This window comes from Thamnophis elegans, chromosome 16 (assembly GCF_009769535.1).
Source record: "Thamnophis elegans isolate rThaEle1 chromosome 16, rThaEle1.pri, whole genome shotgun sequence".
NCBI classification, from domain to species: domain Eukaryota; kingdom Metazoa; phylum Chordata; class Lepidosauria; order Squamata; family Colubridae; genus Thamnophis; species Thamnophis elegans.
In genome coordinates, this window is record NC_045556.1 from 27,778,486 (window position 1) to 27,849,637 (window position 71,152).

A 71,152-nucleotide genomic window follows, 5' to 3' on the forward strand; every position below is an offset into this window, starting at 1 on the left:
TTCAGCATGGCTCTTTCAGCTTCTAAGTGCTTGCTAAGAAAGGGCTTTCGAAATGACCATCAGATCATCAATATTTCTTATACGGCATTATATTAACACGTGTTAATGCTAAGGAGTTAGACATTTCTACTCCACCTGAATGGAAGTCTCTTCCAACTGCCAGTTTCCTTATACGGCAGTGGCCAGTGGGAGTTTAAGACATTCTATTCCCTCTCCCCACCTGAAAAGAACTCTTTTCCAACTGCCAGTTGCCTTATAGTAACACCCTCTGATGCTAAAGAGTTATTTATATACATATATACACACATATACATACATACACACACACAACACATTGATTTGCAAACTTTAAGTTTCAATTTATCAAGTCCTATCAAATAGTTTCGTAGCCAAGCATGAGTATCCAGCTGGTATAAAATGCACCTCTTTTCTAGTTCATAGTGGTTTAGAAGTGCTAACTGACAAGCTGTTTTACGATTATTGGAGCATTTTGAAGATAGTGTATTGAGTGGCTGAAGCAGAATTGTTTTACCTAGTCACAAAAAGAAACTGAACAAAAAGAATTGAACAAACCAAGGCTTTCATTGCCAACTGCTGAGTGAGAAGTGCCAAAAACATTAATCTTGAGATTAAGTCTTTCAAGAAATAATTTTCTTAAAAAGATACTGGAGCTGGATGCATTATTTTAATTAGTATCCTTTAAGAGAAGCTGGATGCATTATATTAATTAGTATCCCTTAAGAAATACATTTCTTAAAGGAGCCGGATGCATTATTTTAATTGGTATTCTTTAAGAAATAATAATTTTCTTAAAGAATACTAATGCATGCAGCGCCAATTAAGGTTCATTGTGGAAAAGTTGTGTAGTATTTTGACTTCGGAAAAACTGAATTTAACTCTCAGGAACAACTTGACTTGAAGGATTCAGCCATGTATTAAAATTGGCCCCAAGTTCATCAAGGAAAAGTGTTAAATTTAATTTATTTAATACTCTGAAATCCTAGTGGCATTTTGGGATCCCTCTCCTGGCTTTCCTCAATCCCATTAATGCAAATATTAGAATTTCAAGCCTAGATAATGGTGGTTTGGGTGAGCTCACACCCAGAAGTCATTTTCCTGCCCATTGGTTCCCTTAAGTCCCTCCACAAGCCATGATTGAGCAAGCCATGGCTTGTTTAGTTTGCTTCCATTCAGAGGCAGCGCTCCTATTTTCTCCCTAACAACCCTGCGGGGTAGGCCGGCTCGCTCCGCATCGTCTAATGAGGCTGAGGAGGGTTGCCCTTGAACTGGGAGCCTCTACGTGACAGTTATGTATCTTCCAAAGCACGCAAGGTAACGCGCCCGTCTGCCGCGGGAGATCGCGCGGACCGAGCGGTTCCTTGTGAAAACGCGCCGGACGCACTGCATCCTCTCCGTTCATTGGCTACCGTCACATGTAGCAAACCCCCCCATTTCCGTTTCTTTTCCTTCTGATTGGCTGTTCCCAAGACATCATGTGGTCTCTCCCTGTCGTCGTGCGCCGCTATTGGATGATGCTCCGCGGCCACAGATTGGCAAATCCCGGAAAAGAAAGCGAACAGCGCAATGGCTGACGAATAGACAGGAGGGCGGAGCCTAGGCGATCGTTGGGCCCAAGAGTAGAAGTAGGTGGAGGTTTCTCTTTCCTGAAACGGGAAAGAGGTGCTTGTAATTCCGGTTTCATTAAACCCGTGCGTGACGTCACTTCCTGGTCCGTTACCCGGTATGTTTCCCCTGCTTCCGGCTGAGGGTTCCTAAGCGTTCCTCCAACCGTAGCGGCTTTGAGCAGGTGAGATCCGTGTCGTCGGTTAGGCTGGGGCAGCCGCAGCTTCTTTCGGCCCGGGGGAGCGGCGGCCGACAGCTAGGCCCGCGGGAAGCCAGGGCTGGATTAGCTGTGTTTTATGATTGGACCAGCTGGGATAGGCTGGAGCCATCCCCGCAGCGCGAATGTGTCGTGTGAACGCAGCTGAACCGGGGACAGGAGGGGGGCGGCTTTTGCAGGGTGGGCGCCTTAAAAGGAGAAGCCCTCTCCCTGCTCCTCTCGGGCCCTTCTCGAGGGTCCCTTTCCCACCCACACGTTGGGAGGGTGCTTTATTTTGCATGTGGCGCTTATTCGTGTCAGAAGCACCTGCGAATGGCAATCAAATGGGTGTAAAATCGGTCGTAAAAATACAGCACGGGCTGCTCTGAGGAGCCTCCCAGAATCCTTTGGACAGTGAAAAAAAATAATAATAAATGAAATGCATGAAAGAAACAAGCGTGGCTCCTTTTTTATAATTTGAATTTGGCTCTTCAAATGTTATCTTTAGGGAAGCTGCAAAGCAGCATCTGTATTTTTTTGCATCGGATGAAGAGAGCACATCTTTCGCCTTCTGTCCTGGCTACTTTTTACAGAGTTTTTAACAAACTGCATCCCTGTCTGGTTCAGTGGCAGCAACGCCTCAAATAGAAAGTCCCTACAGAGAGTGGTGAGGACAGTAGAGAAGATTATAGGAAGTTTGCTTTCTGTCATTCAGGATGCTGCTTATAAGTGCTATGTGCTTAGGACTCCAAGCATTGTTAGAGACCCCACACACCCACAGTGGACTGTTTCTTTTGCTCCCCTCTTGGAGGAGGTTTCAAAGTAGGACTACTAGATTCTGTAACAGCTTTGTTCCTTATGCCGTCCATCTTATAAATTCACAGGATTCTTTCTCCCCATTCTTTTCCCCTGCACCATGTACATGTATACATTCATACTAGACTGTGATGCTTCTCTGTGTCATATATTGTGGATATGTGAGTATATACATCATGGTTATCCTTTGAGAGCTGAACACTCTCAAAATTTCATTTCAATATATTCAATGTATTAATGTACATTTAAAGTGACAAAGTTCTGTTCTGTTCTGTCCCACCCCATCCCATTCTGCATTCTGTTCTAATTCTATTCTATTCTATGTTCTGTTCTGTTTGAATTATATTCTGTTTTCAGTGTTCTGTTCTCCTCTTCTATTCCAATTCCTATTCCTTTTCTATTATTTGACTTTTCTGACTTGTTTACAGGCGCCTCAGCAATGGAACTCGAGGCAGAACGAGAGAAAATCAGGCGGGAGATTGAAGAGCTGGAGAGGAGTTTCGGCCCAGTCATTCCATCAGATAGGATTGGAGCGGTGGACTCCAGCTTAGAATCTGGCTCTGAAGAGGAAGGTGTGGCCTGGTGGAAAAGATCTCCATCTTGCCTTTTCAGATCCTTCTGCATCAGAAGTCTCCAGTGGCTGGACCCCAGTTTGGTGGGGAGGAGAGAAATAACTGAAACCAGAAGCAGGGCCTTCAGTACTATGAACAACATTCTTGTGCTAAAATTTTACCTTGTGCTTCCAGAAGATGTCCACAGTGCTTAAATGTTATTGTAAAACACCACAAGAGAAAAATGTGATGGGTCCTGATGGAAATTAATAGAAACTCACAGGACTGTTAATTATTACAAAACTAGAGAACTGTTATCGTAATGATCATTTGTAAACTATATGTGAAATGGGCTTCCCGGTCACCATCTCAGCAACAGTTATAAGTAGTCCCTTGTTTCCAAGTTATCTTTTGAAATCTTTACATTGCAAGTTGCCCAAAGAACTGCCAAGTGGGCTGCATATGAATAATAAATAATTAAAATGTTTCTTTCTCTTACATTTATCTCTTCTCTCCTCAGATGACCTGGAAGAGGATGAATCTGATACTCAACTTGAGATGGCAAGTAACAAATCGGAATTTGCCTTGAAAGTTGGGAGGCCTTTGAATATTGTTGCACTTCTGGACATGTTTTCCTTTCTAACATTCATCTTTATAGAAATACAGGAATGACTAAAAAGAAGGAAGCAATGAAATGGCTTGAAATTGGGAGAAAGCAGAGTTTCTTGTTCATTTAGCTGCTTTTTGAAACCTGCCTTGTCCTTTTATATTATTATTAATGAATATTAATACTCAAGAGTTTAAATGTACAGCCAATTTTGCAAAGAGCCAATTTACATACTTTCCATTCATAAAAGGACTTTAAAACTATGCAACTGGCTCGTATAATACAGCTAAATAACAAAATCCATAAACTCTCTGGATTCTAATGATTAAAGATAAATAATGCCTAGCATTAAAATAATAGCAAAAGATGGAAAAAAGAAATGAACGTGTAGTAACATAACGTTCTTTTTTTTTTTTCATTCTGCAGTCCTTGACCTTAACGTTTTTATTTAGAGGAGTTTCTTGTTTTCAGGAATAACAATTTTCTAGCTTTAATCCCTTCTTCTGTCTCAGGAGGTGGACCCAGGAGGGGAGAAAGATGATAGTGAGGAAGATGAGGAGGAAGTCAACCTACCTCAAACCCCCGAAACCTGCCTCCAAATGAACCTGGTTTATCAGGAAGTGATTCAGGAGAAGATTGAGGAGATCAACAAACTCCTTGCCCAAAATAAAAAGCAACAGGTGAGTTAAACTGCGGGTAGCTTGGAGCAGGGTGGAAAAGCCTCATCTCCTTTAAGACCCATCTTTCCCAGAAGAATTGTCACAGTATGCCCATTTCACAGATTAATGGGGATCAGAGTATCAAATAGCTTTAGAGGAGATGTGGTATGATCTCCAACACACAAGTCCAGCCCTCCTCTCTCTCACACACACACATTATAATTTCTCCTGTTGTGAAATTCCCCTCCCTCCCTTTTTCCTTTGGTTTGTTGACCCATGACCCCTTTTGGATCAAAATGTAAATTTGAGAAAGCATAAATGCCTTTAAAAGGCAATGACTGACTGGTAACTAGCTCTAGGGACAGAGCAACTATCTGTACACGTTTGTTGCTCAACAAGTCAGCAACTGGCCTTTCAGTTTTGCCTGCCATGTGCTTCATTCAGCCATTCAGATGACCACAATCGAGCCCACAACTTTGTTCATAAAGTGGGTCATCATGTAACTGTGTCTGATTTTATGATCCTTTTTTTGCAATGATTACTAAGTGAACCCATTGTATGCTATTGGGCAATTTTTGCTGATAACCAGAAGTAAATTCCCACAACACTGTCGCAGTGGGACAGTGTAACTGTCACAGTGGGAAGGTAACAGCACACGGAACACTGTTACCTTCCCACCAAAGGTCCCTATTTTTCTACTTGCATTTTTTAATGTGCTTTCAAACTGCTAGGTTGGCAGAAGCTGGGACAAGTCACGGGAGCTCACTCCGTTACGCAGCACTAGGGATTCGAACCGCCGAATAGTTTGAAAGCACATTAAAAAATGCAAATAGAAAAATAGGGACCACTTTGGTTCTTGCTGCTTAGCAACCATTAAAATGGGACTTAACGACTGGATTCAAAATTCTGAAGGTTTTGAAACTTTAATTTACCCTTTTTTGATTTATTAGCCACTGAGCCACCTTGATTAATATATTATAACAATATTAATTTCCTATCCCTTGTGAAACAGGCCGCCAAAATTTTAAACTAATTCTATTTGCAAATTATTAACCTGTTGTCTAGATACTGTGTTAATGACAAAATAGTGAAGAGGAAGAACAATAATAAATAAAAAAAGGGTAAATTAAAGTTTCAAAACCTATTAGAATTTTGCATCCGGTCATAAGTCCCATTTTTGGGATCTGTCATACGTTTTAATGGTTGCTAAGCAACAAGAACTGTAGTCTGTTGCCAGGTGGTTTTCAGAATCCTTATATTTGTCTTGCAAGCCCTGCACTTTTCCCCCAGCCCTGCTAGAAGCGAGGAGAATTTTGTAAGGATGTTCACTCAGCTGAAATGTCTGAATAATTGGGTGGTGAGATGCCTTCATCTCAATTCTGGGATGCAGTTGCCCACAATTCTGGCTTCATGGGAGCCTTCTGTTTTTGAATGCCCTGCAGGAAAAACTCACCTGGGAGCTGGCTGGAACAAAAGGCATGAAATCGAGCGATGGGAAATCCTTGCCAGCAAATATGTTTTTGGGCCATTTTATGAAGCCATATTTTAAGGACAAAACATCCGGATTTGTAAGTATAACCGCAATGGTAACTTATTCAACTCAGATGCTGCCTGGCTCTGAAAAATCTCTCGGTGGCCCACGGCAATCAAATTACAATTGGATCATTAAAAAGAAAAGATGACGAGTGTGATAACGGGTGTCCTTCCCACTCGCCCAAGGCCTGGGAAGAGACCCAGGGCTTCACGGCTCTTCTGAACAGCAGTGAGGGCCGTCGGGATCTTGGGAGAGAAAAGTTATTCTAGTGGGCAGGTGCAACTGTAGAGCAAGTGCCCTTTCCAGGGTCCCAATAGGTAACAAGTGAAGGATTCCTTAGGACCACAATGGAACCCAAAGTTTCTGTTGTTAAGTGAGGCATTTGTTCAGTGAATTTCCCCCCCTGTTTATGCCACCATTGTTAAGTGAATCCCTGCAGTGGCTGAATTAGCCACACGGTAGTGAATCTGGTTTCCCCTTTGACTTTGCTTGTCAGAAGGTGGCAGGGATTCCATAATCCGTTGCCAAGCATCTGAATTTTCGATTACGTGACCCTGGGGATGCTGCGACGGATGTGAGTGTGAAATATGTCACTTTTTTCAGTGCCGTTGTAGCTTTGAGCGGTCACTAACTGAACTGTGATAGGCCGAGGGCTGCTTGTACAGATCATGGCCACGTTGCAAGATCAGAGTGGCTAGGCAGATCCCACGGGAGACAGGTAGTCCTTCCGGTAACCAGGTCTTGGAGGCCAGGGGTCCCCCAACTTCGGGTCCCAGCCCACTACTAGACCTTGAGGCTTTTGGAACCGGGGACGGAAGTGGTGGGTGAGTGCATGCCCTTACATCCTCACTTGCACAAGCAGCGGGTGAGTAGGTGTGCTTCACTTGCACAAGCAGCAGGCATGCGTGCCCATCGCTCGCGCAAATGGAGCTGCGCATGTTATAGACCAGTGATGGCAACCCTTTTTCACCTTGGGTGCCAGAAGCATGTGGTCTAACGTACACACATGTGTACCCACCCCTGTAATTTAATGGCTCCCCCCCCCCCGTGCCATGCCTCCTGTGCGTGGACACATGATCCACCCCCTGCTGCCCCAGACATGCGTGCACGGCTTTCTTGGAGCCTGGGGAGGGCGACAACGGCCTCCCATGCACCACAGGAGGCCCTCCAGAGGCTGGAAACAGCCTGTTTTCTGACTTCCAGTGGGTCCAGTAGGTCCATTTTTCACCCTCCCTAAGCTCCAGGTGCTTTCTAGGAGCCAGGTGAGGGTGAAAAATGGCCCAACACACAAAAACCGTAAGTTCGGGAACGGAGGGTGAAAAATGGCCCAAAATCAGGGCCCAAAATCAGCTGGCCAGCATGCGCATGCGTGCTAGAGGTGACAGGGCAATGCCTTGCGTGCCCTCAGAAATGGCTCTGCATGCCACAGCTATAACATGGTTATAGACTTTAGCAATTTCTAATTTCCCTGGTTTGCTTCTCCCTTCATATGAAAGTCAGCTTTGTTGTTGTTGTTTTGTGTCAAGTGTGTAGTCCTTAGCTGTTGTCAATGCAGGGAGAAAGATTTCAGCCAGATCCGATGTCCCTCCTAACAGGACTAAGCTGATCTGTGCCAAGGAAGTCACTTTCTCTCTCTCTCTCCTGCAATCTGGATTTGCTTTTCCTGAAATCTCTGAACAGAGTCTCCCCTTCATTCCAGAAGCCCCCAGGGAAGGGGGTTGTTTTGTGGCAGGGATTGAAGTGGGAAGAGCAATAAAAGTTTGTTGGATTTTTTCCCCAGGGCCCTCCTGCCAACGATGACGCTCGAGAAAAGGCCAGGCAAGGCATCAAGTCTTTCGAGGAGCTGATCACTACCAAATGTAAGCGGCTACGGTAAAAGGACCGTTCACTGGGGAAAGGGATAAGGGTCCTCACTGTTCTGACCCAGCCTTAGCAGAAGCAAGAGACAGACTCCTTGTCACGAAAACACCTTCTTTATTTACCCCTTGTGAATTAATGGCATTCACACACTGAAAAATCCAAGCAAGAGTCCTTCAAGAAGTTAGCTGCAGTAACAGACCTTATCAGTTCCTTGCGGCCATTTGCTCCCACTGAAAGGCTGAAAATTAAGTTCTGGCAAGCAGTCTTTGACGCACGAAACACAATGACAAAATATTCAGAAATACGAACTGTTGTCTCCTACGACAACCACTCACCTTTCCTTCTACTTATTCCACAGCCAGGAAGGGGCCATTCAGCATCCATATGTGCTTTGCTTCCCGAGTCAACTCCTCGTCCTCCATTGTTCACCTCTCCTAACTGCTCTGCGCATACATGCACTATGAAGCAGTATATAAGTCTAAGGGCTACTGCTATTCCTTGATTCCCTTGCAAACTGGGCTACCTCTCCCTGACAAGGACTTCACAACATTCAAAGCTAGCTTTTTTTCCCTCAGACTGAGAATTCTATCCTGAGATGGATCCATTGAGCATAGAATGCTACTTTCCTAAATCCCAACCCTGCTCTTCTTCCCCAGGGAAAAACCGGGAGAAGCTGCTCCTGCATCAGGCCATCGTGAGCGATCGCTTACAGCATCTGCTGCAGCCAAAACTGTTCAAGTAAGTTCCCTTGGCTTCTGGTTAAAAAAAAAAACAGGAGGAAAGAACCTCTTAGCCGCACCAATCGTGTCGAACCCATACTTTCTGTCTACCAATTTTGGGCTTTTCGTAACCTTTCTTGAATTAGAGCAGGGGTGTCAAACTCAGGACCCAGGGGCTGGGGCTTAGATCTCGCCCACAGGGCCACCCTGGAAAGACTGAGGGACCAGCCTGCAGTGCCTCTGCCAGCGAAAATGGAGCTTTGGAGGGTTGCGCGCGACCTTGGAAGCCCATTTTCGCTGGAAGTATGGTTGGGCCATCACGGGCGCCTCCGAGTGATGTCAAACTGGCTACACCCACTCTGGCCATGCCCACGCCTGCCTACCTAGGTCGAACCCAACCCTGATGCATCCCTCAATCAAATTGAGTTTGACACCGCTGAATTAGGGGGAGATTTATTCAATGCCATCATGCATTGGGACGGTCTTATACTTTGGAGGGATAGTAATAGAAATAGAATAGAATAACAGAGTTGGAAGGCATTTTGGAGGTCTTCTAGTCCAACCCCCTGCTCAAGCAGGAAACCTTACACCACTTCAGACAAATAGTTATCCAACATCATCTTAAAAACCTCCAGTGTTGGAGCATCTGCAACTTCTGGAGGCAACTTCTGTTCCACTGATTAATTGTTCTCACTGTCAGGAAATTCCTCCTTAGTTCTAAGTTGCTTCTCTCCTTGGAGCAGACAAGCTTTCTAGGAAACATGTCTAACTTTGAGGCTGCATCTCCTTAGGAAGAAAATCCCAGCCTTGGGGTGAGAATCTTTGTTTCTTCATCACTCCATAAACAAGCTGGCTTTAAACTTTCAAATAAATGGTTCCTGTTCTCCAACCTGCTCTTAGAAGGGGTTTCCAGAAGACACAAATTGAGGCGCCTCTAGAATCGGCCCAGGCACACTGAGACTTTGGTTCTTTCTACCCCTTGAGATGAATTTCATAGTATGACCGGAAAAATGCGAAAGGACAAGACTGCTCATATCATCCAGCTTGTTGCAGGGGGTTGTTCCCATCTCTGTTTTTTGCGTAGATCTCTTCTAATTTTTTTCAACAGGGTGGATTATCTGAATGAAAAACGGGAGAAATCCAAGGATGAGATGGAGAAGCAGATCTTGGCGAAGCAGATCCAGGAAACGGAACGTGAAATAAATGAAATCAAGTAAGATTCGCCACTTGAACACCAAAATGATGAAGGTCTTCTTCTGGTGACTGCTCGTGTCCCTGAAATGGATGTGAGCCAGAGCGTAGTTTGGGAAGCTTTCCTAAAGGAATTAGATCCACCTTCCAGCAAGAATGATCTGGCAAAAGGGAGCAGGAGAGAAAGGGGGAAGGAGTTGACTTCTGCCTTGGTCATTGCATCTGACTAAAATGATTTAATTAAATCTCCCAAGAGCCCATGTGGCTCTCTACCACGTATTCCATATTCCAGTCTTTCTCAACCGTGGCAACTTCAAAATGTATGGACTTCAGCTCCCAGAATTCCACCAGCCACCATGCTTGGGAGAAATTCTGGAGTTGAAATCCACAGACCTCAAAGTTGCCCAAAGTTGAGAAAGATTCTTTTATTCCAGGGGTCCCCAACCTTTTGGATCTCAGGGCCTACTAAATTCATAATTTTAAATCCCTTGAACCGCTAATATGATCTGCTTAATGACTGTCTGGCTGGGCATGGTTAGGTGGTCATGTAACTGGGTGGGTGTGGCCAACTTAATGTCACTCACGTCGAGGGTCACTCACCACCATCTACTCACCCCTCCCCTCCCATCCACTCCTCACCCACCCTGGCTCCTTAGGGCCCCAATAGGAAGCAGTTGCTGGAGCTGAGCAGCCACCAGGAGAAAGAGTTGGTTCAAATTGGATCTGACTGAGAAGGAGGCTCAGCAGAAGCACTTCACTGAGGACTAGGAACATAGGCTTTCCAAGCAGAGGGAAAACCTACAGGAGTGCAAGGCCAGGGACCGGCTCCTGGAGGCTGGAGGCTCAACGGACTGAAATGGTCAGCCAGTTCCAGACTATGATGCAGTCCCACTAGAACAAGGCCCTCCGGCTCTTTGCCACCAACGGCGCTTCCCACCAGTCTTCAGCCAAAGCCCCCCGCCAGGAGGCCAAAGCAGAGCCCAAGTCACAATTTCTGCCCCCTCCAACCCGCAGAAAAAGATCCTGAAGGGGGAGACTCTCTGCAGCAGCACAAGCGTTCATTGCACATATCCGACCAAGGGGCCATAGTTTGAGGACCCCTGATTGAGTGCAATATAAAAAATGCAAATAATTTTTCTGCGGACCACTAAAATTTGCTCATGGACAACGGGTGACTGCTGCTCTATTCTAAGAAAAACTCTAATTTTTATAAGGGTCTTACACAATATGCAGGGCTAGGATTGGGTGATAGTTCCTTAAAGTTGCTGAAGAAAACTGGTATACTGAATGGATCCCTACCTGGCGTAAAACTGTCCAGAAGCAGGTTTTTCAGTCCCTGATGCCTGGTCTTTGATTGAGGACCATCTTGGCAGTGTTAAGAAGTTAGGGCTAGGATTATAGGAGCAACTTATAAATTGTGGGATACTCTGAATTTGAAGCTGCTCTGGTTCCTTTGGGTACATGCCAAAAATCTCTGGGCAGTCAGTTTAGTAGTTCACCATGGGCATGGTTTTGCCAAGAACAGAAGTAACTTCAGGCTTCAGTGTTGTAAAACACAGCTGTGTCACCACAGGACACTGCAAATGGCTGTGATTGTGGCTGTGTTGCAGGGGACCGAAGTTCGCTCATGTGACCGAGCTTGTGTCAGAAATTTAAATCCAGGTCACAAGCCAAGGTGGCCTGTTTCCCAAAAATAAGACCTCCGGATAATAAGCCCAACCGGGCTTTTGAGTGCATGCGCTAAAATGAGCCCTCCCCCAAAATATTGCAACACAGCAGCAGCCTTGAGGTGACCACACTCGCCCCCTCCTGCACCTCAAAAATAATAAGACCTCCCTGAAAATAAGGCCAAGCTCTTATTTCGGGGGGTGGGGGTCAAAAGAAAATAACACCCTGTCTTATTTTCAGGGAAACACTGTAGGTCTGTTGTAACTTTAACGTAGCTAAGCTCCTCTAAGTCATGGACTGTCTGTATGTTAACAAGCAAAACTGAGCTGAAAATGGTGCAGCAACGTTTAAACCCAGGAAGGGAGATGACTGCAAACTCTCTCTTCTCCTACGCATCTGCTGTTGTGGCCCACCAGTGGAGCTGGTGGCAGACTCAGACAGTGGGGAAGTTGGGGAGGAATCTGGGCCAGTCCTGGAGTCTGGGGAAGGCTCTGATGAGGGGCCTGTGTGGGAGGCAGAGAGGGGGGCAGGACCATCCGACAGTTATCAGCTGCCTTCGAAGTTGGAGATCCATGGGGCTGAAGAACAGCTGGAGCATGTTCCCGATGTGCACATGCGCAGAGCTGCCAGGAGAAGGGAACAGCTAAGGAACAAGGGCCGATTCAGGAGTAAAGGTACAGGTGGAGGGTGAATGGCCCCTCCCATAGGGAATAAAGAGGGGAAGGTTGTTTGCAGGCGACAGTTCGCTTAATTGGTTTGTGACTTTCCAAGACTCCTTGCTAAGTACAGCGTTGCGTTTGGAAAATATCAGCCTTGCAGCTCTCCAAGCCTGATAAGGTCTGTGGTTCTAAATTCACTCTTGAAAGACACTTTGCTGGGACTTTGCTGGATATGAATGAGAGGAATTCACATTGGCTGAATAAAAGGGTTTTGTTGGGTCTACTTCATGATTTGGTGAAGCCTAAAGTTAGAACATCTGCCTAGAGAACAGCACAAATATTTTTCTAAGTGTGGCTGTATTTCCTCTGGATGTAGCATGTTGCCAGAAGAAGCTTTGCTGGGAAACAGACATGATGAGCACGACTGGGACAAGATCGCCAACATCAATGTGAGTCCACCCAGTCCCTCTGCCTAGTGCCTCCAAAATCTTCTGCAGGAACAGTGGAGGGAAATTTGCCTGGAAATGAGATTTCCCCTGTGTGTCTTTTTTTTTTAATTAAAAAAACAACAACACTGAAGTTGTGACCATTTATTCCATCTTGCCTCCTCTCTAGTTTGAAGGAACACGCAACGCAAAAGAGCTGAGGAAATACTGGCAAAATTGTGAGCATCCCAACATCAACAAGAAGGAATGGAGCGAGGAGGAGATCGAGAAACTGAAGGAAATCGCTGTCCGGCACGGCGGTCTGCATTGGGAAGTGGTCGCCCAAGAGCTGGGGGTAAGGCCAGTGAGTCTAGCCAGGATGCGGTAGAACAGGGTGTCAAACTCAAGGCCCAGGGGCCGGATCCGGCCCGTGGAGTGCTTAGATCTGGCCCATCGGATCATTCTGGAAATAGTGAAGGACTGGCCAGCAGTGCCTGTGCTAGCGAAAAAGGCATTTGATAAGATCTATAGTTGTAAATTCACCCTTGAAAGAGTCTTTGCTGGGACTTTGCTGGAGGTGAATGAGAGGAGTGATGTCGAGCTGGCCACACCCACCCTGGCCATGCCCACCCCTGCTCCCAAAGGTCAAACACAACTTTGATGCGGCCCTCAATGAAATTAAAGTTTGATATCCCTGCAGTAGAACCTATTTGTGTGTGTGTGTGTGTGTGTTTGTGTGTGAAGGGCAATTAAAAGTTCGAATGTCCGGGGACGTCTGTGGTGACATCATCATGCTTGGAGCTGAGGAACGGGAGCTCTCTAACCTCTAACTCTAACTTCTTCGTTTGGGCTCATTTCTGAGCGCTGTGGATCCTGAAGGGACCAGCAGAATAAGGGGGAAACTCTGAAGCCGCTGGGGTGATAAGGCAAATCCCACAGCGGGTAGGAGAAACCCACTAAACGGACGAGGATCTATCCCACAGCGGGTAGGAGAAACCCACTAAACGGACGAAGATCTATCTATGAGCCAAGGTGGCGCAGTGGTTAAATGCAGCACTGCAGGCTACTGCTAGATCAGCAGGTCAGCGGTTCAAATCTCACCGGCTCAGGGTTGACTCAGCCTTCCATCCTTCCGAGGTGGGTAAAATGAGGACCCAGATTGTTGGGGGCAATATGCTGACTCTCTGTAAACCGCTTAGAGAGGCCTGAAAGGCCTATGAAGCGGTATATAAGTCTACTGCTATTGCTATTGCTATCCTGCCACTTGTTTAGGACCGAAGCGATGGCAACCACATAAGAAGGAAGCAGAGAGAGAAAGCAATTGAACTCGAGACATCTGTTACTATTATTGACAACCCAAAGAAGAGGAGGACAATGCGAAGTTGGTAGAGAGGGTTAACTGGAAAGAAAGAGGCTCTGGGAAGGAGACTGTTTTTGCAGTTCAGATTTTTGCCGAAAAGAAGTGAGAGTATAGATACTGAGTTGGAATTGACAGCCTGAATAACTTGAAGGAAATTGGCTACAGTGAGAATGAAAACCTGGCATGGACAACAGGAGTAGAACATAGTAACTGCTGAGAAGACTTGGAAGGCGCAGAAAGGATTGTTTAACAGTCGGGTTGGTTGTTGACTTTTTTCTTCTTGCTCTTCCTTCTACCGTTTTGTTTTTCCCAAAGAATAGTTGAACTTACAAGTATTTGGTATTTATTCACCTCGGAACTTGGAACGGTACCAGAGACAGTAGAGAGAGAACTGCTTTGGAACGCTTAGAGGGCGTCTTCACCCACCCCCTTTATTTTCCTTTGCCGCTGGGCTTGTTGTATTAACTAATTGACACTCTAACAGTGATACTGAGGAGAGGGTAACACCTAGTGGATTATAAATTTGAACCGTGACATCTGATGGAAGAAAACCAACGGTGACATAAGCAGATATATATACATAGAGAGAAACTAATTACTAGAATTGAATACCTGTATAACTGATACAATTGAGAGACATCTATTTGTATAAGATAACAGTGTGATATATAACTCTATGATATATAATAATTAGGGATCAAAAACAGAATAGAATAATACATATGAATGTTTAGATATTGAAATGTGATATTAAGGAAGGTTAATTATTGTTAAATATTGAGATATATAATTATTGATACCATTGATATTGCTGATAAAGTAGAAGTAAAGTAGAATGTATATGCAATTGTGGGCAAGGATAAATGGGGGATAAAAATGGCAACTTCAGTAAATTTAGTGAAAAAAACTACACACAATATGATTTCGGCAACACCCCCCTCCTCAAATCAAAGATCAATTGAGAGCGCATTGGAGCTGGAGAAAGGTGGAACGATGGCAGGAACAACAGGACCAGAACCAAGAATGCAGAGTATGCAATTGATGCTCTAGATGATACAACAGACATTGACGAAAAGCCAAGAAGTAATGGCTACAAATCATGAAGAGACAAGGAGGAATCATGAAGAAATGAAAAATGAAATGGGAGAATTGAAAGGAAATATCAAAAACGTGGATGACAAAATTGAAAGGATACAGAATGTCTTAGCAATCAATGAACAGAAAATCCAGAATATCGAAACAAAAATAGAACAAACAGATCAGAAGATGGAAAAAATGGAGCTAGAATATAGACAAGTTAATAAAGAATTAGAGTTATCAATAATCTGACTTGAAAATGAAAGAGCTGCTTCTAAGCTGATTCTATCTAAGATTCCAAAACATACCGGAAGAGAAGGAGGAAGACCTGAAAGGAAAAATGATCAAAATCTTCACTGAAATTCTACAGAGAAAAGAACAAGAGTTGAAAGGGGACATCGATGAAGCTTATCGTGTGCATACTAATTATGCCAGAAGACATAGGCTCCCGAGAGAAGTGCACGTAAGGTTTGCTAAAAAAAACAGCTAGAGATGAAGTGTACAAAAAAAACAGAGAAGGGACGATTACATTTCAGGGAAAAGAATTGATCACACTTAAACAGATTCCACGGAGAATTCATGAACAACGTAGACAATACGAATTTTTAACAAATCAGTTAAATAAAAACAGAATAATGTACAGATGGTTGGTACCAGAAAGGGTATTGGTATCTTGGCAAGGGAAAAGATATAAGATAGAGAATATAGAAGAAACACAGAAATTCTGTGAAAAACACTGCAAAGGGGAAGAAGAACAAGGAAGTAAAGAGGACCTAGAAAGTAGAAGTCAAGAGGAAGAAACATCAGAAGACAAGGAAAGAAACAGGAGAGAAGAACAGAGGCAAGAAAGAGAGCAGAAAAGGAAGGCGCGAGAGGGAAAATCAGATACAAACCAGAAACAACAAAAACACCACATCTAAAGATGGACCAGGAAATAACAATTATTTCGATAAACTTGAATGGACTGAACGCGCAAAAAAAAAAAGCGCAGATGTTTAATAAGCTTAAGAAACTGAAGGTAGATCTAACCTGTATACAGGAAGTGCATATTAAAAGGGAACATAGGAACACTGGAAAACAAAAAACTAGGGAAATTATATACAGCACTGGCAGATTCAAAAAAAAGAGGGATAGCAACCTATATAAAGGAAAAAATAAACTCCAAAGAAGTCTACTCTGATGAAGAAGACAGGATGCTAATGATTGAATTAGAGACAACAGAAAAACCGATATTATTAAGTCATATATGCACAAAAATCAGAAACAAGAAGAATTCTATAGGAAATTACACATCAAAATAAACGAATTAGAATATGAAAATATTTGCTTAATTGGGGATTATAATGCAATAATGGATTTAAAAAATCGGCTATGAAAGCAAAAAGAAAAATAAAACAAAAAAAATAAATTACCCAAATCCTTTTTTGAGATGGCAATGGAATACAAAACTACATGATATTTGGAGAGAAAGGCACAAAACAAGAAAATAATATACCTTTTATTCAAACCCCCACCAGTCTCTATCAAGAATTGACATGGCTTGGATTTCATCTGGTCTATGTAATCAATTAGATGAAATTGAAATAGAAGCAAATGAGTGGCCAGATCATAATCCAATAAAATTAAGATGGAAAGGTCAAAGAAGAAGAAAAAGATGGATGATGAATTCAAATATTGTAAATCAAATAGAATACACTCAAATGCTGAAGAAAGAATTAAAACTATTCTTTAGAATGAATAAAAAAGACACCTCAATTCAAAATCTCTAGGACATTATGAAAGCATACACAAGAGGCCTTACGATTGCCTACATGGCGAGAAAAACTAGAAAACAAAAAGAGCAACAAGAATGTATGCAAAAATAACTTATGGCAGCCGAAGATGAACTACAGAAAGACCCAAAGAATAAAATTAAAAAAGAAAAAAGAGATGATAAAACATAAGATCAACTTAATAACTCAAAAGGAATTAGCACAGAAAATTAAAGCAGCCAGACAAAATTACTTTGAACAAGCCAACAAACCTGGACGATGGCTGGCATACAGATTGAAGTATGAAAGAGAAAAAAGGATGATATATCAATTAAAAGATGATGAGGGAAGAATTCAATACAAAGCAGAAGAAAAGAAGCATATTATTCATAAATACTTCGCAAAACTATACGCGCAAGATAGTATGTAGGAAATCAAAATAAAACATTATTTAAACACCGAAAAGATAACACCAATCTCAAAAGAACAAAGGGAGGCGATAAACAGGCCAATAACGTTAGCCGAAGTGGAATTAGTCCTGAAAAACCAGAAAAATCATAAAACCCCAGGGCCAGACGGAATACCAGTGGAGTTATACAAATATAACAAAATAATATTGGAAGAGCTAGGAGTGGAAATGTTTAATGAAGTTTTAGGAAAAGCCAAGATACCTGAATCATGGACAGAAGCAATAATATCGCTAATCCCAAAAGAAGAAACCAACCTACAAGAAATTCAAAATTACAGGCCAATTTCATTACTAAACTCCGATTATAAAATATTTGCAGCAATTATGGCAGGAAGAATTAAACAGGTTTTAAATGAACGAATACACCTGGACCAAAACAGATTTTTACCTCACAGACACATTAAAAATAATACGAGAGTCATCCTAGACATAATAGAGTATTACGAGGCGCATCCAGAAAAGCAAATGGTACTGGTTTTCCTTGATGCACAAAAAAGCATTTGACAACGTAATATGGAAATTTATAATAACACTATTGGACGAGATGAAATGGGGAGAAAAATTTATAAAATGATAGAGGAATTTTATAACAGACAGCTAAAGTTCTGATGAATGGAGATCTAACAGAGAAGATTGAAATAAAAAAAGGAGTCAGACAGGGATGCCCCCTCTCTCCTTTGCTGTTTATATTAACTTTGGAAATTTTATTAAATGAAATTCGGAAGCACCAGGGAATAAAAGGTTTAAGACTCAAAAATGGAGACTATAAGGCCCAAGCCTATGCTGATGACTTAGTATTTGTTCTAGAGGATCCATTAGAATCCAGTCTGAAATTAATTCAAAAATTAGAAGAATATGGCGAAGTGGGACTAAAGATCAATAGATACAAAACAAAAATGATAATCAAGAACATGACAGAAAGCAAGAAGAAGAACTGGAAGTAGCAACCAGAATGCAAATAACTAAGAAAGTGAAATACTTGGGGATCTGGGTATCGGCAAAATGTTCCACAATTAAAGACGATAATTATAATAAATTAGTGATACAAATAAAGAAAGATTTAGAAAATTGGAAAAATATTCAGCTATCACTCATGGGATGTATAGCGACAATTAAAATGAATATATTACCAAGAATCTTAATTCCTGTTGCAAGCCGCACCTATTAATCCGGGTAAAAAATTATTTCAAGAATTAAACAAAATAACAGCTAGGTTCATTTGGCAGGGACGAAAAGCGAGGATTAAACTAAAGTCAATGCAAGACAGCAAGGAGAGGGGAGGCTTAGCATTACCAAATTGGGATTTATATGCATCAGCAGTAACAATAACATGGGTGAAGGATTGGATAGAGCTAAAGAATAAAAGAATTTTGACCTTAGAAGGCCATGATTTGCAAGCAGACTGGCATACATTCCTATGGGATGATAAAGATAAAATGCACAAATACTTTCCAAATCATTTAATCAGAAGAGCGTTATTGCAAAAATGGCTCAAAATCAAAAAAATCCACTATATGAAAATCCCGAATTGGCTATCACCGACAGAAAGGACGACTCATCCAAATTTTATAGATTTGAACAAAATGCTAAGATACAGAGATTGATAGACAGGGAAATTTAAAAACAATTGAAGAATTGGCAGAACAGATCATGAAAGTTGACTGGCTAACTTACCTCCAATTCAAAACTAAATACAATAATGATACTAAATTATATGACATTAAACAGAACCACACGAATTGGATAAAATTATTCAAAGCTCAGATAGAAAGATGATAGGGAGAATATATAAATTTATATGAAGTATAAAATGGAAGAGGTAATTATGAAAGAACAAATGATAAAATGGGCACAGAACTTTGGCTATAATATTGAATTAGACAAATGGGAAAAAATTTGGGGAACAAACTTAAAAATGACACTATCAGTTGCATACAAGGAAAACCAGTACAAAATGTTTTACAGATGGCACCTGGCACCAACAAGGTTAGCTAAAATCTTAACAAATACCTCCCCCAAATGTTGGAAATGTGAATCAATATATGGAACATATTACCATTTATGGAGGACCTGTGAGGAGGCTAAACATTTTTGGAAAAGGATCAAAAATTGGCTGGAGGCAATAAGGGGGGTTAAAATAGAATGGAAACTGGAAGTTTTTTTATTAGGAATATTTATTAGGAATAAAATACAAAAAAGAAATCCAGTATTTAATACTACATATAATTACGGCGGCAAGGATTGCCTTTGCCCAGAAATGGAAAAACAAATTAATTCCAAATGAAGATGAAACAATAAGAAAGGTTATGGATTGTGCTGAAATGGACAAACTAACTAAAGAAATCCAAGGAAAAGAAGAATCAGAATTCTACCAGATATGGGATAAATGGTATAGGTGAATGGAGGAAAGAAACAAGAATCAATGAAGGAATATAACAAAACTCAAAAAATAATAGTTATGAGTAAAATAAGAGGGTTAAGAATGGTGAAATCCAAATGAGATATAATAGAAGGGGAAATAATATAAGGTGAGCGGTATCCATTGATAATTGCTATTAGAAAGAACAGGAAGCTCCTGTTCATATTGTATTGTGTAAATGTGGTGTACATCTAAGTTGTGTGTGTGTGTTTTACATGTTTGTTAATTAATTTTTTTTAAGTCACTTATCCTTTGGATATCCATACGAACCACTGAAATAAATGCATGCGTGGGTCGTCCATGCAGCCGCTCCGACTCCTCTGCCTTCCCCATTTCTCCTTCTTTCTGGGCCCGCCATGCTCCTCTCAACCCGCTGCTTCTTCTCCCTCCCCAGACGCAGCGCACAGCCTTTCAGTGCCTCCAGAAGTTCCAGTCCTACAACAAAGATTTCAAACGGAGCGAATGGACCCCTGAAGAAGACCAGATGCTCAGGCAGCTCGTGCAGGAAATGCGAGTTGGGAATCACATTCCTTACCGGAAAAGTAAGCCACCTCCTGGTGTCCTGATTGTAGCACCCGCTGTCAAGGTTCCGACTGACAAACCCAACCAAACAGAGTACATCATTTCGGCACAGAATGAAAGCAAAACCAGCTCTGGTTAATTTTCGGGCAATTCAGTGTATGAAAGTATAGAATCCTCCCTCCTTTCATTAGTGTAGATCACATTGTCCAATTAGGTGTCCAGATGTTGTTATTGTTGTGGTGCGCTGGCAGCCTGCAGCGCTGGCAGCAGAGTCGGGCAGTGAGGAGGTTGGGGAGGAACATGGGCCAGTTCTGGAGTCTGGGGAAGGCTCGGATGAGGGCTCTGAGGCAGTGAGGCGGCCAGGGCCATCTGGTAGTCATGTGCTGCCTCTGGAGTCAGATATCAGCAAAGCAGAGGAACAGGAGGAGCCTGTTCCCAGCGTGCACATTTCCAGAGCTGCCAGAAGGCAAGTACAGTTAAAACCAAAGAGGCAACTTGGGAGTAAGGCTTGGAGATGATTGGCTCCCTCCCATAAGAGATAAAAGAGGAGCAAACAGATTTGAGACTTTGCAGGAAGCAAATTTGTTCGTTCTGGTCGGTTTAAACTCTGAAGCTCCGTCTGACTCTGCTCCATTTGGCCTTGCAAAACTAATTGGCAATTAGAAAAACTAATTGCAGCATTTCAAGGAAGATAAAAGTGGTTGCTTATCAGCCTTACCCTGAAAGATTGTGGCAGACTTCTGTCGGACTCTTGACAGACTGGTTGTGAATCATTACGGGTTGTGAATGAACATAATTCACAGCCGTTTAAAAGGGTTTTTGGGACTAAGCGTGTGATTTTTACTGTCTCAGTGTTGCAGAAAATGACAGGCGTTAGACTTCTCAGGATACAGGAAAAGTTTATTTGGCAGCCAGGTTCAGAAAGCTAGCCCATGGCTTAGCATTGCAAGTTCTGAACAACCTTCATTATCGAAGCACACGTTCTTATACATTCTCAAAAGCATTGCAACACGGAAATACTTAACACATTTCTTAGTGGTTACCTTGAGGAGAAAGTCTTATAAGGAGATGGGGTCTTACTTCTCCTTTTGTTTATGGAGTACGTGTCATTAACGAACTTTAATTGAACCTTGGACTTTTGACAGAGGCTTTTGACATAGGGACATCTTGTGGTTAGGCACTGGCTTCCTGTTTCTTTTGCAAGCTCCAACTCTGTCTATGTGGCTTTTAATATAGAAGTAAAGGGGCTGTCCAGCCTGACCTAGTAGGTTTCGCACTTAATGTCCAAAACTCACTTTACATCTGCTTTATCAGGAAGCCTAAGTCAGAACAGTTATGGGAAAATCTCCACGACTCTGGCAGACACCTGCTGATATGTCCTTGGTTCCCTTGGTTAACGTCTGGAATGCACCTCCCAATGTCTCCCTCCCAGAAGTGTGGATTTCCAGCTCCCAGAATTCCCCAGGTAGCCAAGTTGGTTGGGGAATTCTGGGAGCTGAAGTCTACACATCTTCACATGGCTAAAATTGGGAAACACTGGTTTAGATTCTTGCATGACTCCTTCCAAAACATCCCCGGTTGGCATTTGAGGGCCAAAGAGGCGAGGATTTTAGGTGCCCAAGTGTGAGATGTTGGAGCAGCTGATCTTGAGAGGCACCTGGCTCAGGTAATGTGAGGAAGCCCTCTTCTGCGGGAAGGGTCAAAGCAGCTGGTGCTGAGCATAAGTGACGATCAAGCCATAGGGATTTTCTGATCCAGTAAAATACTGACTGTAAATGTTGTCTGTTTCACAGTGGCATATTACATGGAGGGGAGGGACTCGGCCCAGCTGATCTACCGCTGGACCAAGCGAGTGGACCCTAACTTAAAGCGAGGCGCCTGGACACCAAAGGAGGATGCTGTGAGTAAGGACCCTTACCTGTAGGGAGGCTCAACAACCCCTTTTGCTTAACTCCACTGGAACCCACCTGGGCATCTCCGCCAGCTCCATTTTCTTTCTTTTTAAATACATTTTATTAATTTTCTATTGATTACATTTCTTAGTGCTTGATAAAGATTGTGTTGTCTGAGTATTTAATTTGCTTAACCATACAGATTCCGTTCTTACTCTCCACCCCTTTTTTCCAACGATCAGTGAAATACCGTATTTTTCGGTGTAGAAGACGCACCTTTTCTCCCACTAAAAAGTGTGGAAATGTTGGTGCGCCTTATACACTGAATACAGCTATTTTTGGCCTCACAAAGCCCTGTCTCCACATCCTGTTTTTGTGAAAAATGGGGCTGTTTTTGCCTTCCCCCACCCCCCCGAAGCACTTTGCGGGCTTCAGCAGGGCTGGGGTAAGGGAAGGGAAAAATGCCCACATTTTAGCGAAAAATGGGGCATTTTTGCCTTCCCCGAGCCCTGCTGAAGCCTGCAGAGTGCTCCTGGTGGCCGGGGAGGACAGAGACTTTTTTTCCTGACTTTCCTCTTTGAAAACCTAGTGCGTCTTATACACCGGTGCATCTTATAGTCTGAAAAATACGGTAAGTTCCATTGTTTGATAATATTCTGTGTCTTTCTGTTCGATTTTCGACGTCAGTCTGTTCATTTCTGCACAGCCTAGTCACTTCTTAATCATCTCTTCACCTTGAGGTGTTTCTTCATCTTTCCAATATTGTGTGAAGATAATCCTCACTGCTGTTAAGATATGTAATACTAAATACATACTTTCCTTATCAATTTTTTCTGATATCATCCCTAATAAAAACAGTTCAGCTTTAAAATTGGCATGGTTCCCTAGTATCTTTGCTAGCCAACTGTGTATTTTTGCCCAAACTGCCTTTTCTTGATTTCCTCAGTTTGTTTGAAGGAGGGCAGGTGCACCCCTCTTCCTCCGCCAGCAGCATACATTCATTTGCCCCCCTTCCCTTTTGCCTTGTCCTTCCAGTTGCTCCTGAAGGCCGTGGCAAAGTACGGAGAGCGGGACTGGTATAAAATCCGGGCAGAGGTGCCTGGCAGAAATGACCTGCAGTGCCGAGACAGGTAAGTCCCACTTTGGCTGTTTGAATTGGAGGTTGCTACTCAGACCAGGCCCATCTCTGCCTGTCCTGTGTTAAATTAGTAGACTAGCGAAATACTGTGGACATAAGATACTTAGACGTCAGCAAAGCATTTGACAAAGTAGACCACAAGCTACTTCTTGGTAAGCTAAAAAAAAGCGGAATAGGTAGCATCACCATCAGATGGATTTTTAACTGACTGACAAATGAGTAGTCCTTAACGGGTCTAAGTCTACATGGAAGGAAGGAGGCAATGAGGTACCAGAGAATTCTGTCTTAGACCCAGTACTCTTCAATATCTTCATAAACAACTTAGATGAGGGAATTTGCAGATGATACTAAGCTGGCAGGAATAGCCAGCACCCTAGAAGATAGGCTCAAGATCCAGATGGGTCTTGACAGACTTGAACATTGGGCCCTATCGAACAAAATGAAATTCAAGGGAGAGAAAAGTAAAGTCTTACATGTTGGCCAGAAAAACCCAAAGGACGCATATAGACTGGGTGGAACCAGGCTTAACAGCAGTAACTGTGACAGGGATCTTGGAGGCTTAGTGAACAACCACTAAATAGGAGCCAAAAAAGCCAATGCAATCCTAAATTGCATTAACAGAGGGATGCAATCAAGATCAAGGGAGGTGCTGATAGCACTCTATAAAGCCTTAGTAAGGCCACACCTGGAATACTGCATTCAGTTTTGGTCACCACACTATATAAAAGATGTTGAGACTCTAGAAACAGTGCTGAGAGGAACAACCAGGATGATGAGGGGGCTGGAGGCTCAAACATACGACGAATGGTTGCAGGAACTGGGCATGGCTGGTCTAGGGAACATAGCCACAAAGCTATCAAATTGTCATAGTAAACAAATAAAACTATAAATTGAAAGATACACGTTTTCAGGAACTGGACCTGCCTAGTCTAGGGAAGAGAAGGACCAGGGGAGACAGGAGAGCATCTTCCAATATTCTCCAAAGCATCTGAAGGCAGGCAAGGGACAATGAATAGAAACTGAACAAGGAGAAATTCAACCTGGAAATAGGGAGAAATTTTCTGATGGTTGTTAAAATGAATCACTGCAGTTGTTAAGTTAGCAATACAGTCGTTAAGTGAATCTGGCTTCCCCCCCTTGACTTTGCTTGCCAGAAGGTGGCAAAAGGGGATCATACAGCAACGGTCATAAATATGAGTTGCCAAGCGTCCAAATTCTGATCACGTGACTAAGGGGAGGCTGCAATGCAAAATGTGAGAAATGCTCTGAGGTTACTTTTCTCAGTGCCGTCGTAACTTTGAACAGTCACTAAATGAATGGTTGCAGTTCGAGGGCTGTCAAGAGTCCCCATTGTCCAGCATAACACCTTTCTTTCCTCTCTACCTATGACTGCAGGTACCTGCATTCCTTGCACTACGACATAAAGAAGGGGAAATGGAGCGAAGAGGAGGAAAAGAAACTGATTGAGCTGACCGAAAAACACGGCAGGGGTAAGGGGAGGGGCTCCTGACCAAGATGGAGGGGGGACGTGGGGCTTGTGCCCTTGCCTGTTGTGGGGGAGGGGTTCAGCAGGCCCTAGAGGTGTCCTGTTAGTTCTCCAGAGGGTCTTAGTGGCTTCACATGAGCTCACAGAGGAAACATTGGACTGCCATTTGTCAGAAATGGTGTAGGGTCTCCTGCTTGGGTGTGGGTGTTGGACTAGATGACCTACAAAGTCCCTTCCAACTCTGTTAATCTGTTAAGGAAGATTGCCAGTCACATGAAGCCTTAGTGCCGCTTTACAAAACCCTAGTAAGGCCACATCTGGAATACTGAAATCAATTTTTGGTCCCCACATTATAAAAAAGAGGTTGAGACTTTGGAAAAAGTGCAAAGAAGAGCAATTAAAATGGCCAAAGGCCTGGAGACTAGAACTTATGAAGAACGGCTGCAGGAATTGGGTCTGGCTAGTCTAAAAAAAAGAAGAATTAGGGGTGACATGATAGCAGTATTTTAATATTTGAAGAGCTGCCACAAAGAAGAGGAAGGGGTCAAAATACTCTCCAAAGCACCAAAGAAGGCAGGACAAGAAACAATGGATGGAAACTAATCAAGGAGAGAAGCAACCTGGAATTAAGGAGAAACTTCCTAACAGTGAGAACAATTAACCAGTGGAACAGCTTGCCACCAGAAATAGTGGTTGCTCCATCACTGGAGGTTTTTAAGAAGAGTCTAGACGGTCACTTATCTAAAATTGTATAGGTTCTCCTGCTTGAGCAGTGGGCTGGACTAGAAGACCTCCAAGGTCCCTTCCAGCTCTATTCTATTCTAAACCTGATGCACTTTCCAATGTTTTGATTTTTGCACGGAGAGCAGAAAGCTGGCTATATGCCCTGCTCCGTCTTCTGTGATGGGCGCTTTAAAAATCAATGCTTGTCTTGCCTTATTGGACGTCATCCTTCATTTTGGATGGCTTTTTAAGTTTTCTTAGCCCCTTTCCTGCAAGAAATGCAGCATCGTTTCTGAGAGCGATCCTCAGAAAGGCTCCCCAGTCCCAAAGGTGCTTTTTTCAAGAGGCAACTGGACTCCCTGGTTTTTCTTTGAAGATGTTTTGCTTCTCATCCAAGAAGCTTTTTCAGCTCTGAGAGAAGAAGAGCTGAAGAAGCTTCTTGGATGAGAAGTGAAATGCCTTCAAAGAAAAACCAGGGAGTCCAGTTGCCTCTTGAACAAAAGCACCTTTGGGACAACCACGGATGACTAAGGATCTCCACAGACAAGCCTGCTCTGCTTTACAGATTATTTTAGTTCCAGGAAGTCAGGAGGAAGTAATTCCTTTGTTCTCTCTCTTTTTAGGCCACTGGGCAAAAATAGCCTCAGAGTTGCCCCACCGTTCCGGGTCTCAATGCCTAAGCAAGTGGAAAATCTTGCTGGGGTACCGGGTGAGTTCAGCTCTTCCTTATGCCATGGTTTTTGTTTTGTGATGTCGTAAGAAAATTCCAATAGGAAACAAAGGCAACAACGCAAGCAATAATTCTTACTTTTAAGATCAGAGGTTTATTGTCTCTAATAATTTGGAACCTGAGAAATGAATAGATATAAAAGATGTAACAGCAATAATACACTGCATTAATGCAGAGGGCCAATGGGAAATAGCAAGTCTTACAAGGACTGCTATAAATCCAAGAGCTCCGAGCCGATCCTGAACCCATCCTTTATACTTTTCTTCTAACCACATACTTGCTTCACAACCTCACTAACTCTCACTGTCTGCGAACACCTGTGTACATTACTTTCAATTCCTCTTTTCCAACAGTTTCATTCTTCCTGTTTTAAACGAATCCATACAAGTGCATATTTTAGGAAAACATATTTCACAGTTAACAATGGTTCAGCAGGATTACAAATGTTTCTGGTAAATTTTGAAATCATCCTAGCTGAAAACTAAGAGCTGTATCTCTTTCTTCTGCGACCTTCTATTACCCATAGCAACTCCGAATCCGACCGAACACTACTAAGAGCCTTCACTAGGACTTATTTAGTGGTGATACGGGTGGCAAAATGTGCACATTTTCCCACTCTTATTGCGTCTGCAGAATCTTGCCCAGCTGCCCTGTTTAGGATAACCCGCTCCCTCCTTAAAGGGGGGGAAGCGGGGGATGCCTTACAGGGACGGGCTGAGGAGTTTGCCCAGTTTCTGTCGGACAAAATCGCTCAGATTCGGACAGACCTTGACTCCACTTGGACAGAACCAGCGGAGATGCCGGGGGAGGGTCTTGCTCAGATTTCCTGGAATGAGTTCCAGCTTGTCACCCCTGATGAAGTGGACAAGACCATGGGAGCGATGAGTGCCTCTACCTGTTTACTGGATCCGTGTCCCTCCTGCTGGTTTCGACCAGCAGGGAGGTAACACGAGGCTGGCTCCAGAGAATTACGAACGCCTCCTTGCAGGAGGAATCTTTTCCACAACCTCTGAAGGAGGCGGTGGTGAGACCCCTCCTCAAGAAAGCCTTCTCTGGATCCAGCTATTCTTAAAAACTATCGTCCAGTCTCCAACCTCCCTTTTTTAGGGAAGGTTGTTGAGAAGGTAGTGGCCCTCCAACTCCGACGGACCTTGGATGAAGCAGATTATCTAGACCCTTTTCAGTCTGGTTTCAGGCCTGGTTACTGCATCGAAACCGCTTTGGTCGCACTGACCGATGATCTCTGGCGGGCCAGGGATAGAGGACATTCCTCTATCCTTGTGCTCCTTGACCTCTCAGCAGCCTTCGATACCATCGACCATGGTATCCTTCTGCGACAGCTGGAAGAGGTGTGAGTGGGAGGCACCATTTTACGGTGGTTCTCCTCCTACCTCTCGGACAGGTCGCAGTCGGTGTTGGTTGGAGGGCAGAGGTCGACTCTTAGGCCCCTTAATTATGGGGTGCCGCAGGGATCAGTCCTGTCCCCACTCCTATTTAATATCTACATGAAGCCACTGGGTGAGATCATTCGCCGGCACGAGATTAAATACCACCAGTACGCGGATGATACACAGCTGTATTTGTCCGCCCCGTGCCAACTCAGCGTAGCGGTGGAAGTGATGTGCCAGTGCCTGGAAGCTGTTAGGGTCTGGATGGAAGTGAACAAGCTTGCACTCAATCCTGACAAGACCGAGTGGCTGTGGATGTTGCCTCCTAAGGACAGCCCAGCTAGTCCGTCCCTAAACCTGGGAGGAGAAAATTTGCTCCCCTCAGAGAGGGTCCACAATTTGAGGGTCCTCCTGGATCCGCAGCTGACATTAGAACATCATCTGTTGGCTGTGACCAGGGGGGCCTTTGCCGAGGTTTGCCTGGTGCACCAATTGCAGCCCTATTTGGACCGGGAGGCACTTCAAACGGTCACTTACGCCCTCGTCACCTCAAGACTGAATTACTGTAATGTGCTCTACATGGGGCTGCCCCTGAAAAGTGTTCGGAGACTACAATTAGTCCAGAATGCAGCCGCGTGAGTGATACTGGCGACATATTACACCTATCCTCCGCGAGCTGCACTGGCTTCCTATTGGTCTCTGAGCACGATTCAAGGTGCTGGTTATCACTTTTAAAGCCCTACATGGCTCAGGACCTGGATATCTTCGAGACCGTCTTCTGCCGCACACCTCCCTAAGACCGATAAGATCACACAGAATGGGCCTTCTCCAGGTGCCATCAGCTGGACAATGCCGGCTGGCAACGCCTCGGAGCAGGGCCTTCTCTGTTGCTGCTCCGGCCCTATGGAATGAGCTACCCCCAGAGATCCGGACCCTACCCACTCTCATGGCCTTCCGAAAAGCTATCAAAACCTGGCTATTCCGGCAGGACTGGGGCTGTTGACCTCTGGATTGAGGTCCAGCCCCGCTTAGATTGGGTGCATGTTGTATCTTTTTAAATTTGTTGTGTTTTTTTCTGTTTTTAATTTCTCTTAACTTCTGTTTCTGTAAGCCGCCCAGAGTCCTTTGGGATTGGGCGGCCTATAAATTTAATAAACAGTAAACAGTAAACAGATCAAGAGGCTATATTTCTTGATTCTCACAGTTTATTATTTTGGAAAAAGTTTTCTTTATTTTTTCTTTCCATATGCATTTACAAATATACATTCTTGTAGATACTGTTAACATTTATCTGTTGACGTCTAACAGTTATCAAAATCTGCTTAAGAATATAATAGACACTTTCTTGCCACCCTGCATCTCCATCTTGTTTTGCAACAATCTTACTCCTTCCTTCTTCTCAACCTTCCTTTTCTACGTTCGTCTTTCCTCCTCTCCTTCCTCTTTTCTTCTTCCCCTTCCTCTCCCCCACTCCTCTTCTCTTCTTCTCCTCCTTACCCTCTCTCCTACTCTTACTATCCCTCCTTTGCCCTTTCTTCTCCCCTCCCCCTCTTCCTTCCTCCTTCCGTTGTTGCCCTTTCTTGTTTTTTGTCTAGTGAATTTTCGGGGTGGCAGGGAACACCCATCTGTTCTGATCCAGCTCCCCAAACACAAGAAACCCTCTGAAATGAGCGCCAGCAGCCCCAGCAAAAAGTTCCTCTCTCCCCTCAGGCTAACAAGTCTGTCTGACTAGGAGATGAATAGTTGTCTATCACACCTATTCATCTCTGCTCCCTACCTTTTATCTCCAGAGCTAGGGAGTGGCCTTGCTAGCAGCAGTAGCTCTTCCATCCCAAGGTCCAGCCCATAGATTTGCACTGCTCTCCTCTCCTCTGCCTTCTGTACATCCGCATGTCAGGCACTGGACTCAGCTGTTCCTCCTCTTCCTCATCAGCCACCTTCAGACCTGGGGGCTGTTGACTCTCCATCTGAGGACTGACGGACGGTCCAGGCTTCACTTCTGTCTTTCTCTGCCAGCTCCGTTCCCTCTTCCCCCCTCGGAGCTCCCAGCTTGCCTTGATGCTGACCTTGACTCCCACACTGCGGCCTCCTCTGATTCGACTGTTGGAGGGGCTGGCAGCCGACAGGCTGCAAAACTATCTTGATGGGTTCTTCTCCTCTTGTCCCACCAGATCGAAGGAAGGCTGCTTTGACACCATTGTGCTGAGGATTGGGTCTGACACACAAAGTTACAGTTAATTATAATTCAAGTTCCACAGTTTCTTCTTATTTCCCAATTCTGATCCAGCTCCTGTATTCCAGTTCAGCTGAAGTGGAGAGAAAAAGAAGGGGGAGACATTCTTCTTTTCCTCCACAGCCACAAATTCAAACCCTCCTTAAACACTTGGCTTTCTTTGTTCTTCCTTCTGGCAAATGGCTCCATATTCTTTCAACACGATGATTTTCAGCAATACAACTTGGTATTTTTAAATCCAGTTTTAAATCCAGGAAAGATAGAATTATGGACAGAAAAAAGAACACTTTTTCTTGATTTTTCCTTTTGTTATCTTCCACCTCTCATTGATGAGGGTTGCATAAGATACGTAAATTAGAACAAGCTCAAACAGAGCAAGTCTCCTTGGTGTTAGTATTTTTAGCTGCTGTTCCCCCCTCCTTCTTTTCCCATGTGCAGTTCCCAATTGTCAGTTAATCTCTTTTAAAGACACAATCTTTTCAGCTCCAAATTAAAAGCTTGCATTTCAGTGGGTTAGTCAATTCTCATTTCTGTCTCCAATTTGTTTAAAGCAAGCAGTTCTCTTTGGCCTTCACGATTTAAACCACATTTTTTTTCTTTCTTTCTTTTCTTTCCACCAAAATCCCAATCTGTCCGTTAATATTATTTTCTACTCACAAGATTCTTTGCCTTTTCCAAAATTCTGATTTGTGTCAGTTGGTTATTCAAATCTTCTCACCAGGTCTCATCCCTCCTTCCAGACACCGCTCCTGCTCCAAAGCTTAGTCCGGAAGCTTCAGCTTTGTAGCAACCATTTTACAACGTCGCATCCCCCGACGCCGATTCAGAGAGCTAATCTTTGACCTACAAGAAACCTGTTACATTCTTCTACGTCTAATGTGACGCAGCTTCCTTCTTCACTTTCCCTTCAGGAAAGTTCTGATCCAAAGATCCATCGGCATCAGTTTGTCAGCCAGAATTTACGTGGGACTCTTCAGACCCCACGGTTTTTTCTGTCTGTCTCGCTGAGGTACTTCCGGTCCCTCTGGGGCGTGGTTCCCACGTTGGGAACCACTGCTTTTAGAAGGAAGGGATAATGCTAGTTTTGCAGTAGCGCGCACGCACGCACACACACACACACAGCCTCCCCAAGTGCCTTGCTCTGTGTTGCAGCTCTCTCTGCTTTGTGTTAAAGAAGTACCGGAGGAAGAAACAAGGAAGCAAATGTCATCCAAGGCGCAGGCGTGTCCACCGATGGAACTCCAGCCCCTCGGACTCCAGCAGTGACTATGCAGAGCCTGATTTGGATGCCGACAGTGCTGAGGATGAGAGGCCCAAGGCCCATCGGACCAAAGGGGCAGGCCGCTGGAGAGTTCCCAGCCTGGATCTCTGGGTCCCTGCCAGGAAAGAGCTGTCTGAAGCCAACCCTGGAGAGCTGCCCGCTGTCACTCGGCTTTCCAAGGGTTTTGATGTCAACAGGAAGCGGCTGCTGGGTCCAGAAGAGGGCCAGAGGACAGAAGATCTCGTTGCCCACATCCCTGAGACTCCAGCAATGGCTCAAATGAAAGGGAACGAGGTAAAAAGGACACACACACACACACACACACACACACACACACACACACACACACACTGGGTGTAATCCCAGCTTTAGGTGGCTCAGTTTTGGATGTGGTTTCCAGAGACCACTGAGTTACCATTTTTGCAGAGGGGGAAATCCTATAATGTGCTATTAAAATATGACTATGATAGGGACACAGTGGCTAAGACGCTGAGCTTGTCGATCAGAAAGGTCAGCAGTTCGAATCCCTAGCGCTGTGTAATGGAGTGAGCTCCCGTGACTTGTCCCAGCTTCTGCCAACCTAGCAGTTCGAAAGCACATAAAAAATGCAAGTAGAAAAATAGGAGCCACTTTTGGTGGGAAGGGAACAGCGCTCCGTGCGCCTTCAGCGTTAAGTCATGCCGGCCACATGACCACAGAAACGGCTTCAGACTGCGCTGGCTCTTTGGCTTTGAAATGTAGATGAACCCTAGAGTCAGGAACGACTGACACATATGTGTGAGGGGAACCTTTACCTTTTTACCTTTATGAGGAGTCGTCATCATCATTGGCCCGTAATTCACTGAGTTAATAATGATTTAATTCAGGGAAAAGGACTGTAGCCGCCTTCCTCTTCCTCCTTGCCAAAGGCCAAAGGCTGAAAGTCATTCTGATCCTTGGTTTGCGATGGAAATGTGTCTCTTGGGTCTGAACAGCGCAGGCAGAAAGTCCAGTCAGCTTCCCTGCTTATATATGAAACCTAAAGTAAGGACAGGACACCATGGCTCAGAGGTTAGGACAGCTGGAAAATTGACAGCCCAAGTTTGAGACCCGAGTGCCGTGCGACAGGGTGAGTTCCCTTACTTGCTCCAGCTCCTACCCACCTAGCATGCACATGCAAGCAGATAAATAGATACACACATTCTGCGTGCCGAGGTGAATAATTATGCTGGCTGCATGAGCACGGAAGTGTCTTTGGACGACACTGGCTCCCTCGATTGAGAAACGGGGGTGAGTTGGATATGAATGGACAGGGGAAACTTTTAACTTTGCCTTTAAAGCAAGTATACAAATTGAGGTTGAGGATTGAGGAGGAACAGAACTCTTTCTTGGTTCCCAAAATTTGGGATTTTAATAGTAGTTTTAATCAGCATGGTGGGGGAAGTTCAACTCAACTGTGACATAATTGGTCTGTTTCTGGCCTCCAGAGGCCGTTTTCACCCTCCCGGAGGCTCAAGGACAGCTTCTGGAGCCCAGGGAGGCCAAAAAGGCTACACACACACACATACACACACACACACACACACACACACACACCCATGTGGTGCAGAAGGCTGACTAGACCACGCCCACCAGGCCCACACCCACCATAACCACGCCCACCCAGCAACTGGGCAGAGAACCCCTTACTAAATTTTGTGAAGCCCACCCCTGCCAAGAATGGCATGCTTTATACACTTCCCTGCCTAACCACACCGTTTCATGCCACAGCGAAAACTATTACCCAGTACTTGAGCCGTCTGTTTTGACTTTCCTGTGAAAAGAAATAAAAATGTAGAATTTCTGAGCATACCCCTCCAAGGAATTCTTCTGTAAGAACCAAGTTGAACTGTGCTGGATTAAGAGTATAATTCTTGTTTAAAAATTGAAGTGTGAATTCTCCTTTGGTCGTTCCCCCCGCCCCTCTTCTTCCTCCTCTTCTGCAGAATTCTGGGAATGCGAGGGACACATGGAGGGTTTCCTTGGCTTATGTGAAAAGTGTCTTGAGGAGGAACAGCTATGAGCAGCAAAGGAGAAATGTAAGCTTCTTTTTTCATGTTTTATTTATATTATCATTTCCATCAAACTGTGTGTGATCTGGGTGCAGTTATTTGAACAGTCATCATCCGCATATTTGTTGTTATATTCATCACAATAATATAATAATATAATATATTAATATATATTAACTATTATGTTAATATAATTATAACAGTACCTAACATCTTCATCGTCAAATTCTCTCCACATTAACTTTTCCTCTTTTTATATCTCCTCCTTTCTAACTTCTGTTTTTGTTATCTAACCAGTGATAAAATACATCCCACGTCAAAAAATATTCAATTTCTTCTTTATCCTTAATAATTAGTGTTACTTTGTCCATTTCTTACGTTCTAGTATTTTCTTAGTTATGTTCTCATCTGACGGAATCTCGTCATTTTCCCATTGTTGCGCAAATACAATTCTGGCTGCAGTTAGTATATGTAAAACCATAGTCTTTTTATCACATTTTCTGGTAGAAACCTCATAGAAATATCTCTGGTTTCATGTCTATGTGCTCCTTTATCATTTTTTTCCAACCAAGTGTGTATTTTCATCCAATATTTTCTACCTTTGGGCAAGTCCACCACATACGAGAGTGTGAACCCAATGGTTGGTTACACTTCCAACATTGAGCAGATCTGTCTTTATAAATGGAAGCTTCTTCTGAGCACCCCACTTTTCAAGGGAGGGGGAGGGGGTTTTCCCCTGTGCTCAAAAACTCCGGTCAGGGAAGTTTCAAGTCTGCCTGTTGCTTCTGTTTATTCCACAGAAGTATAGGTAGTCCTTGACTTATGACCGCTAGCTTAGAGACTGTCTGAAGTTGCATCTGACTGGGCTTAAGGGCCTGACGTTTGGATAGTTGAGCCCCAAAGTGCAGTCACATGGCTGAACTTTGGGCACTCAATCACACAGCCACATCTGTGGCCGTTTGCAGTGTCCCCAGTCATGGGACCACTTTTCCCACTGCTTTGCTGTAAATCAGCAACTTGTGGTTTGGGTAAATCTACCCCGGTACCGAATTATTGCTTTACTTAACAACCACAGTATTTGCTTAATGACTGCTGCTGCAAAAACATTGTAAAATCATGTCTGTGGTTGTCCCCAAGGTGCTTTTTTTAACAGGCAACTGGACTTCCTGGTTTTTTTGTTGAAGACGTTTCACTTCTCATCCCAGAAGCTTCTTCAGCTCTGACTGTATGGTGGGGAAAGGAAGGATTTATGTTCCTTGCAAATAGCTGGTCCTTTGCATTTTTGAGTCCTTGAGGCCACCTGGAGGTTTATTTGTGTCTTCAGGGTCACCTGAGTGGTGCAAATGATTCCTGTACTCTGCAATTTTTCCCTCTGGGAATCTGTTCCTACTCCCACCCCATTCCAAGGGTCTTCATCCCAAATTGCATAGCTAGAAATCTGTAGAGATTCTCCGTCATCCAGATCAGGGTTGTCCCAGTGCTTCAAGGGCCCTCTAAAACAGTGGGTCTCATAAGGCCAGACCTTCAGTGGATGAATCCTCCGTGCACAAACATGTCTTCTTCTTTGTCCTCCCCAGCGTGAAATAAGAAGAAAGAAACGCTTTGCTTCCAGCTCTTCGGATGGCCCCAGAGGTTCTCAGTTGGCCTTGTCAGCCGGTATGACGAAGGATGGGATGGGGAAGACGACACTCTACCGGAGACTGATGGTGGCAGTCACGCCCTGGGCTGGGAACATGGTGCAGGAGTGGGCCCTCCGGATGAAGCAGGTGGCTTCCCGCAAGTCAAAAGGTACCTGCGATCCAAGCAACAGCCTGTCTCGCTCTAAGGAAGCCTCAAAGAGTCAATTTAGAGAAGGCCATGAGGCCGTCAAGTCCAGTGCCCTCCACAGTGCAGAAATCCCTGTGAAAATATCCCCACAGTATGGTTCTTGAGACTCTTGGGCTCCACTCCTGAACCGTGTTAGGAAGAGGCCCCTCAGGAAGGCAAGATAGCAATAGCTATATTCCGCTTCACAGTGTTTTACATCCATCTCTAAATGGTTTACAGAGTTAGCATATTTCCCGCAACAATCTGGATCCTCACTTTACCCACCTGGGGAGGACAGAAGGCTGAGTCAATCTTGAGCCTGGTGAGATTTGAACTGCCAAATTGCACGCAGCTGGCAGTCAGCAGAAGTAGCCTGCAGTACTGCACTCTAACCACTGTGCTGCCGTGGCTCATAGGATGAGAAGTAGTGGATTATGGGAAGGCAACTACCTGTCAAAAGTTGGGGGGAAATATTGAGAACATCTGTTCAGAGGAAACCTCCCTTTGGGTGATCCTCCCAAAATGGTTTTCTCATAATGTGAAACATAAATTGGGGGGGGGGGGAAGTGCAGACTGAAAGAAAGGAGAGAGTGAACCATGAAGAAGATGACTCTTAATTCATTATTCTGATGCAGTGTTTCTTGACCTTAACATCTTGAAGATGTGTGGACTTAATGTGATGTTGAGATGTTCCTTTCACCATCCATTTGCAGCCTGGGAGGGCAGAAATAGGAATTATGTCTAGTTCAATGAAAAGAAGGACAAGAGGTGACATGATGGCCATCTTCCAATGCTTGACAGGCTGCTGCAAAGAAGAGGGGGGTCAACCTATTTGTTGTGGCCCACCAGCAGAGCTGGCAGCAGATTCGGACAGTGAGGAGGTTGGGGAGGAACCTGGGACAGTCCTGGAGTCTGGGGAAGGCTCGGATGAGGGCTCTGCATCAGAGGCAGAGAAGGGGCCAGAGCCATTTAACAGTTATCAGCTGCCTTCGGAGTCAGACATCAGTGAGGCAGAAGAACAGCTGGAGCCTGTTCCCAGTGTGCGCATGCACAGTTGCCAGACGAAGGGAGCAGCTAAAAAACAGGGGTCGGCTTGGGAGTAAGGCCACAGGAGGAGGATGAATGGCCCTCCCAGAGGAAATAGAAGAGGAGTGAAAGGGGAGGGGAGTTTGCAGGAGACAATTAGTTCGCTTTGTTGGTTCATGACTCACCAAGACTCCTGGTCAAGTTCTGCAGAGATCGGCCTGTCAGATTTCCAATCCAGATAAGGTCTGTGACTGTAAATCCTCCCTCAAAAGACTTTGCTGGATGTGAAGGAGCAAAATTCACAGTCAATTAATAAAAGGGTTTTTTGTCGGGACAACAAGGAGTTTGCTTCAGGCTCTTGGGGAGCCTCCGTCAGAACACTATTCTCCGAAGCACAGGGAGGAAAAAAGAGTGCAACGGATTTGAAGCCTTCTTTCTCTTTCTCCTTCCAGCGGACATGATCTTCAGGCAGCTGCAGACGGCCCACCTCACAAGCACACCGTTGTTCACGTTCCTGATTCAGGTGGGTGAAGATTGCCAGCCCAACGCGGCTCCCCAGGGCTGCAGCCAAGTGTCCTCCAGTCAGACATCCTTGGGGAGATGGTGGGGGGAACAGGTTGTCTCAGTCTAGGAGAGGCAAGAAGTCAAAAGTCTCCAAGAGGAGCTCCATCGAGGTTTGTTGGGATCAGCCCGCACAGGAATTCATATCTTCCCACAACTGGGCCTCAGTTTCCACCCTGGTCTTGGCTTATCTGGGGCATTTGGCTCCTCTGTTTTTTGATCCAGATTCTCCCTTCCCAAAGACTGCAGGAAACCATGATTTAACTAAGTCCTTGAGTTACAATCGGTTGCTCAGCAATAGTTTGAAATTCCAGTGGACCAACGGTGTGGGTGTTTATGACCCAGATTCAAAGTTCTGGCAGTTGCCTCCCACCCCTCGCTCTGGTCGTGGGACCTCATTCCAGGCACTCGGCAACCGAGCCACATTTAAGGTCTATTTGCAGCATCCCTTGGTCCCGTAGCCTCATGGAATTATGTTTTTTACCAACCCCCAATGTTTGCTTCCAGTTTTCGGCAAAAAAAAGAGGTGTCTGTCGTGATCCATTGGTTCACTTAAAGACGGCAGGTTTTGTTGAACGGTCCTGTTCTGCAAAAAGGGTTTTAAAATCGGGTGGGCCATGTGACTGACCTGTTTGGTGGGTATCACGAGTCATGACTGGGTTGAACAGACTCCCGTATGCTCATAAGCCCCTTTTCACCAGCCCCCACTCAATAGAAGAGAAATAGGATAGGATAAAGAAGAGAAATTGGAATGGGATGGGATGGGATGGGATGGGATAGGATAGAAATAGAATAGAATAGAATAGAATAGAATAGAATTAGAATTAGAATAGGATAGAGAAGAGAAATTGGAATGGGATGGGATAGGATAGAAATAGAATAGAAAAGAAATAGAATAGAAAAGAAATAGAATAGAACAGAAATAGAATAGAACAGAATTAGGATTGAATTAGAATAGAAATAGAATTAGAATAGAATTAGAATTAGGATTGAATTAGAATAGAAATAGAATTAGAATAGAAAGAATAGAATAGAAATAGAATAGAAACAGAATAGAAATAGAATAGAAATAGAATAGAAATAGAATAGAAATAGAATAGAAATAGAATAGAAATAGAATAGAAATAGAATAGAAATAGAATAGAAAAGAAATAGAAATAGAATAGAATAGAATTAGGATTGAATTAGAATAGAAATAGAAATAGAATAGAAATAGAATAGAAATAGAATAGAAATAGAATAGAAATAGAATAGAAATAGAATAGAAATAGAATAGAAATAGAATAGAAATAGAATAGAAATAGAATAGAAATAGAATAGAAATAGAATAGAAATAGAATAGAAATAGAATAGAAACAGAACAGAATAGAAAAACTTTATTGTCACCTTTTCTGAGGATGCTCTTCCTTTCTCGTCCGAGCCTTTCGCCTCGCCAGAGACTGATCCCTCCCATCTCTCTTTCTCTCAGCTCCTTCATATCGATGTGGACGGCTGCATGAAGGTGATTCAGAAAAGGAAATCCCGGCAGCCGGAGCTGCTGAAGACCATCATTGCGCCTGTGGGCAACAACAAGCAGGTCTGGTCTCCTTTGCATCTCTTCTTCAAAACCAAGGGAGGAGGAGGACAGGCAGGGCAAGATCTTTCCTAACGGGGAAGCCATGGAGAGCTGGAATCCAATGTTCCCTCTAATTTTTTTTCAGTGTGTGCGGAAAAGTATAGTATTTGAGCAGCACATTTTCATGCCTGAGCACCTGATTTTTTTTCACAGATGTTTCACAGAGCAATTGATTTATAGGATCCGAATTGGAATGGAGAAAAATGGTTTTGTGAGTGTGTGTGTGTGTGTGTTTGAGTGAGCGAGGGATCCAATAAGGGAACTGCGCCTATTTAGGAAAGAAGGTAAATTATTGCAAACATGGTCAATCGAAGATAAGTATGGGGACAGGTTGGGCAGTAGAGAGAAAGTGATAAAAGAGTGGGAGAGAGGAAGAAAAAAAGAGGGAAGAGAGACAGAAAGAGACAGAGAAGGACAGAGAAAGTGACAGAAGAGTGGGAAAGAAGGAGAGAGAAAGAGAGACAGAGAAAGAGGGTGAAAGAGACAGAAAGAGACAAAGAGGAGAGAGAAGGGAGAAGGAGAAAGTGACAGAAGAGTGGGAAAGAAGGAGAGAGAAAGAGAGACAGAGAAAGAGGGTGAAAGAGACAGAAAGAGACAAAGAGGAGAGAGAAGGGAGAAGGAGAAAGTGACAGAAGAATGGAAAAGAGGGAGAGAGAAAGAGAAGAGAGATAAAGAGAAAGAGGATGAGAGAGACAGAGAGAGAAGAGAGGAAGAGGAAAGAGTAAGAGAGAACATCTCATTTCAACCCTGAGGTGCAAATATTCTCTTTGATTGGTAATTTTATTTGTCCATTTACTATCCAATACTCTCATTTCTCCTTAAATTCATCAAGAATTCCCTTCTTTTTATTGAATTTATCACAATACCATGAGAACAACTTTTTCAGCATAGCTTTACAGCTATTTAAAATGTATAGTATTTTAGGTCAGGTTTTCAGAACATTAGTCTATTTATAAGTCATTAAGTGCAAAGAAGCAGATTCAGAAAGTTGGCTTCCCTTTTTGTAATTGCCTATTGCCTGCTTAATTTTCTACCTACATTTTTGATAACTGATATTCACTGTTGACCCAAAAAGCCCATCATAGAAAGAAACCTTCCCTATGAACTTTGTTGGGTTTCCATGGAATGAAGTTTGATCTTTTTCTCAACCATACAGTAGCATATTCTTTCTAAGGAGGATATAATCAAGATAGTCCATAATTGCCTATCAATCTAACAGTATGGCGATTGACAATCTCTATATATTTTAACTCTAACTCTTTCAGTCTTAAAGGTTTGGTGAGGAGAAATCCAAAAATTCTTTTAAAGAGGAAAAAAATGCTTGCACAATTGCACCCATTGAGACATGTATATATACACAACACACAGAGAAACAAACTTAACAAAGTGCTAAGTCTGCCCACCAACTAACTAACTAACTAACTCTCTCTCACTCACTCACTCTCTCCCTCCCTCCCTCCCTCCCTCCCTCCCTCCCTCTCTCTCTCTCTCTCTTAAAGAGAGGGAGAGAGAGAATCCCTCCTTCCTTCAGCCCAACACTCTTGCTGGCATCCTGACCAGACGAGAGGGACTGCAGAGGGTCTCCTCGAGTCTAGGGCAGCGAGTCATTCGATGGGAAAGTTGCCTCTTGGAGGGGATGACCCGGATAGGCTCTCGCTTCATCTCTCACCCACGCACCTTAGAGGGAACAGTGCTGGAATCCCTGCTCACAGTTGGCTTCTTGGGTGTTAGGGGGGAGGCCCTCACCTTCATCCTTGGGGGCTTTTCTTCTTGGCAAAGCAACGGAGGCGATATTAGGAGTCCTTCACTACAATTAGGGTGGATCGATTTTCTGGAAATCATAGATCCGAAATAGGTAGAGTGGTGTGGTAGCCTAGAGATGGAGCTCTCGCTTCACAATCCGGAGGCTGTGAGTTCGATCCTAGGGGGAGGCAGGTATTTCTCTCTCTCGGCACCATGAGAATATATCTGCTGAACAAAACTTCGCTCTGGCAATAGGAAGGGCATCCAGTAAACACTCCGCTCCATTCAGTTGCCCAGAGTCCACCCCACAAGGGATTATGGGGTCGTTAAAAGATGATGATGATAATTCAGAAATGGATTCATAGCTTACTAAACAAATCCCCCAAGCAGAATTTTCTGCTTTTCAAGCAGTAGATCCCAGATCCTTGCCTGCCTTTTTAGTGTGGGAGAGTTTGTGAGGAAAGTCATTCTGGGATCACTATTGCCCCCGAGTCCGATAGATAAGCATAGGGGCAGGGGAAGAGCCTGCCAGTCTCTGAAGCCAATTCTCTTTTCCTTCGTAGCCCTCGTCTTCCCAGGATGCCAGAGGTGTGTGTCTCCTCCTATTTTTGCTTACAGTTTCTCTGCAGAACATGGGGTGGAGGGTGCTGATTCCCGGCCTACTTTGCAGTCCTTGCCAGGTCCAAGTGCCAATCTGTGGGCATGCCAGGTCCAAGGAGCACCGCTAGCCTGGACGTAAGATGGGATACTCAGGACCTATGCTCACATCTCAAGCTCCAAACTCCTCAGGCTGCTGTCAGAGGCCTTTCCTTGCCCTGGAACTCACTGTGGCCCCTGCCTAGATGCTTCCCACCTATTTTCCCCCAATAGTAGGAGCAGATGCCTGAAGGTGAAACTGAGCCAACAGAGGGTTCTAGTCAGAAGTGGTTATTCAGCAGGTTCTGACCAGTTCTGGAGAACCAGTAGTGGAAATTTTGAGTGCTGTATTTTTTGGCGTATAAGACGCACCTTTCCCCCCCCCCAAAAAAAGAGGGTGAAAATCTTTGGTGCATCTTATACACTGAATACAGCATTTTTTGCCTCCTGAAACCCCACCCACTTTGCAAAAATGGACGTGCAGAGGGTTTGGGAGGCTTGCAAAGGGCTCCTGGGGGCTAGGGAGGGCAAAAACGAGCAAAAAATGGTCTGTTTTTTTTCTTGTTTTTGCCCTCCCCAGCCCTCAGGAGCACTCTACAAGCTGCCTAAAGGCTATGCATGCCCTTTTTTTTGGCAAAAAAGGAGGCTTTCAGAGGGTTTGGAAGGTCTGCAGAGTGCAAAAACTTTTTTGAACAAATTTACCTCTTCAAAATAATGTTGCATCTTATACTCCAAAAACTACGGTAATTCAGAGAACTGGTAAATACCACCTCTGACTTGCCCCGCCCCCATCTATTCTCTGCCTCCCGAGTCCCAGCTGGTCGGGATGAATTGGGGATTTTGCAGTTTCCTTCCCCTGCCACACCGACCAAGCCCACAGAACCGGTAGTAAAAAATGTTGAATCCCACTGCTGGTCCTGGTCCAGGGGCTGGCTGAGATTCCAGAGCCAAAGGGCTGCCCCTTGGAGGATTGGGACTCTTTGAAGTCAGGCCCTGGCAGGTGATGGAAGGACAGAAGGCAAGGAGGAGAACCTTGGGCTCTAACAGGATTGTGTCCTGTCTCCAAATGGCACAGCTGGAGGGCTTTATGGAGCAGGTTTTGGGGGGGGGAGGGGTTGAGTGGCTGCAAAGATCTGAAGTTGGAGCTTCTGCTTTATTTCTGCCCAGCTCAGCCCGGCCCCCCAGCGGCCAGCAGCCAGATCAACAAGAAGCTGATTCCCCTGAAGGCTAAAGAGGGGCCCATCCCCACCAACACATGGAAGGCCCGTTCGTCACCTGGCCCGGCCCCCAAGCTGAAAACTGTCTCGGAACTGCTGCGGGAGAAGAGACTGCGCGAGCAGACGGCCAGGAAGGGCACCCAGAAGAGGATCTTCGTCGCCCCTCAGCTGCTCCTCTCTACCTCTGTCATGGTCCCACAGACAAGGGGTCCCACTGCCCCGTTGGCCAACTGCACCCCTGCTCCCACGGCCAGCCAGGCATCACTAAGGCCACCTCCTGCATCAGCTTCCATCCCCTTGGGGACATTGTCTGGAAGGGACTCAGCCCCTCCAACAGACCTGGCGGGGGGCTCTCAGGAGAGGTCCCTTCCCTGCAATGGGAACAAGGATGAGGCAGCTAGAGAAGGCAGAGACGGCGGCCAAGAGAGCTTTGCGCATCAGGGGGCTCCTAAAGTGGCCAGAACGCCTGTGGGGACTTTTGCTAACGTGAACTCCATCCCGGGAGATGCTCTTCATCCCTCTCCGGCCTCTGGTGCTTTACCCCACCTGGTAGCTGCCCACTCACAGCGCAGTGCAGTTGTCCAACCCACCCTGCCCATCAGTTGGGTGCTGACCCCTCAAGGCCTTCTCCCGGTCACTCTGCTGAGTATCCCCAGTCAAGGGAAGCCACTGGCCAGTGGCTCTGCTACTCCGTCAAATCCCAGCCAGCCTGTGGAGACTTCGGCCAAGATCCCAACCCCAACTACTGGAGTTCCGGTGGTGGAGGGACCTCCCATTCCTTCTGGCTGCCCACAGAATGATGCAGACACTCAGCTGAGGGATGTTCCACCTCTTCCTCCTGCACCGCTTCTTGGGAACTCCACAGAATCGGGGTGCCCTCCGTCCCCTGCTGGTTCCGGGGCACCTTCCTTGTCTTGCAGTGTCTTCGGAGGGACTGCCACCACCACCCCCAATTCAGAGGCTTTGCCCCCGCCCCATCCCAATCAAGGCCCAGCCGCTCTGGAGGTCCCCTCTGACCCAGCCCCACAAGCCTGCCACACGCCATGCCCACCCCAGGAGGGCACAGCCTGCCCCCTTTCTCGTCTCCTTTCCCTAGAAGCAGAGCCGGCAGTGAAAGCATGGGCCAAGGAGAGCCAGGAGGCCAGGGCTCCCTCACTGGGAAGGGGCCTGCCGTATCTGCCCCCGTTTCTGTGCAGCTTGAAAACCCTCTCGGGGCTGCTGCTAAATAAATCTTCCCTGGAGCAGAGTGCTGCCTCTCTTCTGGACCCTGAAGGGCGGCAGGAAGAGGCTGGCCAGCCAGACCTGGAGGCCTTGAGGGACATGGTGCGCCAGAAGCTCCAGGACAACCCTGCCTATCAGCTCCTGAGACAACGGTTCATGGCGGCCTTTAGTTTCCCAGCTGCTCTGGCCGCACTGCCCCCTCCCAGGGTGGCCACGACCCTCTCGGGGGGCAGGTGGTGGGAGAGCAGCCAGGGAGAAGAGTCCAGCTCATCTTTGGAAGAGGAGGAGGAAGAAGAGGAGGAGGAGGAGGAAGCTGAGAGACAACCCCAAGAAGCAACCAGAGATGGCCCTCCTGAGATAAGGGAGGCCAGCGAGGAACTAGAGGTAATCTTGGTGGTGGGAATCCTTAAGAGAGATTTTAGTGCTTTTTTCTAAGTAGACCTGTGGTATCTTACTACAAATAACACAATTTAAGAGCCATGGTACAACAGTGGTCAGAGTGCAGTACTGCAGGCTACTTCTGCTGATTGCTGGCTGCCTGCAATTTGGCAGATCAAATCTCACCAGGCTCAAGGTTAACTCAGCCTTCCGTCCTTCCGAGGTGGGTAAAATGAGGACCCAGATTGTTGGTGGCAATAGGCTGACCCTGTAAACTGCTTAGAGAGGGCTATAAAGCATTGTAAAGCAGGATATAAGTGCTATTGCTATTTATGGTCGCACCCAGGGGTGAAATTCAGCAGGTTCTGGAGAACCGGTAGCGGAAATTTTGAGTACTTCGGAGAACCAGCAAATACCACCTCTGCTGGCCCCAGAGTGGGAAGGGAATGGGGATTTTGCAGTATCCTTCCTCTGCCACGCCCACAGAACCGGTAGTAAAAAAAATTGAATTTCACCACTGGCCGCACCTATAAATTGACTCTGGGTATAAAACAAGGAATCAAACCTCAGCGAACAAAACAACATAATCAATACAAATCAACAGCGACAAGCAGCATCTCAGAGGTCTTTAAAACAATGTGTTTGTAAATAATAAAAAGAACTGCGGAACAATCAACAAGAACTCAATTTGGCATCCCAGCCAAAATTGTCCAACGATCGATCAAGGTTGTAGGCCCTTCCACAAATCTGAGAGGGCTGAAGGCACCTGGATCTTAGCAGGTTGCTGTACCACACAGACCGGTGTTGTGATGTAGAAGGGAGAACTGCTGGGTACCCCAAAATGATGCTGCTTAATTAAAAGGGGGATTGCAGAGAGTGCCCAACTCCCTCATTCATTCTGGGGTGAGCAAAAGCAAATGACAGACAGGTGGTCCTCCAAGTAACCTGATGGATCTTGACAGACTTGAACACTGGGCCCTATCGAACAAAATGAAATTCAAGGGAGAGAAAAGTCCAGTCCTACCCTTAGGTAAGAAAACCCAAAGGACATATAGACTGGGTGAAACCGGGCTTAATAGCAGTAAACTGTGAGAGGGATCTTGGAGGCTTAGTGGACAACCAACTAAATAGGAGCCAAAAAAGCCAATGCAATCCTAAATTGCATTAACAGAGGGATTCAATCAAGATCAAGGGAGGTACTAATACCACTCTATAAAGCCTTAGTAAGACCACACCTAGAGTACCGTATCCAGTTTTGGTCACCACCCTATAAAAAAGCTGTTGAGACTCTAGAAAGAGGGCAGAGTAACCAAGATGATGAGGGGACTGGAGGCTAAAACATACGATGGACGGTTGCAGGAACTGGGCCTGGCTGGTCTAGGGAAGAGAAGGACCAGGGGAGCATCTTCCAATATTTGAAGGGCTGCCAAGAGAGGTGGGGTGGAGGTGGGTTCAAGCTATTTTCCAAGCAAATAGGGTTGTATGCTTAGCCTAAGCAGAGTGTCCTTCCAGAGGCCCCCAGCCTGTAAATCAAACATGATACATTGATGGAAGCCAAGGAAGGCTTTGGATATAGAAAGCCTAGGATAGAGATGTCCTGATAGAGATACCGGGACATTCTCCTGGGTATGAAAACATCTGTGTGTGTGTGTGTGTGTGTGTTGTGTATCTTTCATGTTTCTTGGTGACCAAGAAAATAAATATCCAATAGTAAAGTTCTTAGCCTTGGCTCAGCCAGTTGGGGAAATTCTGAGAGTTGAATCCATTCATCAGGGATTGGGGGGGGGGGGGGGGGAGACTGAAACCACACAGAGAATGTGGGTTTGCGGAGTAAAGGATGCAGGCAATAGGCCAAGCCCAGGAATCCGTCTGTGTCTACAATTGGTCTTGGGTTGCATCTGTGAATCTTGTCGTCTTTTTAGGAGTCTGGAATGGATGTCGACTCAGACCACGGCTGCCCAGGCAAGGTACGAAGAAGCCAGCGTCTCCACAAAAGGGGAGTCCCTCTGTGACAGCAGCAGCCCCTTTGGTTCCATTACTCTCTTTATTCCTAAGCCCAAGCGTGTGTTTCTGGGGACCCCGACGATTGCCCTCTGGACCCTGTTGTTCCCATGTTCGGCCTGGAGAGGAAACCTCAAAGCCGAGGCAAAATTCTATCTCGTCATCTTTGCCACTGGGTCGATTTTGACAATTAGCAGCATCTCCTGTCTTAGGATGCGGGGAAATTGCCTTCCTTCCTTCCTTCCTTCTCAAGCAGCCTTCCCCCATCTGGCGTAATCACAAAGGCTGGGATTGCGACTTCCAGAAGTCCCCAGCTGGCATGGTCAGCACTGGGAATTCTGGGACTTTGGAGGATGGAAACATGCGGGAATTGGCATGAGTCCTGGACGTCCAATTGGATTGTGAACATCGCACCGTCTGACAAACAAATGCCCTTTTTGCTCTTATTTGTGGCAGTGGGACTGTCCCAGCATGCTGGATCTGGTGCTAAGCCACGATAAAGGTTTATTTTGTTGGGGCATGTCACTTTTTGTGTTTTGTCAACCAAAGTGTGGGACCAAGTGCTTTGTGTGGAGTACAGCTGAGACACAGTTCTCTAAAATATAGGATTTTTTCCTACAGCTTCTTGCAAGCTTCCTTCCCCCTGAGTTGCTTCTCCCAAGGAGGCTATTGGCACCAACTCCCAGGGATACTCCAGCCCAGTGATGGGAGTGACCTTCAAGGAAAGGAGAAGCAGGAAGTTACTGGCAGTTGCTACGTTGACTTATAGGGGTCCTTGAAGAAAGCTATTTGGGTTATACGGACTGTTTCTCATTTTGTTTCCCAGAGCACGATGTGAAGCAAAGTTATGCTTCTAAGACAGATGTCAGTTGAATCCCTGTGTAGACTTGTGTGCAAGCAAGCAAACGGGCTCCGAAAATTGGAATAGCAACTGCTTCGAATAAGTTTTAAATTTTTTATTCAATTTGGAGTTGAGTTTGTCTGTTTTGCATTAAAATCTTTGTGTTTCACAAGGCTGGGTTTTATTTCTGACCATCTGGTATGAGAGATATTAGGGGGAGAAGCTTTGCATGTGTGAAAGGCAGGATTAAGGAGCCCTGCTCCCCCAAACTGGCCAGTAACAGAATAACAGAATTGAAAGGGACCCCAGAAGTGATCAGGAAAAACAATGTTTAAATAATTTGTAATGTGATTCAAATTAAACTATGAGGTAGTAGAGAATAGTACAATCACTAAACAAACCATAAAGTAAAATAAATAGTAAAATGGTCCTTTCATTGAAGTACTATTGGTTTAGTTCAAATAGTTATGGTTATTTTTTACTGATTATGGAAATAATAGTAAAATGGTTCAGAAGTTTATATATCCTTATATGTTAGAGTTGGTGATACAGCACTTGGTCAAATTGTTGACGCACACAATTTCAAATGGCAATGAAGGGTAGGTATCCACATCTGCCTTATTGGATTAGAGCTGTGATAAATGTACAAGGAATTTATTAGCTCTTCAGAAAACTTTGTGCATTTCAATCAGAGTAGAACTGGAAGGGACCTTGGAGGTCTTCTAGTCCATTCCCTACTCAAGCAAGAGATCCTATATACCATTCCAGACAAACCTCCAGTGAAGAAGCACCCACAACTTCTGGAGGCAACTTTTTCCACTAGTTATATCCACAAAATAAACATATTAGAAATTTAAAAACATTGTAAAAAATATTCCACTCTGACTTATTTATAAACCACAAAAGGAGATAGAATGATGATTGCAGTTCAAGGCAATAAAAACATTCCAGGACAATAAACTTTTTGCAATTCAGCTGTAAAACTTGACAATGGTTGTAAACAACTTTTCAAAATGTCCCTTCGGTTTTCTCAAGATTGTTTAATCTATTTTTAAAAATTGTATTCAATTCCTTCATGATTATCCAAAAGCTTTTTGGAGGGAAGGGTTACATGCAGGCACTAAGAAGCTACCAGAAAGGAAGCAGCTTTGGACACTGCAACCCACACATCTGCCTTCCTTGGCTTCTTGCCTACCAGCTGTGTTGGGACAGATGTGTTCCAGGGAAGACAGAAAGGCCGAGATGCCAGTGGCTTCTTCCAGGAAAAGGAGGCAACCCTGCTGAGCGATACATTGAAATACAGCACTATTGACTGGCTCAATTAAGTTTGTGATGGTGATATAGGAATGTACACTGAATACAATTGAACTCACATCCCTGGCACAATTTGCAAAAGTTGCACCCCTTCAAAGAAAGCATACAATGATGCAAAACAATTTTTAAATAATTGGTGATGTGATGCCAGTTAAACTGTTAAGGCAACAGAGAATTGGGCAAACACTAAACAAACAATAAGAAAAAGGGAAATGGTAAAATGGTCCTTTTATTGAAGCAACAGTAAAGAATAACCAATAGTAACCGTGATTGTTGTTTTGCAGTTGAGGGGCTGCCCTACCTCGCAGGGGTGGTGGGGAAACAATGAAACCATGATGGTCTCCTGCAAAGGAGGAGACACACCTGGGGGGAGAAGGGCTCTTTTGATGGCTCCCCAGGTGTTTTCTCACCAGATGCGACCCCCAGGAAAGGAAGCCCTCATGGCTGCATTTGCATGGCCTTCTCAGCTTGGCTGGTGTCAGGTTAACTTTTCATGCAGTCAGCCTGTGAACCCAGCCGGGGCTCAGGATGTGCAAAGCCAGGAGTGGGAGGTGTGTTGTGTGAATGGGGTCTCTGGTCCCACCGACTCCTTTCAGGCAATGGCCTAGTTCCCCTCCTTCCCAGTGGACGGCCTGCAGCAAATATGTCTCCCTTGGCTTTCCTATTTCTGCTGGCTGCAAGGATGGCATGGAAGGCTACACTCCCTGCTGCTCCCCCTCCCTCGTGCTTCAAAGACGGAGACCCCCCTCCACTGCTTCCACTTGTGGGCCTCTGTCTCGCCAAGAGCAAAGGTGCATTTCATGTGAAACCCCCTTACATGTGAAGAGCTGCCAGGAGTCCTTATCAACTTTGCAAGCCACACTTGCCATTGATTTCATAATTCTGACCCTAGTCAAGTCTCATGGCCTGAAAACAGGGGCAGAGAATGATGGAGAAGCTGTTGGCCCCCATCCCTCAAACTGGTCACCCCTCTAGCCCTCAGGCTTCAGCTTCTCAGATCCGAGAATTGAATACCTTATTTCAAGTGTGGGGAATGGATGCATGTATGACATTTACACAAGGACACGCTTTAATAAAAGGAGAAAAATAACAGAAGCCAATGAAGACTCTGCCAGCTCCTCCAAACACAGCATATTCCTACTTGTCTGGGAATATCCTGAATATCTATAGAGATTCTCCGTCATCCACGTCATGGTTGTCCCAAAGGTGATTTTTCAAGAGGCAGCTGGACTTTCTGGTTTTCCTTTGAAGGTGTTTCGCTTGTCATCCAAGAAGCTTCTTTGGTACGACAGAACGGAGGAAGCTTCTTGGATGAGAAGTGAAACATCTTCAAAGAAAAGCAAATAAAGTCTAGTTGCCTCTTGAAAAAGCACTTTTGGGATAAGATCTCCTGCTTGAGGAGGTTGGACTAGAAGACCTCTAAGGCCCTTTCCAGCTCAGTTGTTCTTATTGGGTTAGCTCACAGGGGAACTTCCTCCACAGGTCTAAAAAAAGGCCTTCCGGACCTCACTGGGCTCCAGCCTCAGATCGCCTCAGGGATTTCCTGCAAAAACAAGAACATTAAAATGAAGTCAAACCTTGAAAGTTGCCATTGGGAAGATGGTTGACATCTAAGGTTAAAGACTTATGGAGGGGCTCCATCAGGATCGCCTCCCAGCCGAGGAGGAGCTGCAGTGCAAGAGAGTAGAAGGACCAGGAGCCCCTCCAGCCTTTGGGGCGACGCATCAACCAGGAAAAGCCCCCCAAGGCGTTGGGGGTCCTCCAGCCCCGGGTCCCTCTTCCTGGGGAGGGAGGGGGCGAGTAGGGGGGCAAGAAGCTGGGGGAGGGGCTGCAAGGGGCCTTCCTGGAGGTCAGAAGAGGCTGAGGATCCACATATTAAAGGGGGGGGTCCTGGAGGGGATTCTCTCCACCCCTGGCAGATTTGCAAAGAGGGCTTTGGGGGTTCAGGAGCTGCTGGGAGAAGCCCCCCCCCCCCGATTCCCCCCCGCCTGCCTAGGGAGAGACCCCGGGTGGGGGGGAGGGGGCAAAAGAGGCACCTCCAAGATCAAAGGGAGACTTCCGCCTCACCTCCGAACGGAAGGAAAGCAATCCTCGGCACTGCACAGGGGCTCTCTGGCTTGAAGGAAGGCGGAAGCCGATTGGTCGCTCTGGAGAGGCAAGCGATTGGCAGGATGACTCTTAGGGGCGGCTCCTCCAAAGCAACAGGCGGAACCTCTGGAGAAAAAAGGGCGTGAAGCCTCCACTTCCGGAAAAGAAACGGACAACGTGGGAGCTGCCTGAAATGGCGACAGAGGAGCCCGGCTCATTCGTCCTCCTGCAGGTTTGGCGCAGGGGATGCTGGGTGTTGCAGTCCGAAAGTTTCAGAGGGTTCGGCCTGGGCCTCTCCTGACGGGAAGGGGGCGGAACTGTGACCCGCCTCTCTCTCTCTCTCCCCGCCCACCCTGCAGGAGGACGAATGAGCCCGGCGGAGGAAGGAAGGAAGGAAGAGGTGCCTGAGAGCAGGAGATCGCGGCGCAGTTTCTCAGGGAGACGGCGGGGAAAGGCCGGGAGGCTCCGGGGCTGCAGGAGGGATGAGCCCAGGGGGATCCCGGAAAAGGCCGCTGTCTGGAGGCGATGCGGGAAGGAGGAAACGGGCGGAGACCCCGAGACGGTCCTGGAGGGCGGAGGCTACTTCGGAAGACCCCGGAACCCCAAAGGATCCAGGAGGAAGAAGAGAAATATCAGTGCCCGGAATGTGAAAAGTCCTTCAAGAGAAACGACCATCTTGAAAACCATCTAAAAATCCACTCATTTGGAAACCCACATAAATGCTTTGAGTGTGGAAAGACCTTCAATTATAGAGCAGAACTTCGGCAACATGTAAGAATCCATACAGGAGAGAAACCTCATAAGTGCCTGGAGTGTGGACAGAGCTTCAGTCAGAGGAGCAGCCTTTATAGACATCAAAGGATCCATTGGGGAGAGAAAGAGGAGAAATGCCTGGAGAGCAGAGGGTCCTTTAGAAGACCCCGGAATCCCCAAAGGATCCAGGAGGAAGGAAGGAAATATCAGTGCCCGGAATGTGAAAAGTCCTTCAACAGAAATGACCATCTTGAAAACCATCTAAAAATCCACTCATTTGGAAACCCACATAAATGCTTTGAGTGTGGAAAGAGCTTCAATCAGAGATCAAAACTTACACAACATGCAAGAATGCACACGGGAGAGAAACCATTTAAATGCCTGGAGTGTGGAAAGAGCTTCAGTCAGAGGGGCCACCTTTATCAACATCAAAGGATCCACACAGGAGAAAAACCTCATAAATGCCTGGAGTGTGGAAAGAGCTTCAGTGAGAGGAGCCAGCTTTATCAACATCAAAGAATCCACACAGGAGAAAAACCTCATACATGTCAGGAGTGTGGAAAGAGCTTCAGTGTGAGGGGCTCCCTTTATCAACATCAAAGGATCCACACAGGAGAAAAACCTAATAAATGCATGGAGTGTGGAAAGAGCTTCAGTCAGAGGAGCACCCTTTATAGACATCAAATGATCCACACAGGAGAAAAACCTCATATATGCCTGGAGTGTGGAAAGAGCTTCAGTCAGAGGGGCCACCTTTATCAACATCAAAGGATCCACACAGGAGAAAAACCTCATACATGCCTGAAGTGTGGAAGGAGCTTCACTGAGAGGAGCAAGCTTTATCAACATCAAAGGATCCACACAGGTGAAAAACCTCATACTTGTCTGGAGTGTGGAAAGAGTTTCAGTCAGAGGGGCACCCTTTATCAACATCAAAGGATCCACACAGGAGAAAAACCCTATAGATGCCTGGAGTGTGGAAAGAGCTTCAGTCAGAGGGGCAACCTTTATAAACATCAAAAGATTCACCCAGGAGTGACGCCTCATAAAATCCTGGAGTGTGGAAAGAGTTTCTAGGAGAGCGGAAGTCATTATAACCATTAAAGAATCCACATGGGAGAGTAACCAGATACAGTCAGTCCCCAACTTACAGCAATTCATTTAGTGACTGTTCAAAGTTACAATGGCTCTGAAGAGAGTGGCTTTTGGCTTTTTTTCACACTGACGTCATTTGATCAAAATTCAGATGCTTGTAAACTGACTCCTTTTTATGACAGTTGCAGTGTTCCGGGGTCATGTCACCTTTTGTGACCTTCCTGCAAGCAAAGTCAGTGGGAAAAACAAATGTACTTAATGCTGTTACAGTTGGAGTGATTTACATAACTGGCAAGAAAGGTCGTAAAATCCACTTCAATGTTTCACTTAGAAAGAAAAAATTCTGGCTGAATTGTAGTTGTAAATCGAGGGCTGCCTGCAAATGCCTGGATAGTGGCAAGCGATTCACTTCACAGCAACCCCTTAATTCACATCAAAGAATCCACAGAGGAGGAAAACCATATAAACCCCTTGAGTGACGAGCGTTTTTTTCGATATCAAAGGATTCACATTTTAAAAAACCTGTAAACTTGCTTGAATGTGGAAAGACCTTCCGTCATGATACATGTCTGAGTAATTGAGAGTAGAGGAGAGTAGAGTTTTTTATTGGCCAAGTGTGATTGGACACACAAGGAATCTGTCTTCGGTGCATAATTGTACATAAAAGCTATGTGATAATCATGATCATGATAATAAAACTACAAATGAAATTAAATATTTTATTCCATTAAGTGTAATTAGACACGCAAGGAACATGTCTACAGTGCAGAAGCTCTGGGTGTACATGCACAGCAACACAATGAAAACAACAGTAATTGGAAGGGATCTTGGAGGTTTTGTGTTCTAATCTTTTGGCCCTATACCAGTGATAGCTAGCTGTTTTTTAAAGTTGTGACCCCTGTACATGCGCGCACAACATCCACGCAGGGAGGGATTTTTGCCCTCAACAGGCTCTGAATGCTTTCTTGAATCCTGGGGAGGGGCCCGGGGGAAGCCATTTTCATCCTCCCTAGGCCTCAGGAAAGCCTCCAGAGCCTGGGAAGGATGAAAAACAGGCCGAAATGGCCAACCAGAAGAATGAACTTCTGGTTGGCTTATTGGGCTGTTTTTTGCCCTCTAGGCTTTTCTGAGGCCTGTGGAGGCCGAAAACGGCCTCCCCCCGCCCCTGTGGAAGGCCGAAAATCATAATGGGCACCAGAGGTGAAGGGGGCCGTGCCGGCAAATACGGCTCCGCATGCTACCTATGGCATTAGGTTTACCATCACGGCCCCTTTACCATTCCAGACAAGTTCAGTCTCTTCTTAAAAGCCTCCACAGATGGAGCACCCACAGCCTCTGAAGGCAAGCCATTCGAACGATTAATCATTCTCACTCTTAGAAAGTTGACAGAGCATCAGCAGTTATGATCCACTTTAGACTTCCAGCTGGCTTTCCCATTGACCTCTGGAAATGATCTTTATATGTATTCAGTAGTATGAAATTTGAGGAGAAAAATTCTCCGCCCTTAAACTTGGCACCACTGTAGTCAAGGCAGGATACTAATTATAGAGATCAAAGGGGGGGGGGAGAATGTATCTAAAATTATTACTATTCCTGGATCCTTGTGTTTGGGAGAGCTTTTGCTCTTTGATGGGGAACTGTGAGAGTCCTTATCACCTTTGCAAGCCACTCTTGCCGTTGATTTCATAATTCTGACCCTAGTCAAGTCTCATGGCCTGAAAACGGGGGCAGAGAATGATGAAGGAGAAGCTGTTGGCCCCCATCCCTCAAACTGGTCACCCCTCTAGCCCTCAGGCTTCAGCTTCTCGCACTCGAGAATTGAATACCTTATTTCAAGTGTGGGGAATGGATGCATATATGACATTTACACAAGGACACGCTTTAATAAAAGGAGAAAAATAACATAGAAGCCAATGAAGACTCTGCCAGCTCCTCCAAACACAGCATATTCCTTCTTGTCTGGGAATGTCCCGAATGGCTATGGAGATTCTCCGTCATCCACATCATGGTTGTCCCAAAGGTGATTTTTCAAGGGGCAGCTGGACTTTCTGGTTTTCCTTTGAAGGTGTTTCGCTTGTCATCCAAGAAGCTTCTTTGGTACGAAAGAACGGAGGAAGCTTCTTGGATGAAACATCTTCAAAGTAAAGCAAATAAAGTCCATCTGCCTCTTGAAAAAACACTTTTGGGATAAGATTTCCTGCTTGAGAAGGGGGTTGGACTAGAAGACCTCTAAGGCCCCTTCCAGCTCAGTTGTTCTTATTGGGTTGCTGACAGGGGAACTTCCTCCACAGGTCTAAAAACGCCTTCCGGACCTCACTGGGCTCCAGCCTCAGATCGCCTCAGGTATTTCCTGCAAAAACAAGAACATTGAAATGAAGTCAAACCTTGAAAGTTGCCATTGGGAGATGGTTAAGGTGACCAGATTTTGGCAGGACAGTCACGATTTCGCACAATTTGTCCCACATCCCGGGGCGTTCTTAAAAAGTCCCGATTTTTGTGACCGGACCCAGAGGTAAACCTGCTCCGCCCCCAGCCCTGTATACCCGTCCTGGCGTCTGGTATTTTGTCCCTTCTGTCTCCTCGTTGCTCAGAAAAGCAACTTTGGGAAGGTCCTTTGCTAGCAGGCAGGTTCTAGGACGCCTGCCGCCACCAAAGGACCTTCCCAGAGTTGCTTTTCTGAGCAACGGGGCGACAGAAGGAACGCAATCTCCTTTCATTCTCCCTCTGCCTCATTCACTCGTTCGGGCAGCAGAAAATGAAAGAAAATCGCATAGCCGAGGACAAAGGAACCTGCAGCCTCCTTCATTCAAACGTTCAGGCAGCGGAGATTGGGGGGGGGGGCTTTCTCGCACGCCTTCTTTCTCTGAAGCCGCGCCGGATTCAGCAAACCGGGCAGCGCGTGCCCTTGGGATTGTGCAAGAGCCGAAGAACAGGAGGCGAGAATTCGGGTGCTGCACAAGGCCACGGAGCCACCCTACCTTCTTCTCTCTGATAGCCGCCTAGTTAAAAGGAGGAGGCGGCTCCGCTGGTCCGGAGCCCATTCAGGAAGACGAGGAACGCAAGGGGATCCCTTCCCCCGCAGATGGGCTCCGGACCAGCGGAGCCTCCTCCTCCTTTTTAACCAGGCAGCTATCAGAGAAAAGAGGGCAGCGCATGCCCGTGGGCTTATGCAGCAGCCAAAGTTCGCCTGGTTAAAAAGATTGCCTGGTTAAAAAGGAGGAAGGGGAGGCTCCGCTAGTCCGGAGCCCATCCGCGGGGGCAGGGATCCCCCTCGTGCTCCTCATCTTCCTGGATGGGCTCCTCCTTTTTAACCAGGCGGCTAGAGAAGAGGGCAACACATGCCCATGGGCAAGAAGCGCAAAGGAGGAGCAGAATGGCCTTAATCATGTTGAGCTGCCCAGTCAAAAAGCCTTTTCCTTCTGTAGACGAATGGGTCAACAACTAAAAATACAACAATCAACTAATTACCAATGATTTGTTTTCTAGGGTGAAAAAGATAAAGATGTGCCAGAGTTTCATCAGTTCATAACCCAGTTTGGATGGAGTTGGGAGGGGTGACGCAATCAAGAAGGGGTTGGGAGATTGAATGAAAATTTATTCAGACATGTGAAATATATTAATGAATGTAAAAATTGTTAGCAGAATACTTTGTTTTTAATATGAATAAGGGTACATCTATGGACTGAATGTACAGCTGTAGAGATTAACTTGACTTTGCACTTAATAACTATAGTTAGGTTGTCAGTGGCGCAATACTGGAAGAAGGAAGACTTGCCTATAATCCAAGAAAGGACACTGAAAGTCACAAATTTAGCCGAGATGGCTAAAATACCTACATATCGTAAGCACCAATTAAACAAGAGAAATAAATGAGACTAGGTAAAATGGATTGATTATATACAAAGTAAATATGGATAAATGAGATGGGGAAAAACGGATTGATTATATTCAAAATAAATACGGGACTAAGAAATTCCAGATAGCTTATGATTAACATCAGGACTGATATAAATTGTTTAAAGTTAGTTTCGCAAGGAGGAGCTAAGCTCGATGTAAAGAAGTTATCAATTTTTCTATTCTTTTTTTCCCCCCAATATATTTTAGACTGTTTTTGTTAAAGATTTATACCGTGTATGGGTTCTGGGAAGTTGGGGGAGGGAAGGCTGGAGGGGGGGAGCTGGGGGGGAGGGTAGGAGGGAGGGAGGTTTGACGAGGGATGTTAAATTCTAAGGTAATATGATTGCACATGTATACTGTTTTCTCTTGTTTTTTCTTTAAAACTACGATATGTTAAGTATATTGTTATGGAAGTACAACATGGATTGGAGTTGGCTCAGAAGCGGAAATATACCAATGAGAGGAAGAGTGGGAAACAGAAGGGAGATGGGAAGAGAGGGAGAGGAAAGGGTAAGTGGGGAAGATGAGGAGGATAAGGAGGAGCGGAATGTAGAGAGAAAGATGGGATAGGAGAGAGGGTAAGGGGGGGAGATGTGGAGGGTGAGGATAAGGAGGAGTGGAATGTAGAGAGAGGAGAAGGGAAGGGGAAGTAGAGCAGGAAAGGATGAGGGAAGGAAGATAGGAAGTAGGAGAGAGGTAGAAGAAAGAGGTGCATGGAGAGCAGAAGAGCTAACAATGGGCTTTTATCTTTTGGGGGGGGCGTTGATTTATTACTATATGATACTGGCTATGTATAGTATACATGTGATTGTATGTTATGAAAATGGAAATAAAAAATATGTATTTAAAAAAAAAACTTTGGAGTGAATCCAGGAAGAGGGAAGAGATGGAGGACTGGCTTTTTGCTCTGATTTCTGAGCCCCCAGCTGTTAGTGACAGAGGAGGAGGAGGACGAAGGAAGGGATTGCATTTTGTCAGGCTGACAGCTCATTCTGTGGCATTTTTAAAAAGTCACGATTTTTTTTTTAAGCACGAAAGGAAAAATCTGCAAAAAGTCACGGGGAGCACCGGGGATTGTTCCTCGCAAAGCATCATGGTCGCAGAGAATGCAAATGAAGGTGCTTATCTCCCCGCCCGGCTCCATTTTCTTGTATTCAAATCGGAGTCACACTGAGTCCCATTCAGAGGACGGAGGGACGCTGTGCTTTTTTTTTGTTTTACCTATGTTCTCACAACCATGCAAAGGTGGGTTTTGTGCTACAAGGATCTTTCTTTCTTTCCCTGTCTGCAGTTCCGATTGCAGTCATCCTTTGCTTCGGATTAAAGCACCGTTTCTCATTCCTTGCAAAACTGGGGAAACGGCAGGGCTGCCTCCCTCCCCCCTTTGCAGCACCCTCGGTTGCAAAATGTTCCCCTGATTTGGTTTATAGGTTTGCAGCAATGCGATCCAACAAATAGGAAAGTTTTAATAAGATCTTCTGACTTTATTTGGTCTCTGCTGCCCCCCCACCCCCAACCCCGTTAGCCCTTGGGTTTTGTCCCCTCCCAAGGAGAGAGTGGGAAGGAGGGAGGGAGGGAGGGGGGAAGGAAAAGAAGAAGGGGAGGGGGAGAAGATGGAAGGAGAAAAGATGGATGGAAGGAGAAAGAATAGAAGGAAGGAGGAAGGAGAAGGAGGAAAATGGAAGAAGAAAGGAAGGAAGAAAAAGAAGAAGGGAGGGAGAAAAGAGGGAAGGAGGTAGGAAGAGAAGGGGAAGAGAGGGAAAGAGCAGAAAGACAAAGAGGATGAAGTTGATAGGCAAGAGGAAGAAGGAAGGAAGAAAGAAAGAAAAAGGGAGGGAGGGAGGAACGAAGAAAAGATGGAACTAGAAAGGAAAGAAGGGAGGGAGGGAGGAAAGGGGAAGACAGGGAAAGAGCAGAAAGACAGAGAAGGTGAAGGTAGATAGGCAGAAGGAAGAAATAGGAAGGAGGGAAGGTGAAAGGATGGAAGGAGGAACAGAAGCGAAGAGGAAGAGAGAGATGGAAAGACAGAGAAGGTAGATAGGCAAGCTGAAGATGAAAGAATGGAAGGAGGAAGGAAGAGAAAAGGAGGAAGGGAGTGACTGAGGAAAGAAGAGAGGATGGAAGGAGAAAGGAAAGAAGAGAGGAAAAGAGCAGAAGACGGATAAGGTGAAGGTAGATAAGCAAGAGGAATGAAGGAAGGAAGAAGTGTGGTGTCTCGAGGAGGGGGAAAACATTTAGTGACCAAAGTTACAATGGCATTGAAAAAAGTGACTGATTACCATTTTTCACTTAGCAACCGTTGCGACCATTTTTCACACTTAGCAACCATTGCAGCATCCTCATGGTTATCTGATCAAAATTTTGTTTGGCAACAGATTCGTATTTATGATGGTTTCAGTGTCTTGGGGTGACCTTTTGATAAAATATAAATTTTTTAATCAAGCCCCCCCCTCCCCCCATCAATGGTGTCCCCCTTTACCAATCTGAAAATCTGGTCACCTAAGAGATGGTTGACGTTTAAGGTTAAAGACTTATGGAGGGGCTCCATCAGGATCGCCTCCCAGCAGAGGAGGAGGTGCAGTGCAACAGAGCATCAGGACCAGGAGCCCCTCCAGCCTTTGGGGCGATGCATCAACCAGGAAAAGCCCCCTCAAGGTGGTGGGGGCCCTCCAGCCCCGGGCCCCTCTTCCTGGGGAGGGAGGGGGCGAGTGGGGGGAAGCTGTGGGAGAGCTGCAAGGGGCCTTCCTGGAGGCCAGAAGAGGCTGAGGGTCCACATATTAAGGGGGGGGGGGTCCTGGAGGGGATTCTCTCCCCCCCCCCGGCATATTTGCAAAGGGGGCTTTGGGGGCCCAGGAGCTGCTGGGAGGAGCCCCCCCCCCAGATTGCCCCCCGCCTTGCCTAGGAGGAGACCCCGGGTGGGGGGGGGGACAAAGGGGAGGGGGAAAGGCACCTCCAAGATCAAAGGGAGGCCTCCACCGCACCCTCGGACTGAAGGAAAGCAATCATCTGCACTGCGCAGGCGCCCTCTGGCTTGAAGGAAGGCGGAAGCCGATTGGACGCTCTGGAGAGGCAAGCGATTGGCAGGAGAACTTCTTGGGCGGTCCGTTCAAAGGAACAGGCGGAACTTCTGCAGAAAAAAGGGTGTGAAGTCTCCACTTCCGGAAAAGAAACGGGCAACGAGGACAGAGGACACCGGATGATGCAGGTTTGGCGCAATGAATTCTGGGAATTGCAGTCGGAGATAAACTCGGGGAAAGGAGGCCTGGGAGCCAGAGGCCTAGTCTGACGGAGGAGCAGGCAGGGAACGACCGTGACAGGCGGTCACGGGAAAAAATATCAATGCCCACAATGTGAAAAATCCTTCAGAACAAAAGACCTTCTTAAAAGCCACCAAAGAATCCACACAGGAGAAAAACCTTATAAATGCTTTGAGTGCGGAAAAAGCTTCCGTCAGACGAGCACTCTTTATACACATCTATTAATCCACACGGGAGAAAAACCTCATAAATGCCTGGAGTGTGGAAGGACCTTTGGTGGTCACAGAAGCTTCAATAGACATAAAAGGATCCACACAGGAGAAAAACCATATCACTGCCTGGAGTGTGGAAAGAGCTTCAGTCATAGCAGCAGCCTTTATAGCAGTGTTTCTCAACTTTGACAACTTGAAGTCCACAGGACTTCAAGTTGTCAAGGTTGAGAAACACTGCTTTATAGACATCAAAGGATCCACTCAGGAGAAAAACCCTATAGATGCTCTGAGTGTGGAAAGAGCTTCAGTAGGAGAGGTTCTCTGTATAGACATCAAATGCTTCACACAGGAAAAGAAATCATATCATGGCCTGAAGTATGGAGTTTCTAGGACAGCGGAAGTCCTTATAACAATCAAGGAATCCACATGGGAAAATAACCAGATACAGTCAGTCCTCGACTTATAGCAGTTCATTTGATGACTGTTCATAGTTACAATAGCTTTGAAGAGAGTGGCTTAATGGCTGTTTTTCACACTGACGTCACTTGATCAAAATTCAGACGCTTATAAACTGACTCCTTTTTATGACGGTTGAAGTGTTCCGGGGTCATGTCACCTTTTGTGACCTTCCTGCAAGCAAAGTCAATGGGAAAACCAAATTCACTTAACGCTGTTACAGTTGGAGTGATTTACATAACTGGCAAGAAAGGTCATAAAATTCACTTCAATGTTTCACTTAGAAAGAAAAATTTGTGGCTGAATTGTAGTTGTAAATCGAGGACTGTCTGCAAATGCCTGGTTTGTGACAAGTGATTCACTTCACAGCAATCCCTTAATTCACATCAAAGAATCCACAGAGGAGAAGTATCCGTATAAACCCATTGAATGAGTAGCGCTTCCTTCGATATAAAAGGATTCACATTAAAAAATATATATATGTATGTCTGAGTATTTGAGAGTAGAGTAGAATTCTTTATTGGCCAAGTGTGATTGGACACACAAGGAATCTGTCTTTGGTGCATAAACTCATTGTATATAAAAGCTATGTGATAATCATGATCATAGTAATAAAACTACATTTTAAATTAAATATTTTATTTGGTCAAGTGTAATTAGACATGCAAGAAATATGTCTCCAGTGCAGATGCTCTCGGTGTACATGCACAGCAACACAACAAAAACAACAATAATTGAAAGGAATCCTGGAGGCCTTCCAAACTTTTGGCCCTATACCAATGATAGCTAACCTTTTTCTAAAGGTGTGTGCCCACACGCTGATGTGACCCTCCATGCGGGAAGGGACATTTGCCCTCAACAGGCTCTGAAGGCTTTCTTGAAGTTTGGGGGTGGGGGGAGCCAGGGAATGCCATTTTCACCCTCCCTAGGCCTCAGGAAAGCCTCCAGAGCCCAGGGAGGGTGAAAAATAGACCCAACTGGAAGAACAAACTAATTGGCCTACAGGGCCTGTTTTTCACTCTCTCCAAGCCTTCCTGAAACCTGGGGAGGGCAAAAACAGCTGAACACAGGGACGTGCAGTCAGGGGAGGCAGGGCCTCACCACTGTCATCATGAAAAGAAAGAAAATGTAAAAGGAAAAAGGCTGAGCTACTTGCTGCCAGAGTCACCATATATGACTCTGCTTAGTACTTAACTGTGTAAAAAAGCCTCTAAAAGAAGTTCCCTCTACAGGAAGTGGCAGGAGAAAGAGGTGCCTCATTTAGTCTGACTTTATGATCACTCGAGCAGAGCTAAGCAAGGGTTAAAAGCCAAAAAGTTCCTTATGTAGATGAGGCACCTGGTTCTCTCCCCTCCTGTAGAGGGCATTTTTTAAACTGTCCTCTTGATTATTCATGAGCCAATTCACCCTTTTCTCTCCCCTTTGCCTCCAACATTATCCAGTGTTACCTTTGCTCTCTTGTTAGCAATTCAACTTATGCGTTCCATAATGAGTTTCTTGTACTTCCTTTTAACTTTTATATTTTTATCATAATCTTGTAATATAGAAAGTTTCTAGATATTTCTAGCTTTTCAACTATCGGATAAGGGACTTTCTCAGGCTGAATAATAAAGGACTTTTTTGATTGTACTCGCTAGAAGTTTCAATTGAGGAAAATCGTATTTTTCGCAACAGACGCTTAGGAGACTCGTGACACCTTTTCCCATGCAAGGATTCTTTTAGTACAATGCTCATTTCAATGCTGCCCCATGCAGTTAATGTGGCTCTACTGCCCCCTCATCCTGGCTTTGCTTGCCATTTTCATTTCTCCTCCTGGAATTGATGAGATGGGCAGCTTTAGTTATTGGTTTGATCACCCACTAAAGGCATTTGCCTAGCATTGGTATGTGTAGAAAGGATGGAACAGGTGAGCTTTGGTAGTCAGCTGTCAACTCCATTGGAATTCTGATGGCTCTATGACCTCATCCATGCAGGCTAAACTGCCAGTTGTCAGAGTGAAGATGCCCTCCAAGAGGTAAGTTAGTCTTCAGAAGGACTCCTGGAGTCTGGGAAATCATCCCTCTATATTCAGCCAATTTATCAGAGTTGTATTGCAAGGGCGAAAATGCCCATTTGGTCCCTTAGAGGGAAGCAGGGTGAAACTGTGAGCAAACTGGATTCAAAGAAACTCAGAATACTCTGTTGTATAGTTCCTGAAAAAACAAATTCTCTGATATGGAATAAAGAGCCTTAGTCAAGGAGGAAAACATGCAAAAAACGGGATACTGCATGTTAAAATGCCATTTTAAATTAGTGATGAAGCCTAAAATGGGAGGCAAAGGGATCAATCAACTTGCTTTCTTAGGCTTTGCCTCAGTTTTCTCCTCTCTTCTAGGCCTTTCCTTAAGGAGTTTTCTTGCTGGGGGAAGGGAGATGGGAGGGATGCTGGTTGTATAGGACATCTGTAGGAGGATGTTCAACGTTTTCCAAAGGAACCAACATACCCAGTGCAGGATACTAATAATTATAGGGAGCAAAGGGGAAAATCAATTCTTTATATCTAAAATTATTACTATTCCTGGTTCCTTGTGTTTGGGAGGACTTTTGCTCTCTGATGGGGGACTGTGAGAGGTAGTGTAGGGAATCAACCAGAGAGATTTATATAGAAGTAGCATTTCTCTCTTCCCAAATGAAAGGTTGCCCAGAGATGGAGCGTAGGCCAAGCCTTCTCTGAGCCACCAACACAGTCAACCATAATGTTTATAAGTCACTTGTCAGGGATTTCTGTTCTCTGAAACAAACAATGCATTGTTAAGCTATCAGCATTAATAAGGAAACCAAGTTGCTTATATGAAACAAAATAAAGCTGCATCAAAAAGCTTTTTGGAGGGAAGGGTTGAATCTGGTAATAGGAAACTACCAGGAAGGAAGCAGCTTTGGACACTGCAACCCACACATCTGCCTTCCTTGCCTTCTTGCCTACCAGCTGTGTTGGGACAGATGTGTTCCAGGCAAGATAGAAGGCCGAGATGCCAGTGGATTCTTCCAGGAAAAGGAGGCAGAGGGGTGTAGACCAACCCTGCTGAGAGATACATTGAAATACAGCACTATTGAGTGGCTGAATTACATTTGCGAGGGAGATATAGGAATGTATACTGAATACAATTGAACTCACATCCCTTGCACAATTTGCAAGAGTTGCAGCGCTTATTTATTATTTATTTATTTATTAATAGGACTGGTATGCCGCCCACTCCCTAGGCTAGGGACTCTGGGCGGCTCACAACAAATAAAAATAAAAGCATTTAAAATATTTAAAAATATTTAAAATATTTAAAAATACAGAATTAAAAACAATACAACATCCATTCCATCAAGTGGGGCTGGAAATACTCAACAGTCCCAGGCCTGCCGGAACAGCCAGGTCTTGGTTGCTTTACGGAAGGCCGGGAGAGTGGTGAGGGTCCGGATCTCGGCAGGTAGTTCGTTCCACAAGGCCGGTGCAGCTACAGAGAAGGCCCTCCCACGGGGGAGTGGCCAGCCAGCATTGTCCGGTCAACGGCACCCGGACGATGCCCAACTTGTGCAATCTTATTGGTCATTGGGAGGTAAACGGCAGGAAGCGGTCTCTCAGGTAGCCAGGTCCAATACCATGTAGGGCTTTAAAAGTAACGACTAGCACCTTGAAGCGGGTCCGGAGACCAATGGGAAGCCAGTGCAGCTCAGAGGATAGGTATAACATGGGTGTACACCCATTATCGCTCGCGCGGCTGCATTCTGGACCAGCTGTAGTCTTCGGACACTCTTCATGGGTAGCCCCATGTAGAGTGCGTTACAGTAATCCTTTCTTGAGGTGACGAGGACGTGAATGACTGTATGAAGTGCCTCCTGGTCCAGACAGGGCCGCAACTGGTGCCCCAGGCGAACCTGGGCAAAAGCCCCCCTGGTCACAGCCGACCAAAGAAAACATGCGATGACACAAAACAATTTTTAAATAATTGGTGATGTGAGGCCAGTTAAACTATTGAGGTAAGAGAGAATAGGGAAAACACTGAACATACCATAAGAATAAAGGAAATAGTGAAATGGTCCTTCTACTGAAGCTGAAACCAATAGTAAAGCTTATATTTTTTTGACCCACGAAATATGGCCTTGGGCTTATTAGAGGGGATGGGACTATTATTTTTCCAGTGCAGGAAGCAGCAAGCACATCAGCCCCACCCTCTCCATCCCACCATCTGCAAGTTCTCTTTGCATCCTGGCCTTTGCCTGCCCTGCTTGCCTGCTGGGGGCGGGGGGCTGTTCCTGGCAGAACGAACAAACACACACACACACACACACACTCCCCCTCCAAGGCAGCCACATCTCTTCACTAACTTGCTTTCTAGCTCCATTCTCCGCTCCACGTGCAGGACGAGAAAAGTAGACACTGTGCCTATGGTTAAAAAAAAAATACCAGAAAATATCTTCCAAGTCCTCGCAAAAAAAAAAAAAAAAATGATCTCGTTAAGTTGGAAGTAAACTAACTACTTTTCTTGCCCTGCACCTGGTAGTGGAGGATGGAGCAGGAAAGCAGGTTACTGGAGGGATGTGGCTTCCTGGGGAGGGGGGGGGGTTAGGGATCTCTTTCTCACACACACATACACAACATCCTTTCCTTGGTCGCTCTCTACAGACACAGAGAAGGCTTTGGATAGAGCATTTGGGGTATGTGCGTCTGCGATGAGATTCCCACGGAAAGAATGATTGCCAGGAAAAGGGAGGGGGGGAGTTTGCCTCTTATCCTGTTCTGAGTCTGCTGAGCTTCAGAACAGGGTAAGAGGAAGGAAAATCTCCCCATTTTCAAGCCGTTCGCAAAAATGCTTCATTCTAAGCCTTCAATCCTGCAATATGCTGAAGGTTCGACATGGAACGTTTTTGCAAACCGTTTGAAAATATGGAGGGGGCTATTCCTGCCTCTCCCCTTGTTCTGAAGGTAACAGACTAAAAACAGGATAAGAGACAAAATCCTCCCTCCCGCCTGCCTTCAGTCCTGGAATATGCTGAAGGCTCGAAATGGAAATTTCAAATTTTCAAACCTCTTGAAAATAGGGAGGGGGGATTCTGTCTCTTATCCTGTTCTCAGTCTGTGCTGACCTTCAGAACGGGGGGGAGGCAGGAATATCTCCCTTCCCATTTTTCAAGCCATTTGCAAAAACTCTCCCTTTCGAGCCTTCAAAGTGAATATGCAGGTGAGAAGCGACCTTTTGTAGGCATTAAAATCCATACATTTGGGACATCGGAATACCTGCGAAGATATGCTGCTGCCGAAGTGCAGGAAATCTACACACACACACACACCTGCAGATCGTCCTTTCAAAGAGGAGTTTCACCAGGACGAAGGTGGCTGAAGGCGGCATTTGTGTCGCCTTCCTCCTGGTGAAACTCCTCTCTGAAAGGACGATCTGCAGGAAAGTGGGGCGAGATTTCCTGCACTTCGGCGGCAGCATCTCCTTGCAGGGCTTCTTCCATTGTCCCAAGTGTATGGATTTCCATGCCTTCTTCCACTCGTGGGCCTGTCTCGCCAAGAACCAAGGGGTGTTTCATGTGAACCCCCCTTACACGTGAAGAGCTGTCAGGAGTCCTTATGGCCTTTGCAAGCCAGTCCTCCCAACTGCTTCCGCATTTCTGGCCCCAGTCAAGGCTCATGGCTTGAAAACAGGGGCAGAGAATGATGGAGAAACTCTTGGCCCACATCCCCCAAACTGACCAACCCTCAATCTCCCAGGTTTTAGCTTTTCAGGCCTCCAGAATTGAATACCTTATTTCAAGTGTGGGGGATGGATGCATGTATGACATTTACACAAGGACACGCTTTAATAAAAGGAGAAAAATAAGATAGAAGCCAATGAAGACTCTGCCAGCTCCTCCAAACACAGCATATTCCTACTTGTCTGGGAATATCCTGAATGTCTATGGAGATTCTCCGTCATCCACGTCCTGGTTGTCCCAAAGGTGATTTTTCAAGAGGCAGCTGGACTTTCTGGTTTTCCTTTGAAGGTGTTTTGCTTGTCATCCAAGAAGCTTCTTTGGTATGAAAGAACGGAGGAAGCTTCTTGGATGAGAAGTGAAACGTCTTTAAAAAAAAAGCAAATGAAGTCCATCTGCCTCTTGAAAAAGTACCTGTGGGATAAGATCTCCTGCTTGAGAAGGGGGTTGAACTAGAAAGCCTCCAAGGCCCCTTCCAGCTCGCTTGTTCTTACTCTGTTAGCTGACAGGGGAACTTCCTCCAGAGGTCTAAAAACGCCTCGGACACCACAGGGATTTCCTGCAAAAACAAGAACATTAAAATGAAGTCAAACCTTGAAAGTTGCCATTGGGGAGATGGTTGACAGGGTTAAAAAGCACTTTTGGGATAAGATCCCAAAGCACTTTTGGGATAAGATCTCCTGCTTGAGAAGGAGGTTGGACTAGAAGACCTCTAAGGCCTTTTCCAGCTCAGTTGTTCTTATTGGGTTAGCTCACAGGGGAACTTCCTCCACAGGTCTAAAAAAAGGCCTTCCGGACCTCACTGGGCTCCAGCCTCAGACACCTCAGGGATTTCCTGCAAAAACAAAAACATTAAAATGAAGTCAAATCTTGAAAGTTGCAATTGGGGAGATGGTTGACAGGGTTAAAGACTTATGGAGGGGCTCCATCAGGATTGCCTCCCAGCCGAGGAGGAGCTGCAGTGCAAGAGAGCAGAAGGACCAGGAGCCCCTCCAGCCTTTGGGGCGACGCATCAACCAGGAAAAGCCCCCCAAGGCGGTGGGGGCCCTCCAGTCCCGGGCCCCTCTTCCTGGGGAGGGAGGGGGCGAGTGGGGGGAGATGGGGGATGGGCTGCAAGGGGCCTTCCTGGAGGCCAGAAGAGGCTGAGTGTCCACATATTAAGGCGAGGGTCCTGGAGGGGATTCTGCGGCCCCGGCATATTTGCAAAGGGGGCTTTGGGGGCTTAGGAGCTGCAGGGAGGAGCCCCCACCCCAGATTGCCACCCCACCCTGCCTAGGGAGAGACCCCGGTATCTCCAAGGTCAAATGGAGATCTCCGCTTCACCTCCGAACGGAAGGAAAGCAATCCTCGGCACTGCACAGGGGCTCTCTGGCTTGAAGGAAAACGGAAGCCGATTGGTCTCTCTGGAGATTGGCAGGATGACTCTTAGGGGCGGAACCTCTGGAAAAAAAAAAGGGCGTGAAGCCTCCACTTCCGGAAAAGAAACGGGAAACGAGGGAGCTGCCTGAAACGGCGACAGAGGAGCCCGGATGATGCAGGTTTGGCGCAGGGGATGCTGGGAGTTGCAGTCTGGGAGAGTCTCTTATGCGTCCGAAGGCTGCGGAGGCTTCGGCCTGGGCCTCTCCTGACGGGAAGCGGGCGGTACTGTGACACCCCCCCTCTCTCTCTCTCCCCCTCTGCAGGAGGACGGAGGAGCCCGGCGGGGGAAGGAAGGAAGGAAGCGCCGCCTGGGAGTAGGAGATCGCGGCGCAGCTTCTCAGGAAGACGGCGGGGAAAGGCCGGAAGGCTCCGGGACTGCAGGAGGGATGAGCCCAGGGAGACCCCGGGAAAGGCCGCTGCCTGGAGGGCGATGTGGGGAGGTGGAAACGGGCGCAGACTCCGATACGGTCCTGGAGGGCGGAGGCTCCTTCGGAAGACCCCGGAATCCCCAAAGGATCCAGGAGGAAGAAAGGAAATATCAGTGCCCGGAATGTGAAAAGTCCTTCAACAAAAACGACCATCTTGAGAACCATCTAAAAATCCACTCATTTGGAAACCCATATAAATGCTTTGAGTGTGGAAAGAGCTTCAGTCATAGCAGCAGCCTTTATACACATGAAAGGATCCACACAGGAGAAAAACCTCATACATGTCTTGAGTGTGGAAAGAGCTTCAGTGGGAGGGGCAACCTTTATCAACATCAAAGGATCCACACAGGAGAAAAACCTCATACATGTCTTGAGTGTGGAAAGAGCTTCAGTCAGAGGAGCAACCTTTATCAACATCAAAGGATCCACACAGGAGAAAAACCTCACACATGTCTGGTGTGTGGAAAGAGCTTCAGTATAAGGGCCAACCTTTATAAACATCAAGGGATTCACACAGGAGAAAAATCTCATATATGCCTGGAATGTGGAAAGAGCTTCAGTCAGAAGAGCAACCTTTATAGACATCACAAGATCCACACAGGAGAGAAACCTCATAAATGCCTGGAGTGTGGAAAGAGCTTCAGTCACAGGAGCAGCCTTTATCAACATCAAAGGATCCACACAGGAGAAAAACCTCATGAATGCCTGGAGTGTGGAAAGAGCTTCAGTCAAAGTCGCAGCCTTTATGTACATCAAAGGATACACACAGGTGAAAAACCTCATAAATGCCTGGAGTGTGGAAAGAGCTTCAGGCAGAGATCAAAACTTACCCAACATGCAAGAATACACACCGGAGAGAAACCATTTCAATGCCTGGAGTGTTTAAAGAGCTTCAGTCAGAAGAGCCACCTTAATGAACATCAAAGGATCCACACAGGAGGAAAACATACATGCCTAGAATGTGGAAAGAGCTTCTGTCAGAGGAGCAAGCTTTATCAACATCAAAGGATCCACACAGGAGAAAAACCTCATACATGTCTGGAGTGTGGAAAGAGCTTTGATCATAGCAGCAGCCTTAATAAACATCAAAGGATCCATAGAGGAGAAAAACCTCATACATGTTTGGAGTGTGGAAAGAGCTTCAGTCAGAGGAGCAACCTTTATCAACATCAAAACATACACACAGGAGAAAAACCCTATATATGCCTGGAGTGTGGAAAGAGCTTCAGTCAGAGGAGCAACCTTTATACACATCAAAAGATCCACACAGGACGGAAACCTCATAAATGCCTGGAATGTGGAAAGTGCTTCAGTCGGAGGGACAGCCTTTATATACATCAAAAGATCCACACAGGAGAAAAACCTCATATATGCCTGGAGTGTGGAAAGAGCTTCAGACGGAAGGGCAACCTTTATCAACATCAAATGATCCACACAGGAGAAAAACCTCACAAATGTCTGGAGTGTGGAAAGAGCTTCAGTAACAGGAACCATCTTTATACACATGAGTGGATCCACACAGGAGAAAAACTTCATAAATGCCTGGAGTGTGGAAAGAGCTTCAGTCAGAAGAGCAGCCTTTATACACATCAAAGGATCCACTCAGGAGAAAAACCACTTAAATGCCTGGAGTGTGGAAAGAGCTTCAATTGGAGGAGCAACCTTTATCAACATCAAAGGCGCCACACAGGAGAAAAACCTCATAAATTCCTGGAGCGTGGAAAGAGTTTCTAGGAGAGCGGAAGTCTTTATAAACATCAAAGAATCCACATGGGAGAATAACTAGATACCGTCAGTCCCCAACTTACAGCAGTTCATTTAGTGATTGTTCAAAGTTACAATGGCTCTGAAGAGAGTGGCTTATGGCTGTTTTTCACACTGACGTCACTTGATCAAAATTCAGACGCTTGTAAACTGACTCCTTTTTTTTTCTTTTTATAAATTTTTATTTTAAACACACAAGCACATCAACAGAAACAAACACATGAGTTAAAAACAACATAGGAACAATATGTTCCATCGAATATCATACAGAAGTTCCGAATCGGTTTCTTTGCAGATAGTGTTTTCCCTTCTGTACATTTCTATCTTGCGTTCATAATCTCCTTATTCGTTATCCATTTTTATGTACAATTCTTTATTTATTTATACTTAGCTACTTATGACCAAATATTATTTACCTATATTGTGGTTTATATTTTTACTGTCATTTATTCTCTTATGTACAGTTATAGGTATATAGGTTCTTTTTCTTTGCCATTCTTATATTATTATTATTCCATTTAAAAGGTTATAAGGTATAGTTTGAAATGCTTTGTTTACCATCTTCGCACCTGCTATGATACCACCTTATTTTCTCTTTCTTTTCTTTTCTCCCTCCCTTCCTTCCTTCCTCTACTTCCCCTTCTTCCTTCCCTTACCTCTCCCCTACTCCTACCCTCTTCTCCTTCCTACCCTCTCTCCTTCTTTCTCTCTCTTCCTCCCTCCTCTCCTTCTCTTTCTCTCCCTTCCACCCACCTCTCCTTACCTCTTTCTTCTTCCCCTACCTCTCCTCCACACTTTTTCTTCCTCTCCTTCTCTTTCTCTCTCTTCCACCCTCCACTCTTTTCCATTCCTTCGTCCCTCCATTCTCTACCTTCCTCCCCTCCTTTCCTTCCTCCTTCCCTTCCTTTCTTTTTCTATTGTTATAGGTGTCTCTTTCAAATCCCAGTTTATGTTCATTTGGGGATGGTATTTCCACAAGCCCATTTTGTTTCATATCATTTCCTTTTTTCTCTATCATTCTACAGTCTATATGCCAGCTATCGTCCTGATTTGATTTCACCAATCATGACCCCCTTGTTTTATTCATAACTATTATTTTTGAGTGTTGTTCTATTCTTTCATTGCTTTTTATTTCTTTGCTTCATCCATCTATACCAATTATCCCATATTTGGTAGAATTCTGATTCTTATAGCAATAACAATAGCCGTTAGACTTATATATCGCTTCATAGGGCTTTCAGCCCTCTCTAAGCAGTTTACAGAGTCAGCATATTGCCCCCAACAATCTGGGTCCTCATTTTACCCACCTCGGAAGGATGGAAGGCTGAGTCGACCTTGAGCCGGTGAGATTTGAACAGCAGAACTGCAGTCAGCTGAAGTAGCCTGCAGTGCTGCATTTAACCACTGCACCATCTCAGCTCCTTTTCCTGTATTTCTTTCGTTAATTTATCCATTTCGGCACAGTCCATAATTTTTCTTATTATTTCATCTTCATTTGGGGTTAGTTTGTTTTTCCACTTCTGGGCAAAAGCGATCCTTGCTGCTGTAAGTATATGCAGTATTAGATATTGTATTTCTGTTTTGTATTTCACCGACATAATTCCTAATAGAAAAACTTCAGGTTTCCAATCTAATTAAACCCTTGTTATTTCCTCCAGCCAATTTTTGATCCTTTTCCAGAATTTTTTTGCCTCTTCACAGGTCTATCATAAATGATAATATGTTCCATGTACCGAATCACATTTCCAGCATTTTGGGGAGGTATTTGTTGAAATTTTAAACTGACTCCTTTTTGGGACAGTTGCAGTGTTCCGGGGTCATGTCAACTTTTGTGACCTTCCTGCAAGCAAAGACAATGGGAAAACCATATTCACTTAACGCTGTTACATTTGGAGTAATTTATGTAACTGGCAAGAAAGGTGGTAAAATCCACTTCAATGTTTCACTTATAAAGAAAAATTTGCAGCTGAATTGTAGTAGTAAATCGAGGGCTGCCTACAAATGCCTGGATTGTGGTAAGTGATTCACTTCACAGCAATCCCTTAATTCACATCAAAGAATCCAAAGAATATATATATATTGCCTGAGTGTGGAAAGACCTTCAGTCATGATGCATGTATATATAAAAATGTGAATCCTTTGATATCGAAGGAAGTGCTACTCATTCAATGGGTTTATACGGGTTCTTCTCTGTGGATTCTTTGATGTGAATTAAGGGATTGCTGTGAAGTGAATCACTTACCACAATCCAGGCATTTGTAGGTAGCCCTGGATTTACAACTACAATTCAGCCGCAAATTTTTCTACATATATATATAGAGAGAAAAATTTGCGGCTGAATTGTAGTTGTAAATCGAGGTATATATATATATACTTACGGTACCTGAGTGTGGAAAGACCTTCAATCATGATACATGTCTGAGTAATTGAGAGTAGAGGGGAGGAGAGTTTTTTATTGGCCAAGTCTGATTGGACACACAAGGAATCTGTCTTCGGTGCATAAATTCATTATACATAAAAACTATGAGATAATCATGATCATAGTAATAAAACTACAGATCAAATTAAATATTTTATTTGGTCACATGTAATTAGATATGCAAGGAATATGTCTCCAGTGCAGAAGCTCTGGGTGTACATTCACAGCAATACCATAAGAATGGTGTATGCCCACCCACCTATACATGCGCGCGCAACCTCCATGCGGGGA

General features: G+C 45.3%; 2 protein-coding genes and 1 long non-coding RNA gene across 3 annotated transcripts in view; 2 read left to right on the plus strand and 1 right to left on the minus strand.

Annotated features, from left to right (window-relative positions):
• The first annotated feature begins 1,729 nt into the window (after nt 1-1,729).
• SNAPC4 (small nuclear RNA activating complex polypeptide 4) lies at nt 1,730-46,308 on the plus strand. The gene is made up of 23 exons (XM_032233365.1): nt 1,730-1,807; nt 3,064-3,207; nt 3,707-3,747; nt 4,306-4,473; nt 5,895-6,020; nt 7,767-7,845; nt 8,503-8,584; nt 9,674-9,778; nt 12,460-12,532; nt 12,699-12,863; nt 19,979-20,126; nt 21,900-22,006; nt 23,034-23,128; nt 24,532-24,626; nt 25,969-26,054; nt 30,871-31,251; nt 32,922-33,014; nt 34,565-34,775; nt 36,272-36,342; nt 37,849-37,956; nt 40,302-40,326; nt 41,542-43,196; nt 45,113-46,308. The coding sequence occupies exons 2-23, from the start codon at nt 3,075-3,077 to the stop codon at nt 45,200-45,202; spliced, it is 4,137 nt and encodes a 1,378-aa protein (XP_032089256.1). The 5' UTR covers nt 1,730-1,807; nt 3,064-3,074; the 3' UTR covers nt 45,203-46,308.
• Nucleotides 46,309-51,779: 5,471 nt separating this feature from the next.
• LOC116519066 overlaps nt 51,780-71,152 on the minus strand; it is a 22,369-nt gene continuing 2,996 nt past the window's right edge. The window contains exon 2 of the long non-coding RNA XR_004256610.1: nt 51,780-52,523. This is a non-coding gene — a long non-coding RNA (uncharacterized LOC116519066). The remainder of the gene's footprint in view (nt 52,524-71,152) is intronic.
• On the plus strand, nt 66,273-68,553 carry LOC116519065 (gastrula zinc finger protein XlCGF26.1-like). Its single transcript, XM_032232731.1, has 2 exons — nt 66,273-66,369; nt 66,514-68,553. Exons 1-2 carry the CDS (start codon nt 66,361-66,363, stop codon nt 68,410-68,412), a joined length of 1,908 nt encoding a protein of 635 aa, XP_032088622.1. The 5' UTR covers nt 66,273-66,360; the 3' UTR covers nt 68,413-68,553.

What these genes read in the sequence shown, in the direction of transcription:
- SNAPC4 (XM_032233365.1), top strand. Translation starts at nt 3,075, where the DNA reads ATGGAACTCGAGGCAGAACGAGAGAAAATCAGGCGGGAGATTGAAGAG. An exon ending in ATCTGGCTCTGAAGAGGAAG is followed by an intron (nt 3,208 to 3,706) that starts GTGTGGCCTGGT and finishes TTCTCTCCTCAG; the next exon opens with ATGACCTGGAAGAGGATGAA. An exon ending in ATGAGCAGCAAAGGAGAAAT is followed by an intron (nt 33,015 to 34,564) that starts GTAAGCTTCTTT and finishes TGTCCTCCCCAG; the next exon opens with CGTGAAATAAGAAGAAAGAA.